At 35.0% G+C, this 72,089-nt stretch overlaps 5 protein-coding genes across 5 annotated transcripts in view; 2 read left to right on the forward strand and 3 right to left on the reverse strand.

Moving 5' to 3' along the window:
- Positions 1 to 6,167, reverse strand: part of LOC144967170 (tRNA (guanosine(18)-2'-O)-methyltransferase TARBP1-like) — a 55,041-nt gene extending 48,874 nt beyond the window's left edge. The window contains exon 1 of the mRNA XM_078904109.1: positions 5,768 to 6,167. The gene's annotated coding sequence lies outside the window, so the exon portion shown is untranslated. The remainder of the gene's footprint in view (positions 1 to 5,767) is intronic.
- LOC144967186 (glia maturation factor beta-like) lies at positions 4,629 to 19,792 on the forward strand. The gene is made up of 6 exons (XM_078904120.1): positions 4,629 to 4,767; positions 7,348 to 7,444; positions 12,423 to 12,472; positions 12,703 to 12,835; positions 15,813 to 15,886; positions 18,447 to 19,792. Exons 1-6 carry the CDS (start codon positions 4,765 to 4,767, stop codon positions 18,510 to 18,512), a joined length of 423 nt encoding a protein of 140 aa, XP_078760246.1. The 5' UTR covers positions 4,629 to 4,764; the 3' UTR covers positions 18,513 to 19,792.
- Positions 19,793 to 24,114: 4,322 nt separating this feature from the next.
- LOC144967197 (damage-control phosphatase ARMT1-like) lies at positions 24,115 to 41,442 on the reverse strand. Its single transcript, XM_078904131.1, has 6 exons — positions 41,305 to 41,442; positions 38,930 to 39,038; positions 35,927 to 36,162; positions 34,257 to 34,419; positions 30,886 to 31,060; positions 24,115 to 30,323 (listed from the first exon to the last, which is right to left on the reverse strand). Exons 1-6 carry the CDS (start codon positions 41,343 to 41,345, stop codon positions 29,740 to 29,742), a joined length of 1,308 nt encoding a protein of 435 aa, XP_078760257.1. The 5' UTR covers positions 41,346 to 41,442; the 3' UTR covers positions 24,115 to 29,739.
- Positions 41,443 to 41,513: 71 nt separating this feature from the next.
- Positions 41,514 to 52,125, forward strand: LOC144967204 (protein PET100 homolog, mitochondrial-like). The gene is made up of 4 exons (XM_078904145.1): positions 41,514 to 41,711; positions 49,127 to 49,213; positions 50,153 to 50,185; positions 51,551 to 52,125. Exons 1-4 carry the CDS (start codon positions 41,682 to 41,684, stop codon positions 51,632 to 51,634), a joined length of 234 nt encoding a protein of 77 aa, XP_078760271.1. The 5' UTR covers positions 41,514 to 41,681; the 3' UTR covers positions 51,635 to 52,125.
- A 7,489-nt stretch (positions 52,126 to 59,614) lies between these two features.
- The window catches only part of LOC144967237 (uncharacterized), a 29,931-nt gene continuing 17,456 nt past the window's right edge, over positions 59,615 to 72,089 (reverse strand). The window contains exons 22-34 of the mRNA XM_078904205.1: positions 67,721 to 72,089; positions 67,404 to 67,527; positions 66,657 to 66,855; positions 65,743 to 66,054; positions 65,148 to 65,295; positions 64,246 to 64,750; positions 63,684 to 63,940; positions 63,296 to 63,483; positions 62,778 to 63,034; positions 62,338 to 62,558; positions 61,649 to 61,796; positions 61,064 to 61,224; positions 59,615 to 60,152 (exon numbers count right to left, since the gene is read on the reverse strand). The exon at positions 67,721 to 72,089 is cut by the window's right edge and continues 2,321 nt beyond it. Of these exons, the coding sequence (XP_078760331.1) occupies positions 60,021 to 60,152; positions 61,064 to 61,224; positions 61,649 to 61,796; positions 62,338 to 62,558; positions 62,778 to 63,034; positions 63,296 to 63,483; positions 63,684 to 63,940; positions 64,246 to 64,750; positions 65,148 to 65,295; positions 65,743 to 66,054; positions 66,657 to 66,855; positions 67,404 to 67,527; positions 67,721 to 72,089 (7,021 nt within the window). The 3' untranslated portion in view covers positions 59,615 to 60,020. The remainder of the gene's footprint in view (positions 60,153 to 61,063; positions 61,225 to 61,648; positions 61,797 to 62,337; positions 62,559 to 62,777; positions 63,035 to 63,295; positions 63,484 to 63,683; positions 63,941 to 64,245; positions 64,751 to 65,147; positions 65,296 to 65,742; positions 66,055 to 66,656; positions 66,856 to 67,403; positions 67,528 to 67,720) is intronic.

The raw sequence follows: 72,089 nt of genomic DNA on the forward strand, positions 1-72,089 counted from the left end.
TCACTAACAATGCCGTGTAGTGTGTAGACAGTAACACAGTACGGTGAACATGACTGACACTGGGATCGGAATGTCGGAACCCATGAGTCGTTCGCAACTCTGCCTCACGTATTCATTTAATCAGTCAATTTAATTTTTATTAAGCTTGCGTAAAACATACAAACAAAAAAAGACATGACCAGTCACTAACAATGCAGTGTAGTGTGTAGACAGTAACACGGTACGGTGAACATGAATGACACTGGGATCGGAATGTCGGAACACAGTAGTCGTTCGCAACTCAGCCTCGCGTACTCATTTAATCAGTCAATTTAAATTTCATTTAGCTTGCCTATTCTTCAAGTTTATGATATATTCACTTTTTCTATTTAAAAAGGGTAATCCAAACAGACCATAAAAACGATTTTATAATAAGCCGACTTCAACTTCCATCACTTACGACACGAACTTATTTTGGGTGGGTTTTTTTAACAAAACCGTTTGACTCAAACTAAAGCTTCGGCATTGGATAAGGAGCGAGGTCCCTGTTGCCATCTTGCTTAGTTTATACAGAGACTGGGTTGCCAGCTTGGCTGTTCTTGATAAATAGTAGTAAATAGCACAACCTTGTGCAATGAGATAGAGAGAGAGAGAGATTTTGAACAAAAAACGAATATCTCTCTCTCTCTCTTACCCTCTCTCTCTCTCTCTTGCCCTCTCTCTCTCTCTCACTCTCTCTCTCTCTCTCTCTCTCTCTCTCTCTCTCTCTCTCTCTCCCTCTCTCTCTCTCTTCCTATTTCATCTGTAACACTGTTTGACAATCTTCTTCACCTGGCTCACTTGTACTTGTAATATCGGGTGTAAGGTAAAATTTTGAACAATTATTATTATTTATAAAATGCAGAAACTTTGCAAATAAACCGATAGACTAGATATTAATTCGATTCGAAAAGTGAAACACAAAAGGAGAATTTGCGAATACCCGGTCCAGACATAAGCTCATGGTCTTATTTATAAAGTGCAGAATCTTTGCAAATAAACGGATAAAATAGAGATTAATTCGATTCGAAAAGTGGAACACAAAAGCAGAATTTGCGAATGCCCGGTCCAGACATAAGTGTTATGGTCTTATTTATAAAATCTAGAAACTTTGAAAATAAACGGACAAGATAGAGATTCATTCGATTCGAAAAGTGGAACACAAAAGCAGAATTTGCGAATGCCCGGTCCAGACATAAGCGTTATGGTCTTATTTATAAAGTGCAGAAACTTTGCAAATAAACAGATAAGATAGAGATTCATTCGATTCGAAAAGTGGAACACAAAAGCAGAATTTGCGAATGCCCGGTCCAGACATAAGCGCTATGGTCTTATTTATAAAGTGCAGAAACTTTGCAAATAAACGGATAAAATAGAGATTCATTCGATTCGAAAAGTGGAACACAAAAGCAGAATTTGCGAATGCCCGGTCCAGACATAAGCGCTATGGTCTTATTTATAAAGTGCAGAAACTTTGCAAATAAACGGATAAGATAGAGATTCATTCGATTCGAAAAGTGGAACACAAAAGCAGAATCTGCGAATGCCCGGTCCAGACATAAGCGTTATGGTCTTATTTATAAAGTGCAGAAACTTTGCAAATAAACGGATAGACTAGATGTTATTTCGATTCGAAAAGTGGAACACAAAGGAAAATTTGCGAATACCCAGTCCAGACATAAGCGTCATAGTCCTATTTATAAAGTACAGAATCTTTGCAAATAGACAGATAAAATAGAGATTAATTCGATTCGAAAAGTGGAACACAAAAGCAGAATTTGCGAATGCCCGGTCCAGACATAAGCGCTATGGTCTTATTTATAAAGTGCAGAAACTTTGCAAATAAACGGATAAGATAGAGATTCATTCGATTCGAAAAGTGGAACACAAAAGCAGAATCTGCGAATGCCCGGTCCAGACATAAGCGTTATGGTCTTATTTATAAAGTGCAGAAACTTTGCAAATAAACGGATAGACTAGATGTTATTTCGATTCGAAAAGTGGAACACAAAAGGAAAATTTGCGAATACCCAGTCCAGACATAAGCGTCATAGTCCTATTTATAAAGTACAGAATCTTTGCAAATAGACGGATAAAATAGAGATTAATTCGATTCGAAAAGTGGAACACAAAAGCAGAATTTGCGAATGCCGGTCCAGACATAAGCGCTATGGTCTTATTTATAAAGTGCAGAAACTTTGCAAATAAACGGAAAAAACAGATTAATTCTAATCGAACAGTGGAACACAAAGGCAGAATCTGCGAACAACCGGTCCAGACATAAGCGTTATGGTCTTATTTATAAAATCTAGAAACTTTGCAAATAAACGGATAAAATAGAGATTAATTCGATTCGAAAAGTGGAACACAAAAGCAGAATTTGCGAATGCCCGGTCCAGACATAAGCGCTATGGTCTTATTTATAAAGTGCAGAAACTTTGCAAATAAACGGAAAAAATAGAGATTAATTCTAATCGAACAGTGGAACACAAAGGCAGAATTTGCGAACAACCGGTCCAGACATAAGCGTTATGGTCTTATTTATAAAGTGCAGAAAATTTGCAAATAAACGGATAAGATAGAGATATATTCGATTCGAAAGTGGAACACAAAAGCAGAATTTGTGAATACCCGGTCCAGGCATAAGCGTCATGGTCTTGTTTAAATGAAACAATGCCATTTTAAAAAATATATGGTCAATGAGTAATTAAGCTAAATATGCGGAGTTCAAATAGATAATTTGATCTGTGAATTATTTTTATAATTAGCTGTTTTTATTCTCCATCATTTAGGTTATGTGATTAAGTTTATAATTGAAATACAAACTTTATCTCACTTATCAATGTTTTGCAATAAAGGAGAGTGTGAGTGAACCTGAGCAAAGGAAATTATTTGAGAGAGTGATATTTATCATGCTTTTCAGTTTGTAGTTGAATTCTAGAATGGATTCTTTATAGTTCTCATTGATTGTATGTCAGTATGTCAGTCTTTAGGACACCGATTACCCTAATGCGGCCACAATTTACAATGTGACGGCCACAAGCCCGTTAAACACAGAGTGGGGTATTGTTGTTTGCAAGTAATGCTATGGTTTTAATAGGATATCTGTCTCCTATTAAAATACATTCCTGTGTTGGATTTTGGATTAAATTCATGTCTTCTTCGGATTTTGGGATATTTAATTTTCATGGATTGTGATTGTGATTTTCAAGACTATTAATGTAAGTAAATGCCCAAATAGATATTTTTATTCATTTATTCTTTATTTATTTTTTTTAGTTTTGTTTTGTTTTGAAGCATTTATTATAAGAAATATTGTACATATGCACTTATACACCAAAGACTATATCCTTTCAACTGCTTATTATTATTATTATTATTATTATTATTATTATTATTATTATTATTATTATTGTTATTATTATTATTATTATTATTATTATTATTATTATTATTATTATTATTATTATTATTATTATTATTATTATTATTATTATTATTATTATATGATAATAATAATAATAATAATAATAATAATAATAATAATAATAATAATAATAATAATAATAATAATTAATAATAATAAGTGCATTGAGTGAAATCCCAATCATGGTTGCCCAAATAAAACTGGCGCTAGAATCCCGACTACCTGTCTAAACGAATGTTGTTTGTACGATACATACTAACTACACGTTCAATATCGGGGGCAGAAAATATACGTTTGGTTTTATGAAATTAAAACAGTAGTCCCACATTGTTCTTTGATGTTATTTGTGGTTGCATTTGCTTTGAAACTTACACATTATATTGTGTTACATTGTTTACAAAATATTTCTGGTACTCGTATGCATGTGTAGTCAACGGACCACCGGTCAATCGTGTTCTTTATTATTTTATTATTAATTTTGGCTTGACATCTTACATATGTGAATTTGACAGGTTGTTATGGATGGTAATTATAACATTAAGTGATTTTTAAACATTTTTACGGCGTTTTAAATGTCTTTCTTGCATTCATTGCCGAGCACCTCCACTTTTCTGTTACTATTTTAACGATCAGCTGATTTTCTCTTGCCTCCCCTTTAATTTCGCGGACTTTTTTCAGAACGAGGCGTGGGAGTGGCTAATGCACTACTAGTCCGATGGCAAGTTTCTTACATGACAACGGAATGGAGTTCCTTCAAATTAGCACATCTGGTATCACTCTACAAGAATTAATTTTTGCATGGTTGTCAATTTATTGAGCGTTTGAGGGGGGGGGGGGGGGGGGGGGGGGGGGAGAAAAATGGAGAAAACCAATTATAAAAAAGAAACTCAATTATCAAATATCAAATCATATTTTTGAAATACCATTGACATATGCTTAGAATGCCTTTGAAAATAAAATGTGTTTTAATCAATTCAATGAAAATAACGGGGGGTAAAATTGCGCGTTATTTGTATTTATCACTGTCAATTAAAAAAAAAAAGTAAAAGATATCCAATCGACATAAAAAACGACTGCATTTGTCCCTCATTACAACAACCTGTTTTTAAGGTACAAATTTATTATATGATTTCTCTTTGGGTTTATGGATCTTTGCTTTTGACACCTTTATCATTGACTATCAGGCAATTTGAAAAGTGGGCGTGACCCACAAGCATCGTCAATCTCAGGAAATATTGGAATAATATCAAAACATAGAAACTGACGGTATTTTTCGAACTGAATAGGAAATTTCTGGATAATCGAGACAATCATTTGAAATGGTAAGTTATATTCTAATAACGATTTTCGAACATTTCGTATACTCGGTAGAGTTACGATTTTACTGTCTCCAGTCAACTCAAAGATACACACTCGCGATGTCATAAAATTATATTTAAAACAGTAGAGTGGACTGATGTTCCTGTATTACACTTAATTAACAAGAACAGTCGAAAAAGTACATTATATTCAACATTCGTCTTAGTTAAGAAGCAAGAGTTATAATATTTTTTCCAATCAGATAGTAAAAACAATAATTGTCTTAAGAATAAAAACAATTTAAGAAATTCATGCTCTGAAACGGAACATTTACATAAAGGTTTAGCAAACAAAAAACTCTAAGGTTTAGGTCAAAATATAAAAAGAAAAAAGAAAAAGAGAGATTTTCCTCGGAGCAGGGAATAGTGTTAACAATAATAATAATAATAATAATAATAATAATAATAATAATAATAATAATAATAATAATAATAATAATAATAATAATAATATAATATATAATAATAATAATATAATAATAATAATAATAATAATATAATAATAATAATAATAATAGTATGATAATAAGAGTATTAATAATAAAAATAATACTATTATTGATAATAATATAATAATGATTATGATGGTAATAGTAATAATAATAACAAATATTAAATTATTATTATTATTATTATTATTATTATTATTATTATTATTATTATTATTATTATATATTATTATTATTATTATTATTATTATTTATCATTGACCAAAACAAAAAAAAAACAATAATAGATCTAGAGCAAATTAAATAATGAAATAATATTATCGGAGAAATAAAAAATTCAACTGATTAAAAAAAACCTCTTGCTCGGAACTCGGAACAAAAGTGAAAACAATGAAAATCAATTGGGAAGAAAGAAAGAAAAGGGAAAAAAAAAAAAAAAAAAATGAGTGGGGGGGGCGGTCGCGTCTGGGTCGAATCTGTGCAGCTAAAAGGAGTAAAATGAAAGGTGGCCTTACCCACTGAGCTGCCTATCCATACCGCTATCGGAATATTTTAAATTCATATATGAGCTAAACATATTTCCACCATTTTTGCTTCCTTGTTTTGGTAGTTATTTTCATCTCTGATTCGAATAAAAATATGTTGTTGGATCTAGTTTTGTGGACGTGTGATACTAAATTGTATTGTCTTGTGCGAAGCAGACAGGAAAATAACAGGTGTGGGTTTTGGGTTTTGGGGCGGACAACACCATGGCCTAGGAATTCGTCCGCGACATAAAAATTATTCCCGTCGTCCCCAAAATTGTGGCCAGAATGAGCAAATTATAGAAACAAGAGATGATCAATAAAGTTAACAGGTAGGTTGGTAATGAAAATTTAAATGGTTGGTGGACTATGAACAGATTTGATGATTAACAACTTTCTTCCTGGTTGAAAATAAAAAGTCGAATTGCCAGTTTGACGTTTTCAGATCAAAGTAACAAAAGAAATTTCATTGATCCATTTGCTTTAAAATATTTTTTTTTAAAGAGCTGGATTTGACATTTGATCACTATTTACTTTCATCTTGTGTTAAATATCACTTGATATATTAACTGTTTTGGGACACAACCACTAGTATTTTTTCCAGAATATTTGGTATTTTTCACGCCTAGTTTGGCATTTTGCATAAAATGTTTCTGCCCACTTGCTAAATGCGTCTGGGGATAGTATCCTCAGACAGGTGTCTGGGGATAACAAAAATTGGTTATCCCCAGACACCTGTCTGGGGATAACGAATTTTTATTATCCCCAGACAGGCGTCTGGGAATAATGACAACAAGATATGAAGTGAATAGAAAAGTGCCAGAAGACAATAGAGAATAAAAATTTTTCGCGGCGGTGGTGGGGTTTGAACCTGCGACCTTATTGGTACGACAACTCCGCCTGGCAGGTGAGAGCGTGGCTCTACCGTGTGAGCTATCCACGAACACAAAAATATTCGTTTCAAACTCAAAGTCATTACTAGATCCCTCTCTCACCCACTTCTTGAGACCGCCGATTCGTTCGTACACCACCATCGCGAATAACTTTGACCAGCAGTTAAGCTTAATAGCCAATATTCTCAACACAAACATATAACATAGAAACGATTGAGACATTGAGTATGCTCCGGTGTATGGGGTGAATTTTTAATTCAGAAAATGACAGCCTTCTGATTCCTGGGTGGAGTGTAGACCAGCGAAACTCAAATTATCGTAGTGAAATGAGCCGCTAGCCAGGAAGTCTTTTGAGTTTATAATGTTTTTTACGGGTTTTAGATATTTTTTTTTTTTTTGGTATTGTCTGTCCTTCATTTTTAAGGAGGGCAAACCGTTAATTAAATCTACTCAATAAAGAGAAGTGAAAATCATATTACCCCCCCCCCCCCCCCCCCCCCCCCCCCCCCCCCCCCCCCCCCCCAAAAAAAAAAAAATTCAAATAAACCACGAAAACTCAAAGTAATCTCTAGCTATATTTAATAAATAAACATCTTCATTTGCTCATTTTAAATTCTTAAATTATTTGTAAAAATTGAACTATTGCTCGTTTTGATACCTGACCTTGTCTTTTTTCAGGCACAAGATTATGCGATCTGTGACTTGTCTGAAGAATTGACAGCAAAATTGAAGAAATTCAGATTCAGAAAGGAAAAAACATTGGGTGCAGTATTGAGTAAGTAAAATGGTTATGATTGTTTAAGGTATTGGTTTCATTTATGAAGAAAGTGTGTATTTGTTCTTATGATTTTAAAGCAGTGACATCACATACATTTCTCGTGCTTCTTATCCTAACATTCACCTCCATCGCACACTTATCTTATCTTACTAAAGGCTTAATATAGGAATTATCCTTTTATTAGCCTTGTACAATAGTTTATAATTGCAGAATCTCATATAGCTTGCATTGTATCATTCAGAGACAGTTCCACACAACTCTGAATATAAGGAAAAACATATCAATACACCAATGTAAAATCGAAAAATACTGTCTCATACATAATCATAGAACACAGGTAGTTGAAAATTGGTCATGATCGCATGATTCATAAATGTACAAAATTCATAGTACAATGAAACACTAATGACAACAATAATAGGTGTAGGTTTGCTTTTTGAAATGTTCTCTCTACAATAATAATAATGATGATAATAATAATAATAATAATAATAATAATAATAATAATATAATAATAATAATAATAATAATAATAATAATAATAATAATAATAATAATAATAATAATGATAATAGTAATATCGTTTTTATATAGCACCTTATCCCGTATATCAACAAGCTCAACGCGCTTAACACTCACGTTGCTACTTTCACTCAAAAATGCAATATGAAACAAATCAATATAATTCTACAGTGCTGCATATTAAAAAGAAACGTTTTAAGGTATTTTTTAAAGAATTCTGCATCATTAATGTCTCTAATATATCTTGGAAGGGAGTTCCAGATAAGGGGTGCCGAATATTCAAACAGATGCTCGCCAATTTTGGCTTCACAAGTATGTGATTATCAGACTTTGATCTCAGATTTCTGGCTGAGGTGTAGAATTTAAGCTTGTCATTAATATATCCAGGACAATCAGAGTGCAGTGATTTAAAAACAATAGTACAGATTTTATATTCTATACGTTTCTCAACGGGAAGCCAGTGGAGTTCTCTTAGCAAACCCGATGCAGATTGATTTCTCCTCTTTCTAATATATAAGCCTGGCAGCATTGTTCTGGACTACCTAAAGGGATTTTATTTTGACTTTATTTAAGGATGAGAGGAGAGAATTGCAATAATGTAGCTTTGACAGTATTAGAGAATTAACTGACAAGGCAGAGATGTCTCTTGTAATGAGATATCTAACACTACGTATTCTTCTAATTTCCACATTCATAAACTAACGATATGATTTACAGTGCAACCTCGATATAACGACATCGTCGGGACCGGGAAAACGTGTCGTTATAGAGGGATGTCGTTACAGAGAGGTTTCCTATGTGTGTATATCAGGAGGTGTTTTGGGTCTTGTGTAGTGAATGTATACTTTTTCATTTTCCCTCTGTAGTTTATCCGGGCTTGGGACCGGCAATGAATGGAGAGTGGACAAAGGATTTATAAACAGTCCAGTGTTGACCTGTCACAGGCATTCATTGGGTGAAATGCGAGCCTTCTGATTGGCTGCGGTGTTGTACAAATGTGACTATTGATTGGCTGAAAAAGAAGCGTTTTCATTGGCTACAATAAGAACTAGCTCTGGGCTTATTACGAGTAGACAACATACATAGAATGGAATATACCACTTGTAATAGTTACGAACAATTTCATGGTAGACAAACACCTTCAAGGTTTGTCGGACCAGAAATGTCGTTATACAGGGGTTTTGCTGAAATGTACGTTGCTATAGAGGGTTTTTTATTACTAATGATATATAGTAAAATAAAATGGGACCTGAGTACCATGTCGTTATACAGGGAATATCGCTATAACGGATGTCGTTACATCGGGGCTGCACTGTAATTGGCTGGTAAAAGACAAATCTGAATCAATAACTACACCTAAACTTTGACCAACCTTAGCAGTTTCAATTACACTATTTCCTGAAACGATTGATTCACACTCTACATTTTTAAGGATTGCTGGCCTAGCAATAAATATTATTTCAGTCTTACTATCGTAAAGTTTTAGTCTATTCAGTTCCATCCAAGTTTTTAATTTAACAAAGCAAGATTGGAAATGTTCAATTAAAATATGTACATCGTCGTAAGTTGCTGATTTAAAGATTTGACTATCATCTGCATAAAATTGGTAATTTAGATTAAAATCAGAAATTAATTGATCCAAGGGGTTTCATGTACACTGTAAAAAGAACTGGACCCAGTACTGATCCCTGTGGCACACCAAATTTTCAGAGGATGATCAGATTATTTGACATTTTTAATCACAACAGTCTGTCGACGATTCGTTATATAAGATTCATTTCAGTGCATATCCCTGGATACCAAAAAGACGTTTGAGTCGATTCAACAGAATGTTGTGGTCAATCGTGTCAAATGCAGTCGATAAGTCCAACATACATAAAATGTCCACCTCATTTTTGTCAGCAATTAAACTCAAATCATTTACCACCCTTAACAGTGCAGTCTATGTTCTATGGTTTTCCCTATAAGCCTGTCATCTGCATTTTTTGCAGCCGCAAATATCAGGGCGATCCGCAAATTTTGGCAAATTTCCCAAAATTGGCAAATCGTGGCAAATTTTGGGAAAATTGGCAAATCGCGTGGCAAATTTTGGGCAAAAAAAAGAAGCGAAAACAAAATAATGAAAAAAAAAGTGCGAAACTTGAGAAATGTTGCAGCTTTGCCTGGGCCCAAACCAAGGGAAGCTACTCTCTACGGATAATGATCCTTTAAAATCTTTGTAACAACGCTATTGTGTAAATTAATAAATGTAGCCTCCTTAAATGTAATAAATTGTCTTTTATATATATTTTTGTTAATTTTTACTGAAACGCTTAGTTCTCCTCAGCAAATTTTTTGGGCAAATTTCTTGGCAAATTTTGGGGGTTGTTTTTGGCAACTTTTGGCAAATTTTAGGTCCCAATTTGGCAAAAAATGCAGATGACAGATAAGCTGATTGGAATGGCTCATATAGATAATACACTTTTAAATGCAAATTTAATTGGTGAAGAACTGCTTTTTCCATGATTTTAAAAATAAAGTGAAGGTTTGATACATATCTGTAGTTTTAAAAATCATTTTGGTCTAAAGAGGGTTTGTTTAAAAGTGGGGTATCAGAGCTGCCTTAAAACAAGAGGGAACGATACCAGTTTGCAGAGACTGATTAATTATTTCAGTATTATTTCAATTCAGTAATTATTTTATAATAATAATGACATCAACAACAAGAATAACAACAACAATAATGTTGATAATAATAATAATAATAATAATAATAATAATAATAATAATAATAATATAATAATAATAATAATAATAATGATAATAATAATAGTAATAATAATGATGATTGTTATGTGCGTATACACTTGTAGCACTACCCTTGTAGTACCTATCCAACTTCTCTATATAAGTAATTAATCATGACCGTTCTCCCCAGTACTTATCTCTGTCACACCTAACAATGGAATGTATTGTACCCTTCTCTCTCCTTTGCATCCTGTCAGCCTATATTATATCTAGTAGTATTAGCCTAAAGCCAGTTGTGTTCCTACTCTCGTTTAGATATCATGTATGCACTGTTTTATGTAAGTACCCATCTTAACCTGAATACATCCTTGTTCATTTATTATATTTAAAATACTATTTACGCTTTGACCTTTAACAAACCTTATTAACTTATTGTTGTAACCAACTTATATTATGATGACAACACGTAACAATGATGATGATAATAATAATAATAATAATAATAATAATGATAATAATAATAATAATAATAATAATAATAATAATAATAATAATAATAATAATAATAATAATAATAATAATAATAATAATAATAATAATAATAATATCAGCCAAAGTGGCCGAGTGGTTAAGGCATTACACTGTGACCTGGAAGGTCCTGGGTTCGATCCCCGCTTCAGGCACATTCATTTTTTTCCTTGGGTAAGATTATTATCACCCAATTTGCTCACTTGGACAACATGGGTAATTCATGTTGACATCAGACATCTTGTTTGATGAATTATCTTTATTCCTTCTTGGAATGCCTAGGCGACAATACCTTATGATGTTGTGGTGGAAGAGCATAATTAATTAATTAATTAATTAGTTAATTAATCAATTCATTAATAATAATAATAATAACAATAATAATAATAATAATAATAATAATATAATAATAATAATAATAATAATAATAATAATAATAATAATAATAATAATAATAATAATAATAATAATAATAATAATAATAATAATAATAATAATAATAATAATAATAATAATAATAATAATAATAATATAATAATAATAATAATAATTAATAATAATAATAATAATAATAATAATAATAAATAATAATAATAATAATAATAATAATAATACAGTGGTCTCCATTTATAAGCATGATCCAACAATAAGCATGAAACAGAAATTTTACCATACGATATATAAATTTTCCCCTTAATTACTGATAGGGACTCGGCTTATAAGCACACTCAATTTTCTTACAAATACTTTAAAATTACAAAAATATAAGAAAATAAAGGATCTAAACATGTAAAGTACATAATTTTTTTATACAAAGGATTGACAAACTGGTTTAACAGAAATTATCAAAATGCTTTGCAAGTAGTGTATGGTTTACACCTCACTTTTCTATTCTTAACTCCCTTGCAAAAGTACATGACAAGTTTACTTTGTGCTTCATAGCTGTACTCTGCACCAGTCGGAACCAGTTCACAGAAATAGAGGATAAAAGATAGGTGCATTGAATCAAAAAACAAACAAATAACAACCACAAGCTTCTTTACTCATTATTCTACACCTATGGCACAATGTCACTTATTGTGATTGAGTATTTTCAAACTAATTGAATTTATAACCGATTTTTATCTTTAAATTTCAAATTAATTGGCGAGACTTTTTACATTTTAAAATATTCTTTCTTACCTTTTTTTCCTCCCAGTGAAAATTCAAAAGGCCAAGCTACTAATTGATGTGGAAGAAGAGTGGGAGGTAAAGATTTGTCTTAGTAGATAATAATCTCTTTAATTTTTTTTATAATTTAAATTTTTTTAAAAATGTGGACAAATTTAAAATATAAATTTTTCATTCAAGGTGCATTGCACTAACAATGGCAGTTTATTTAAAAGATGAAACTGCTTGATTGTAGAAATCATAAAGAATAATTTCCTTTAAATAAAAGAATGATTGTGAATTATTTTTATATTTATCTCTGATTTTAGGATACGACAATTGAGGAAATTGTTAATGAAATTCCACCTCAGCAGCCAAGATATGTAGCCATCTGTTACCCTTTGAAACATGATGATGGACGTCTGTCTTATCCGTTGGCATTTGTTTTTCTCTCTCCACAAGGTGAAAAGAGATTTCTGTACATATTTCCCTCATCTCTTATAATACAATAACTGGGAGAAAAAGCAAAAACAGAGCGCCTTAAAAGATTTAGGGTAAAGCATACGTTATACAAGAAAAACATTTAAATTTTAATAGACACAAACAAAACTTTCAAATGACATAGACTTTTATTTGCAACATTATATTGTACTGTAAACAATATTGTAGAAGTTGATCATACTTATACTTGAAATAGTTTATAGATAGCTCCTTTTATCAAAAAGTTGAGTACTATTATTTCATGGTTTTATTTTTATAATATATATATGACAAAACCACAAATTTCTACAAACTGCTCCCTAAGGATTACATTAATTTACTTGACAAAAACATCCAAGCAGAGTACAGGAAACAAACACCATCTACGACACTTGACACTACAGCAGAAGACAAAAGCATCGCCAAAAATCTACCACTAAGTGACAATAGACACCACAGCAAAATCAAATGCCTTCATCACTATTAAGTATTAAGACCACTAACCCAACTTTCGCAACAATGTCCAATGCCAACTCGAAAACCCATGCAAATCACAAATCAGAAAAATAAGCAATCAGATCTTAGACATAATCAACACCAAAATCATCAAGGAAACTGAATTCAATCAATGGAAAAACACCAAGGAAGTTATCAATTGGTAAAGGAACATAGAAAACAAGCATTAACAAAACACAGTCAGTCGTCTTTGACATCTATAATTTCTACCATTCGGTTACCAAAACCCTACTTCTTAAAGCACTACAATTCCTGAACACTTTTGTCAACATCACCGAAGAGGAAACCCATATTATCCTGCACTCGAAGAGCATCATTACATAACAATGGAGTAGCATCGACAACAAAAATTCATGAACGTTGATGTCACCATGGGAAGCTACAATGGAGCAGAAACATGCATGCTTGTCGGACTATACCTACTTCCCCAACTACAACATCTTGACATAAAGATAGGACTATTCAGAGATGATGGGCTTGTATTGTGCAATAAAAGACAAAGAGAGACTGAAAATATAAATTAAAAAATATGTAAAATCTTCCAGGACAACAATCTTAAAATTACAATCGAAGCAAACAAGAAGACATTAAATTTCCTTGACATAACTATCAATCTGATCAACGTCAATGGCATCTACCAAATATTTCTAAAACCTAACATCATCCCATTGTACATCCATAGACTTAGCAACCACCCGCCATCTATAATAAACAACATTCCAGAGACCAAAAACAATTGACTATCTAACAACTCAACAAACAACCACATATTTAACTAAGCAACTCCACCATACACAGATGAACTACAAAAAAAAAGTGGCTATAAGCTAAAATATGAAGAAAACACCATAGCCACTCCAATAAAAAAAAAAACAATGTCAAAGAAAACTAAATAGAACACGTGGTTCAACCCACCCTACAGCAAGAATGTGACAACCTCCATCAGTAATAAGTTCTTCAATCTGCTACAAAAATGCTTCCCACAAGTCACATCCTATTCCCCATCACAAACAAAAACACCATCAAAATAGAATACATCCACATACCAAACATACAAAACATTTTCTCCAACAAACGAAAACTATCACAGCCAGAACAACCCAACAGCAACCTGACACCTGGCAGAAAAAATATAACTGCAGGATCCAGGTAACATGCCCACGAAATGGCAATTGCCTGACACAAAACGTTTTCTACCAAGCCCAAGATCAGATACATCAAAATAAGAAACATATATAGGCTTGGCAGAGTGTTCATTCTAAACCAGATACAACCTGCACAAGTCTTCCTTCAAAAACATACACAAACTACATACAACACAGCATTACATGGAAAACCATCTCCAGAGTACAGTCGTACACCCCCTCATTTAAAATTTGCAACCTCTGCTTGGAAGACAAATTCTACATCATCACAAAACCGAACATGGCAACAGTCAATAAAAGAAACAAACTGACATCTTCATGCAGACATAGAAACAAACACTTTTTATGCAATTATGAACCACCATAACCACCAAGCCAAAGACGCGATATGACAACCGGAAATAAAAATTAATCACAACAATCTACTTTCACTTTCACTTCCTGAAGAGAGTAAATGCTCGAAACAATATTGTAGAAGTTGAACAAAATTATACTTAAAATATTATATATATTTTCTTTAAGACATGATAATGATTAAAACATTTTTTTGTCAATTTTTAATCATTATAGTCATTCTACATTAGATATCATTATTATCTCTTACTCTTAAAGAAAATTTCATCTGTTTAATTCTGCCCTAGTTTCAGGAAATCTTTCATCTTTAAAATTTCTGCTTTATATTACATCATCTCAAATTGTTGCTTAGCACTTTCTTTTGATATAATATTTTAAATATTGTTTTAAACTCCATTGTACGAAAAATGCAAGATGAAGTGTTTTTCATGACATAATAACACAATGTACAAAATGGATATATTTTACACTAGCCAAAATGGAACCATGTTTTGCTGTCCTATTTCTTATTACTTTTGAAAATTACTTTTGTTGGTACAGCTAGTTGTGAAGTAAATCAAGAGCATTTTTATAGTATCAGCATGCTAAATGCACTTTAATATATTTAATGAATTTTCCTGTATGGAGCCAAACTTTCATTGCTAATAGTACAAGTTGTTTTGTAAGATGTACTTTTTAAAATTACCATTGTCACAATTTCTGACTGCATATGCTAAATACTCATTCATAAGTAAGTCGAATGAGATAATATGCTTAAATTGCCTTACTCAAAGGCTCGTTGTCAGGGCCAGAGTTTGTTAACTGTTGTTACCATGGAAGGGCACTGATCACACACTTTATTCCTTCAAGTAGTTACAAGATAAGGCATCATCCCTCTTGGCCTATCACACAATGTAATATGCAATAAATACCAGGGAATCGATTTTTTTTTCTTCTTAACACAGGTTGCAATCCTGAGCTTCAAATGCTGTATGCTGGATCAAAAGGTAAATTGGTTACAGCAGGAGGCTTTACCAAGGTATGATTGATCATTTTGAGTAAATTTTAAAAGATTAGAAGATAGGGGAAATTTGTTTCGAGGGTCTATTCCCTTGGTGGAATAACCCAGGCGTCAGCCGCAGTGCAGCGCCACAAATTGAGCTAGGGCGAGGTGACTTGTTCAAGGCCACACAGCGCAGTGGTGGGTGATCGACCTCAGTACCTTTTGGTACAAAGCCAGGACTGTACCGCTGAGCCACACTTCCCCCACATGAAGTACATGTTTGTTTGTTTTCAGAGGGTAAAGGGCACTTGTGAAACTTTAAGTTTGTATTACTGCTTAGTAAAAGGGAGATGATAGAATCATTAAAATTATTAAGTCAACGACTGCTGAAAATATGACAAGGGAATTTTAAAAAAACTACAATGGGATCCTAAAAGCAATGTAAGACATTTGCTAGTCTTAGATGACCAAACTCAGAGGTTTCTCAATAATTTCTTAAAGATCCCAATCAAAAACAAAACATGCCTTAGTGTGAATAGCAAAACCTGCTGTTGATTAACTGTATAAAACATGACTTAGTTAACACATGGTTCGATAGCCCCCTTTCTCTTATAAAAGGAAGACATGCACATTATGGTTAAAAGGTTCACTTAACAGTTTAACTGTAGTTATATAAAACCCAATCAGAGAGGGATGGTGCTTCATGGCATCTCCAATCTTATCCAAGATCTCGAGTAGAAGGTAAGTAAGACAAGAAACCAAATTCAGCAAAAAATTTAATTATATATTGAATTAGTTTGTGATGGGAGCAAATTCAGGTAAATGATTCAAGTCAGCGAAGCAAACATCTGAGTTCAGCACAATTCAAAGCCTATTTTTCTTACATTGTACTTCTTAGTTCTTCAACTAAGCTTCATTTTATGGGACCTCTTAACTGTGATTTTATTTGTGCATAGTACCTCTCCATATATCATAAATTATGTATTTGATTAAAAATAATATACAGTCACAGTCACAGAAACCAATCTTAAATTGGTATGCATAACTTTAGATGAAAAATTTTGTCTTTTAAGATTAACTGTGCAAGTATATATGTATATGTAAATCTTGCTCATATGACTACAGTGGAACCTCCCGATAACGACATGCCACGGGACCGAGTTTTTATGTCGTTATCCGGAGGAATCGTTATTTAGAGGTTTCCAAGATGGCGACAAAGTGGGCGTGGTAAGGCCCGCGGGACCAGTTTTTATTAACATTGACAAAACAAACAAAACATTGTAGTGTATTCCTCTTAGAGGGTTCTTGTGCGTGTGTCTGGATGAGAATTTTAGGTGATCTGAACTGAGTAAACTGATAGTGTGCTCCTGGAATCTACATCTGTTCCCTATTTAAACAATTCCCCTTTGTCTTACTTTTTCTTATCTCATTTCAATTGTAAATCTAGAATGTTTTTTTACTATCCAATTTTCTTCCTTTTTACTGGCGCTGATATGACATAGATGTGTCACAGGCGCTGTAAAACCCTTTAAAACAAACAAAAAACAGGTAATTCGGACGCCGCGAGTTAGATAAAATTCCACCTCCTCCCACAAAAGCACAACTACTACCACTACTACTACTACTACTATTATACTACTATACTACTATTATTATTATTATTATTATTATTACTACTACTACTTCTGCTACTACTACTACTACTACTACTACTACTACTACTACTACTACTACTACTACTACTACTTCTATCACCACATAATATCACATTTTCCAAGATTTTGTGTTTACTTGCTTACACTTACATTTATACCTTGGTTTTTATTAATGCATATCAGCCAAGATTCGTCAAAAAAAGCTGCGTTCTCATTGGTTTCAAAAGCTGCGTTATCATTGGTTCAAGCAGGAATCGTTTTTATAAACTTTGAGTACTCATACTCTGTATTTTTAATATCAGATATCTACGAAAACTGCCGAAAATCGCCAAAATGATGTCGTTATTCTGAGGTTTTATCAAAAACTGCGTCGTTATTTGGAGGCTTTTTTTTACTGATCTTAAATAGAAAAAAAATCGGGACCACGGGCCAATGTCGTTATCAGGAGGTTGTCACTATTCGGAGGTGTCGTAATCGGGAGGTTCCACTGTATTTTACTTATTTGTTGTGTCATGAAATTGAGTAAGAGGGTCTTCTGTGCTATCTATGATAAATATTTTTTTAAAATTATGTCCTTCCGCCGCAAAATCATAAGATATCATCGCCAAGGCATTCCACGAAGGAATATAGATAATTCATCAAACAAGATGTCTGATGTCAACAGGAATCATCCATGTTGTCCAAGTGAGCAAATTGGAGGTTAATAATCTTGCTCAAAGAAAAAAACGAAAGTGCCTGAAGCTGGGCTCGAACCCAGGACCTTCTGGGTCATTGTGCATTGACTTAACCACTCAGCCACTTCGCCTCCAATCTATGATATAATTATAGAAAAACAACTATTTTTGGACTTTCACTGGTTGAAGCTGTCACTCTTTTAAAAAAATTTTTATGAGCTTACATTGAGTGTTATCATAATTTTTCTTTATCTTTCCTCTTACCAGGTCATTGAATACAGAAGCATCGAGGAATTTACAGATGAAAATATACAATTATCTGTTAGAAAATGAAAAAGTTTAACATTAAATTAATACATTTTTCTGTTAGTCTCCTACTGTATGTAATGCCAGTCACTGAAAATTACATAAAGTAGGAGACTTGGTTAGATTTGAAATGAAAAGAAAAGAAAAATCCTCTTTTTTTTATAATGAGAAGAATTATGTGTTTTGCTTAAAAATTTAGATAAAAGTCAAAATAGATGTATATTTTGTTGTTTATTTTAAGTATGATATAAAATCATAATCTTTTTTTAAAAATACAAGTGTAGTTTTTTCATTTCAATGAGGAAATTTTTCTTTGAGTAAAAAACAAATCTAATGTGCCATGACCAAGTGACCAACTCAAGGTCACATAGCATGACGATGAGATGAGACTTTGATTCCTCAGGGTTACAAGGCAAAGACATCATTACTGTACGACACTACAACTCTTATTTTTATCTATGCAACAAAAATGTATGATTTCAATACTTCAAATGATAAAGAACATTCCTATGGTAAATTTATGGTAGCTGGCTGATCCCTATTTGATATTCAATTCACTATAATATTTTAATGTAATTAGTTAACATTTGTGGAAGATAGCAGATTTTTAATTGAAACTGGGACTTAAGTCATTATTTCTTTTTTTCCCGAATAATTTATGTCATCTTATCTGAGAAGTGGCGATTGTATTTTGTGCACGATGTGAACATTAAGTGTTTTTGATACATCTCTTTGCTTGTTCACAAATTTACAGTAAAACCTTGTAATACTGCCATTTTGGAACCATTTTTTGGGAGGACAAAACTGACAGAATATAAAATTGATTTATTGTGAATTTAATACAATTCGTACAAGTCATTAAGATAAACTAGATAAGTAGCAAGAGGCAGTATCACGAGGTTTCATTGTATTAAAATCAAAATACCGTCAACTGGGGTAACTTTGCCTCAGGGGGATACTTTGCCTATGTGAATTTGGGGCATTTTGAATAATCTCAGCTTTGTTGCAGTTATTGTGCCAGTTAAAAGACTCAAATTTTTATTAAAGGGAAGAATTGCCACAAAACTAAACAATCTCTCTTTGGTCCAAAATTCAAGAGGCAAAGTTTCCCCAATTGACGTTACTGTGGCAAGTTATTTTCTTCAATTCATACATTTTTATAGTTAAAATTAAAATTGAACGGATAACTCATATTTCTTTATTCACCTTTGATGGCATTCCATATTCATGTCATTGTCTTCATTGCTTTTAACAATTATTCTCTTTTTTTCTTTTTTGCTCATAGATTGAATAAAGATATAGAATGACTCTTGGCTTAAGTTCATGATGCCCAAAATATAAGGGCTTTTGCTGATAATTTTACCATTAATAATAAAAACTTGCGCATTTATATAGCGCAATATTCACGAAAATTGCACTTAACAAGGGGTCTCTAGCCAACAGCAGCAATTATATGGAGGAGGAGACATAACGTATGATAGGTGATATTACATCTTTGTCTGACAAAGACAACGCTGTTAAGTCCCAGATACTCATTTTGCACCTGAGTACAGTGCGAGAATGTGAGTAAAGAGCCTTTTCCAAGGATTCAACTATGCTACGCTCAAAGACTGACTTAAACCCAATGCCTACCAGCTTGATGCAAGTATCATACCACAAGAAAATCTAATAAAGCCAATTATGATGAGTTAAAAGATGGTTCAGACCAAAACAATACCAAAAAAAAACACCTTGGTTTCTGGATTTAAACTTAATACTATTGTACTGATTTAGCGACAATCATAACAATAACATTAATTTGAAACGCTGGCATTGTGTTCTGAATGAAATTTGGTGTGGACTTTTTATAAGTGAGAGAAAGTGGCAAAGGCCAATGGCTGAAATGTCGTTTATTTCATGTTTTAAAAAAAAAAAAAAAAAAAAATATATATATATATATATATATATACAGGAGTCATAATAATATCCTTTCTTTTTGATCGCCAATGATTCAGATTGAGAGCAGTATGACATTCAGTTCAAGGCAGAGACCAAAAATGTACATTAAAAAAATTATCTCTATCGTAACTACTTCTAAAAAAATATATTTTTTGGGGGGGTTATTTTCTGATGTATATTAAATTATCCTCCTATGTTCACAAAAGTATGATGGACGTCATAATTTAAATAGACAGACTTTTGCTTTTTGGTCAAACGATTACACAGCACTTTAAGTGATCAATAGCACTACTGTCCCCTTTAATGACAAATACAGCATAGTCTCTTTTTCCGACTTGAAATGCACTTCCGAATTTCCTCAATGGTTATCTCTCCCTCTCAAGATTTCTTCTGTGAATGCAGATCTTTGTTCACTCTCGGTCAAAGAATTCCAAATTCCGTAATCCATTGGATTCATGCCGGGTGATTGAGGCAGCCAGTTGTTCTCTATGAAATAAATATTCGTACTTCGAAAAAAACCTTGTGTTCTTTTGCTCCTATGTAACACCATCTTGTTGAAAAATGAAATCCTTCCTGGGTAAAGGTGTTCACAGTCTGACAAAAGATTTTCTTCCAATAGTTTTGTAATTATCAGCATAGAGTATCTCAGGCATAGCAACAAGTGTCTTCTTTAAAAAATAAAACGCGCAATGGCACAATAAGTGGCATCATCTTTTCAAAATCGAAATTTTTAGGTGGTGTTAAAAGATTTTTTATATGGGTATTTTTATATTATTAAAAAACCGTTAATTCAATTATTTTGCTAGTAATAAAAATTTGAAAAAGATAGCTTTATAACTTTTAAAAATAGAAATAAATAATGGCAGCGCGTTTTTTTGGTGACCACCTGAAATAGTCAAGGACTCCAGCCAGGGTTAGAACAAAACTAAGTAATCCCATTCCAAGACAAAGACAGAAAGCAACTTGTGAAACAGATACACAGGGATAGAAGACAGCGTGACCTCACCCAGGTGTGTTTGGTAGTGTAAAATATGATGAAAGAAAGGGAAAATGATTTTACTAATAATAATACACACAATTTCCAATAGACATAGATATAATTTACAAGGGGAAAATATCTCACAAGATTCTTTTGCAAACTAGCATCTGATAGTTTGTTTGTTTTTAAGGATTTTACGGCGCTTGCAACACATTTAGGTCATATCAGCGCCAGTAAAAAGGAAGAAAATGGGATAGTAAAAAGCTCTAGAGTGACAAAGCACCCAAGAAAAGGTAAGACAAAGGGGAATTGGTTCAAATAGGAAACGGGTGTAGATTCCAAAAGCACACTATCAAAGTACTTAGTTTGAGATCACCTAAAATCTCATCCAGACACGAGCACAGGTCCCCACTAAGAGGAATACACTCAAATGTTTTAAAAATCGTATATAATATAAAGAAAACATAATACAATGCATAACAGAGAGATGACAAGGAAAAAAAATATCTCCCTATACATTTGACTGTTTCCCTACAGCCAGGGTATCCGGCCAGGACCAGGACAAAACCAAGTAATCTCATTCCAAGACAAAGACAGAAAGCATGTTGGAAAACAGACATAGGGGGATAGAAGACACAGTATGGACCCCCTGCCCGCTATGGGAGGTCAGGATCCCCACCCAGGGCGTCTGATTACTTTTCACCGAAAAAAGATAGCGCGTTTGAGACCAAAACCACGTGAAAATATGTTTTTAAGAGTTTTACGGCGCTTGCAACACATTAAGGTCATATCAGCGCCAGTAAAAAGGAAGAAAATGGGAAAGTCAAAAGTTCTAGAATTACAATTAAAGTACCCAAGAAAAGGTAAGACAAAGGGGAATTTGTTCAAATAGGAAACAGATGTAGATTCCAAGAGCACACTAGCAAAGTACTTAGTTTGAGATCACCTAAAAGTCTCATCCACACTCGAGCCCAGGTTCCAACTAAGAGGGATACACTCAAATGTTTAAAAATCATATGTAATATGTAAACAAAACAATACAGTGCATAACAGGGAGATGATTTACAAGGAAAAAAATATCCTCTCCCAAAACTATACATTTGACTGTTTCCCTCCCAGCTAGGGTATCCAGCCAGGGCCAGGACAAAACCAAGTAATCTCATTCCAAGACAGACAGAAAGCATGTTGGAAAACAGACAGATAGAAGACACAGTATGTACCTCCCTGCCCACTATGGGAGGTCAGGAACAAAATAACAGATTTAGGAGGATATAAAACCCCTGAACAACAAAAACAAACAAAAAATCATTGCATGCTGCTTAGGTATATTGACCTTTATTCAACCACAGATTTTTAATTTAAATATATATATATATTATATATATACACACACATACACACGTAGTATGACAAAATTTGAATTATGACAAACTTAACTTTAAAGTAAGATGTAAAGTATGTTAAGGAAAGTGATCCTTTTTTCAAAATTATAGAAATGCGTTAAGGTATAAGAAGTAATAAAATATGTAGATATTATTTATAGTAGGCATTTTCGTTTTTAAATAACCATCAACTTTAATATTTTTTTTTTCCTTTATGGATTGGTGAAGAATGTTGTTTTGTTTTTGTTTTTAAGGTTTGAACAGCGCTTGCAACACATTTAGGTTATATCATCGCCAGTAAAAAGGAAGAAAATGGGATAGTAAAAAGTTCTAGAATTACAATTAAAGCACACAAGAGAAAGTAAGACAAAGAGGAACTGGGAACAAATAGGGATCACATGTAGATTCCAAGAGCATACCACCAATGTATTTAGTTTGAGATCACCTATAAGTCTCATCTGGACACAAGCACAAAATCCAACAAAGAGGAATACACTCAAATGCTTACATTATACATTAAAAATAACAAATATAATACATAACAGAGAGATGATTTACAAGGAAAAAAATATCATCTCCCAAAACAATAACTATGCATTTGAATTTGACTGTCTCCCTCCAAGCCGGCCAGGGCCAGGGCAAAACCAAGTAATCTCATTCCAAGACAAAGACAGAAAGCATGTTGGAAAATAGATATAAGGTGATAGAAGACAGTATGTACCTCCCTGCCCACTATGGGAGGTCAGGATCCCCACTCAGTTGGTGAAGAAAAAAATGTGAATCACATACAAGTTGCGTAATATGTTGGGAACAGTACATTATCATGTATGATGTTAACAAAGCATATTTACCACATATTTCATCCCCCTTATAATGTAAGTGATCAGATGTTGATGAACTGTGATGCACATCAATCAAATTTGAACAAGAAAAAGTAATGTTTCTTTAAAGGCATCCATCTACCCAATCTGGCATGCGTTTTATTATAGTAACATCATTTAACCTTTACCAGTTTATAAAGTATCTTCATTCTCAATTGATTATTTATTTATATTAAAAACATTCTAATGCACCTGGCGAAGAACCATGGAGAAATAATTAAAGGAAGCAGGCCTGTCCTGAAATACAGCCACTGCAAAAGCAGCCCATCGCAAAAAAATGGTGAATACCCTATGTTCCTCAAGGCCAAAAGAGGATTAAGTAAGTAATGCAAGAATTCTATTATAAGTGTATTATCGACACATAGCATATATCTGCTTGTTATTCATCTATACTTTTAAGAATTTTAATATTCTTTGCCAATTTTTATTTAATTTTTTTACATTTCATATTTGTTTTTGTTTTTAAGGGTTTTACAGCGCTTGCAACACCGTTAGGTCATATCAGCGCCAGTAAAAAGGGAGAATATGGGATAGTAAAAAGTTCTACAATTACAATTAAAGCAACCAAGAAAAGGTCAAAGGGGAATTGGTTCAAATAGGAAACAGATGTAGATTCCAAGAACACACTGTCAAAGTACTTAGTTTGAGATCACCTATAAGTCTCATCCAGACACGAGCACAAAATCCAACGAAGAGGAATACATCCAAATGCTTACATTACACATTCAAAATAACAAATATAATACATAATAGAGTGATGATTTACAAGGAAAAAAATATGATCTCCCAAAACAATAACTAGGCATTTGACTGTTTCTCTCCCAGCTAGAACTCCGGCCAGGGTCAGGACAAAACCAAGTAATCTCATTCCAAGACAAAGACAGAAAGCATGTTGGAAAACAGATATAAGGGGATAGAAGACACAGTATTTCCCTCCCTGCCCACTATGGGAAGTCTGGAAACATTTGATATTTTTTCTTACATCTTACCGAATTGTGTTGTATTACAGAATTATAATTTCCATGCAAGGATGAATAAAGTATATCTTATCTTATGTTTTAACCAATTCTGCGTTCAATATTGCTTGGTTCAAACAGAGAAAACGACAAAGTAGAGAAAGTGTTCCAAAATTTTTAAGGGATTTTTCAAATTGATGTACTGTTTTGATTTTATTAGAATCATTAGTCTGATATTATGAAATATAAAGCAATTCAATCAGCATTACACCAACTGTATACCTTTTATTTTTAATACAGTGCAGAGTGGATATATCGACAATGCTTATATCGAAAGCATGCTTAGATTGACATAAAATCAAAGTCCCGTTTTTTTTTCACTATTTAACATTAGTTAATAAGGATCGCCTATATCAACATCAATTTTACCTCAAGACGGTTATATTGACAATGCAAATCATTGATACCTGCAATAATTTGTTGAAAAAAAAAAAAATAGAATGCAATTTATATACGGCCAATATAATCTGCAATGAAGTAAAACAAACCAGCCAAAGATTGTTTGTTTTTAAGGGTTTTACGGCGCTTGCAACACATTAAGGTCATATCAGCGCCAGTAAAAAGGAAGAAAATGGGATAGTAAAAAGTTCTAGAACTACAATTAAAGCACAAAAGAAAAGGTAAGACAAAGGGGAATTGGTTCAAATAGGCAACAGATGTAGATTCCAAGAGCACACCGCCAAAGTACTTAGTTTGAGATCACCTAAAAGTCTCATCCAGACACAAGCACAGGTCCCAACTAAAAGGAATACACTCAAATGTTTACCAATCATAAAATATAATATGTAAACTAAACATAATACAATGCATAACAGAGAGATGATTTACAAGGAAAAAAATATCATCTCCCAAAACTATAACTATACATTCGACTGTTTCCCTCCCAGCCAAGGAACTCCGGCAAGGATCAGGACAAAACTATGAAATCTCATTCCAAGATAATGACAGGAAACAATTGGAAAACGGGTATGGGGGATAGAAGACACAGCATGTACCAGCCAAAGAAAATACAGAGATATCCCATTGTGATGTCAAATAACAGTTATATAAAATGTAAGATTATTGTCCAATGACACCTCGTTCATTGATCAGAAATGTGATATCAGCAGTCAAGTCTAGTCCCGGCCATGCCAGAATTTCTCTGTACTGATACCAGTATTGGGAATTCCGATATCAATATTACTTGGCTTTCAACAAATAGGCTAACAAGAATCACTCCCCGCACCACCCACTACAAGTGAGACTGTAAGCTGCCCAGCAAATCCCGGTCTGGAACGGAGACTGAGTGTTGGTAAATGAGACAGACCTCATAACCCTCCCACAAATACCAAATAAAAAAAAAACAACTCTTTCTCAATTTCTCTAATATGCAGTGCCAATGCTCATCTTCTCGGTCTCAATATTACCGGCAAGGTCAATGCCACTGTTACCAGTAATCAATCTCGATAGTTTTAGAAAAAGCCATTGTTGCCGATGTGGAGTCAGTTGAGAATAGAGCACCATCTGGACCAGTTTCTGGCCATACCACTATAGTAGCTATGTTTTGCACAGCAATTTCATGAGAGTGCTTATTTATTTGACGTCCTTGTTAGTGCACAGGAAACGGTTCATATATAAAACAATTATTGGCCTTGAGACAGACCACAGTAACCAACTTTTTAAAGTCAGATTAACCAGTAGATTTTTGACAAATTAGAACATGGAATTTGTGACACACCTTCAAATGTGCTTGGACAAACATAGTTACACTGTAGTTGTTTATAAAATAACGTTAATGAAACAGACCTCTCTCTGATCAGTGTTTTTGTTTTCATACCGGCAATTGGGTGATTACTTAACACACGGTTTTCTCGATCATATTATACATTTTTAGGTATACATTGTTTTCTGTGTTGGGTCTATGGATCAAGCTGTAGAACAATGGGTATTTTACTAAGATACATACCATCGATAGTGAAATCTGTGTAGTTCGCTATGTTTACCAATCACTGTCATTGTTTACATTATAAGGCATGGTTATGTTCCCTTCCACTAGGTGTCTATAAAGTGAATCATCATAAATTTCAAAATTGTTCCTTTTAAGGCCACCAAATCATCATGATTAACTTCCATTGTTAATATCTCGCATTTTCTCATTTTTTCCCTTTCATTTTATTTAATGACTGATATATCGACATCATGTCTTCATTTTACTGCAGTCCCGATGATGTTGATATATCTGTCCTCAACTGTATATTACTTCAGTTAGGAATCATTGTGTCTGAGTATCAAAATGTACAATGATAATTATATATAAAACCCTTTTAATTTTTTATGTTTATTAGTTATTGTATACTGCTTAAACAAATTAAATAGGGTTTGGAAATAAAAACTAAAACTCCCATGAAAACAAATCAAGCCAATCTAATCGAATAGGTTTCGATGAGCAAAGCATATCTGTCCATTACACAAGCCTCCAGCAAAGGCATGATTTTACCAACAGAATGTGTTTATGTTATTATTAGATCAATATTACAATTAATAATGATAGCTATCTTTCATGATAAAGATTGTCAGGTTATTACTTTTCAAAGTTTCTTTAAAACTCGCCTCACATGGAGTATATTTATATCGAAATTACACAGCATATCATTTCATAATTTTTTTTGTTTTGGTAAATGTGCGTAAGAGAAAAATTACTGGATATCCCGAAAGAAAAAGAATGTTAGAAAACGGAGATGATGCCTAATGATCAAGAGACTAAATGCATGTAATTGTTTTGGGGTATTTTTCATCTACCCACTGATCCCCAACACCAAAGTGGGAAATCGTAATGTGAGGTATAAATTGTCAGTCCCAGCTTGTCTTTTGTTTTGGTTTTGTTCTTTTAAATCCAATAAGAAATACTGGTGTCATAGAGATTAGGAGCAAACATCGAAATGGGATTTACGTCAGTGGAGGGAGAAAGAGAGAATGTGTTAATTATTATTACTCTTACTATAAAATTATTAGCACATATTGAATGATAATTAAGAGGTCCCCAGATGGTGTAATGGGTACAACAAGGACATATGGACTTTGCATCGTAGAAAAATAGAGGTATGTGTGACCTTGGGCAAGTCATCTCACACTCACTAACAGCTATGTTCTTACAGCGATCACAACTATCTTTGGCAGTTTACAAAAAAATTAATAAGAGCAGAAAATGACAAAATCTGTAACATGCCTTACAACTACACAGTACAAAAAAAAAAAAGAAAAAAATATGGCACATGTGTAAATGTGTGTTAAATCATCATTATGAGCATATTTGTGACCCACAGCCTCAATTTGGTATTATGATGGAGTGAACCAGATTCAAATAATTAAATATGAAGTGAAAAGTTTTGAATTACCAAATTTGAGTTCTAGGTAGTTTGTAAAACTACATTCATTTTTCACATTGGAGCATATCTATTTAAATAAAATTTAATAATTTACACATAAAAGTTCATTCTCAGTATCAGGTACAGTCCACTCCAAAAAATCACAACTCGGTTAATCCCAACTTTCGGTTAATGGCACCAATTCCCAAGAAATGGAATTAATTCTTTATAAAAGTCATGGATTAATTGCAACAAATTTCGGTTAATCGCAACAAATTTTTGAACTCAAAATGTGGCAAATTCAAGAAATAATAAAAATCTAATGGTCAAATTTTATCATGGACGAAATCATGACAGGTTGAAGAATCGAGCGTGGGCGGGGTTTAATGCTACAGTAGTGCGTCACCACTAAATTAGACAAAAGAGGGTGAAGTTTTGCAATATGGGTTTGTGCAGTCATCCGTGACCATTAGCTGGGAGGAGAGGAGGGTGGGCATAGTCCAGACAACAGGTAGACAATGACAGTTGTAAGGAGAGACTGAGCTATATCCTTGGTTTTGGGATTGACAACTGTGCATTGGTCAGCTTATTGTCGCTCATCACATATAATCTCTTTCGACTCTTACAAATGTTGATAACAAAAGAGTGAAAGTAAACCCAATCTGAATAAGATGTCGGCCTGCATCAAAGCTGCTTTTGCTTGTCAAAATCTATACAGGACTGCTGTATGGTTTTTGTTTCAATCAAATTGCTTAGTTTGTGGTGTAAAAGGAACAATGTTACAACAACTGGTTTGATTTTACCATATATGGTATGAAACTGACTTGTGGTCAAATCAAAATTGCTATAAAGACTTAAAACACGTTATGGTGAAAATAGTTTCCCATCATTTTATCTGAAATCAACCAAAGATACTGTAGCTTGAAAAAAACAAAAACATGAAGACTGAGAAACCATGGCTTTCCATAACAATAACAAGAGGAACGATATCGCATTACAGAAAAAAAAATATCAAAGCATCAATGAGTTCAATCTATCTCCTAAACCAACAGACAGAACTTGTCAAAAAACATGGCATCTTGAAAAATATTGCAATAGTAGAGAGGAATTTCAACTTTGGTTAATCGCAACATTTTCAACAAGGTGTTGCGATTATCCGGAAAGGACTGTATAACCAAATATAATACCAAATTGACACAGTGGCTCACAATTTATGAAGCTATACAAAAAAACAAAAACAAAAAAGCCCAAATCAAAGTCACACATGACACAACAGAGATAGATGCAGGCCAAAACAAACAAAACTTGTCAATGATGTTTTTTTTTTCATGAAATTGGAATATCACAGGCAAACGAAAATTTGCCACTATATTGAACAAAACAAGTTTTAACCAATTTTTCATATACCATGACCTTTGCTTTGCCCTGCATTATTAAATCACTCTCAGTTGACCAATTCTTGTGGAATTCAAAGTTGACCTTCAACATGTTGTGATAAGATTCTAAGCTTTAAACCGTAAATTATAATAATTTAAAAACCAACATATATCTATATGATAAAATCCTGCAGAAGGATACAAGTGAACAATATTTCATTATTGTTGGTTTGCATAACAATGTAATATTATATTAAAAATATATATGTTTATTAAAAAAAGAAATAATAATAACAGAATTAAACAATCCCAAAAAGTAACTCTACTTATCTTGAACATTAACCATCTAGAGATATAACTGCCCAATTTCCATATACCATCCAACTTGAATCTTTCTTCTGCACTTCTTCCGCTAGTCCTGGCTTGAGTCCAACAACAGTATTAGCCTTTACAGTGCGAAGGGAACAGACTGCAGTGGGATGGAATCCTCGCAAACCGTAAGAAAAGCTTGTCGTTGTATCCCATTTCAAATCGGATACAAGTTTTCTATAATTCAAATCGCCTTTAAAAATAGCTAAATCAGTCTGACCAAGTTTTGAATACAGATTTGGGCACAAAGATTCCATTTTGTAGAAACTATGAGGCAGGGTCCAGAAAGAGTTGTATTGGAATGTCATGGTATCATCCTGCAAACGACGTCTCCACAATTGACAAAGCCCATTCATAGCTTCATTATTCACTGTTTCCATCTGTTGGAAGACCCAGGTGACATCAGCCTCTGTGACATCTGAGACGTACCAAGGAAATGCCTTACCATGAAAATGAATACTGGATGCCAGTCCACTTGAAAGGAGGAATTCGGCTAGGCACATGTCGGTCATAAATTCAAAACCTGCATTGTCCAGGACATATGTAATCTTAGCTGAAATGTTAAAAATAAAGGATAAAGGAATTAAATTTATATAGAATTTCAAATGTTATTCAAAGCATGTTTAATTTACTTTAGCTTAAACTTTAGCTTAATTTGATCTGATGGTCTTACCTTGCCTTTCAAAAGATATGTATTGTTTTAAAAAGCTGTTTTCTTATCATTTCTTTCATTGAAACAATTATTTAATTGAAAATAACAAGTTAAAAGATACAATGGAAAAACGAATCTATGTTTGTGTTGACATTTTAATTGATAAATAATTCTACTGAAACAGGAGGTGCCAGAATACAAGAGTTCTGTTAACATATTACAGAAAGAAACAATGTATAAATAAATGCTCACAGAGATGAAGTGACCAAGCGGTTAAAGCGTTGAACTGCAACCTAGGCTTCCGGGATTTTGCTCCACTTCAAATGCTTTATTTTTTCCTTGATGGGGGTGCCTCTGCAACAGTAACTTATATTGCCTTGGAAAAGGGCATTTGTTTTTAACTAAATGGATAAATATTAACGATATCAAACATTTCTATTTCTAACAAAAGTAAATGTAGTACCTCCTATACCACCCAAAGATTTCTGCTTGTCCCTTAACAGTTTTAGGATATTGTCCCCATCATCTGCTAGAACATAAGGCATCAATCTTGCAAGCTGATCTAATGGATTTCCTGTAGGATTGTTGTCATGTCCAGCAGATACAGACAGATCACATTTGTTGCCCCATAATGCCATCTGGAAGTTTAAAAAATTATAATAACCACAGTTGTAAAATAGCGAACCAATCCTGTAGCAGCAAGTCATTTATCTTTTATCAGAAGGTTGGAGTTCAAATCTCAGAGGCCGCACTATATCTTGTATATAGTAATCTCCGAATTTTGATAACTTTGTCCCATATACAGTGAACCCCAGGATAACAACATCGCATGGGACTAGAAAATCATGTTGTTCAGTGATGATACTCACAAAAAGTCAAAAAGGAGGAAAAGTCTCGGAAAAACGGAAAACTCACCTAGAACATTCTTGCACCACAGGAAAGTAGGCAGGATGACTTCTTTTGAGTACAATTTTAAAACGCCCAGAGTCCAGTAAAAGGAGGAAATTTTTTATATATATACTTTTTTTTTTAAAAAGGAGGTATTTTTTAAAGATTTATTATATAAAAAAAAAAGTAAAAGGAGGAAATGAAGGAAATATCCGCGGATCGAGGATCTGAGGAGGAAAACCGAGGAAAGGAAAGAAAACTGCGGATTTCCGCGGATCCGCGGAAAAGTATCATCACTAGTTGTTATTCCAGGGTTGTCAAGATGGTGGAAAAAGGGGGTGTGAGGAGACTTGTGGGAATGATGATGCGATGGACAGACCAGTGATAAACATGTCTTAACCATTTTGGAATATGTATTTTCCTGTTGATAGAGATTTTACCAGTTACACTATCCCTTTCACTTTCACTCTCCAATGTGTATTGTCATTTTTAAATTGTAAATAGTGTTCAACTGACTCTTCACAGGCTACTTTGAAGACTATAAGAAAGTGACAAATTAAGGAGCAGGCATTGGTATAAGATAAAGATCTGATAAAAATGTGTCGGGTACCTTTTCATACACATCTTTTCAAATCTTTCATTTAAAGACAAAGCTATGTTGCTGTTTAACTCTATTGAGCCAACCATTGCTCGCTTGAAAATCTGCCAAGCCTGTCCACAATAATTTTTGCCTGCTCACAGATGATGGGGCCAGAAGTCTGTGCATTTGAGGCGGTGTCAAACTGTTGTTTTCGTAACAATCGCCACAAAAATACTCCAAGGTTAAGCCATTAAAATAAAGTGATGACAAACTCATTTTTCATTAGACGGACATCTCATTGACAGGAAAAAAAGTCTTTATTGGCTAAGACGTTGGTCGCAAAATTAGGCTTCATTTTTTTTGGTATCAAGCGTTCTTGTCAACTGCTGATTATTGCTATTATATCAATGTCACTAAACAGGGGTTTTACAAAAATGTATGTCGCTTTTTTGGGATTTTAATTACTAATAACGTATAGCAAACAAAAAAACCCCCCAAAAAACAGGACCAGAGGTCAATGTCTCTATCCAGAGGTACTGCCTTAAAAAAAATCTAAAATGCGTTTTTAAAGGTTTTATACCTAACAACCAATTCAATCAACTCCCACCCATCAATAGGTTTTATGCTAACTGCAATGTGTCTATAAGGTTGATGACTAAAAGTCAAAAACGTCCACACTATTTGCCTTGGTTTATTAAATTGAAGCTTCAAATTCACCATTACTTGTTTGACAATGCAAGTTTTTAGGGATAAATCTATATCACTATTCACAGATTTGCGAGTGGTTAAAAGAGTTGCAGCAAGGGTCTACCAAAGACTTGCCAACCAACTTTAGTCATTTGAAAAGATTTATCATACTTTACAAAATATTTATGCTAATTTTCTCATGTTTTTCCCCCAATAAGCAACCATCCATATTTCTTACTTACTTACTTACTTATCTGAACCAGCGACCACCTGAGCTCTAGCCCTTCGGTCTTGTGCCATGACGTAGAAGTTAGATGTCTTTTGTAGTTGTTCCAGGTGACTATAAAGTGTGTTACTGATGCTTGGATTTGGTGGGAGGAATGTGCATCTCAGGTCTTCAAGAGGTTGACATTCAAGCAAGTGGTGTGTTACTGTTTCATTGGGGTGTTGACATAGGGGGCAGGAAGGGGATGTGTCTTTTGTAATTTTGCTTAAATGGTTGTTGAGCGGTAAGTGTTGTGTTCTTAGTTGAAAGATGATGCTTTGCTGGTGTCTTCTGAGCTTATTTAGGCAATCAGTCTTTACAGGAGTGGTCATATGGGAAAACATCTACCCGTGGTGCTCATTGCCCAACTGTTCATCCATTCTTCTCTCTTATTTGTTTTGATTATTTGTTTCGCTGTGTCTAAGGATACTGGAATTGATGGTTGTAAAAGTGTTGATCCGAGTCTGGCTAGTCTGTCTGCATTGTCATTTCCTGGTATATTTGAATGTCCCGGTATCCACTGGAGAGATAAGTCTACTCTGTGTGTTGTAAGGAATTCATCTAGTTGAGATCTTAAACTATTGAACGTTGAGGAGAGTTTATCTAAATCGAGAGCTTGGAGAACCGATTTGGAGTCTGTGAAGATGACAGTGTTTTGAAGTTTTGAAGGGTTTAGTTGGAAAACAGAAGAGAGGTGTCGCAGTGAGGCTTCTATTGTAACTGCCTCTGCCTCATAGTTTGAGCAGGAGCTTCCGCAAGAATTGTGGATTATCCATATATTTCAAATCTAACATTCACCAAATTTATATAGACTTATCAAGCTAATAGAGGAAAATCCTGAAATTCCGATCATCCATCTGGCTACTCAAGATTCTCATCTAGATGAAGACATTATTTAACAACTTTTAATCATTTTTCCCCCTTCTTGTAACAAACTCCGACTTTTTGCATTTAGCATAATTTAGTCAATATTAGCATATTGGGGGGTGAAGTGGCCGAGTGGTTAAGGCATTGCACTGTGATCAGGATGACCCGGGTTCGAGCCCCGCTTCAGGCACTTTCGTTTTTTTCCTTGAGCAAGATTATCAATCCCTCACTTGGACAACATGGGTGATTCCTGTTGACATCAGACATCTTGTTTGATGAGTTATCTATATTCCTTCGTGGAATGCCTAGGCGACGATATCTTATGATATCGTGGCGCAAAAGGCATAATTTTTAATTTTTTTATTACCATATTTTGGAATTCAAAGTGTATTAAAATATCAAAAACAAGGTGCCACTATTATAAGTCGCTTCTAAAAAGATGTTTAAAAATAAAATTATTCTTATAGAATATGATCTCATTTGATTTAAGCTTGATGACGACAAGGTAAAATGTAAAAAGTAAATAAACATATACATATATTCTTACCAGCAAGAATTCCTTAAAATGGCTATTATAGTCATCCACTGACTTGGGATCACCTTTGACTAATCCATATAAATACGTCATGATTGATGAAATTGATTCATATGAGCTATTATAGGCACTTTGCTTTTGCTCTTCAAATACATCCAACGATTTGTAGCATGAACTGAAATAGTAAACACATGAAGACGTACAGTAAAATCACAATGATGCTTTTCCAATCAACTCATTAAAATAATGCAGAAGTGAAAGAAATATGTGGCTGCATATGAAAATGTGTGCAACTTGCTTGAATAGCTTTTGGCCCTGGTCCCTCAAATGTTTAGGTTACATCTTGCTCTCTCTGACTGACTCCAGATTGTTCCATGTCCTGAGTGAAAAATGGATAAAGTATTTCGAAAGGATACAGCCAAAAACACGAGCAGCAAAATAAAAAGTGCAGGAGGAATATACCCAAAAGAATAAGGAAGTAAAAGGACTTATCAGGAAAGATAAAAACAGACTATATGAAGAAATTTCGAAACAAGCAGAGATTGGTGCAGGAAAAGAGAGACTTATACCTTTTCACAAAGAAATTAGCTAATAATTTCCAACAAAAAATAAGCCTATTAGAGACAAACAAGGAAATATACTTAAAACACCAGAAGAGCGGTGAAGAAGATGGGCAGAGCATTTTTCCAAACTTCTCAACAGACAAGCCCCAGACAATTTTAAAAACACACCGCCAGCTAAAGATGTTGTCAATTAAATGTGAAAAACCCTCAAAAACGGAGATTAGAAAATCTATATCGATACTAAAGGATGGAAGAATTTTAAAGAAGGCATTGATACTTCAGTCGATATGCTACACGAGATATTCGCCCAAATATGGGACGAGGATGACATTCATAGGGATTAGAAAGAAAGGATAGGATCATTGTAAAAATAATAAAAACAGGTGATGATTAAAACAATCAGAAGTGAAAGAAATGTGTGGCTGCATAAGAAAGTGTGTGCAACTTGCTTGAATAGTTCTCCCTCTCGCATTTATCTCCGCAAAATTGGGCTTGAACAATTGTGCTTCAGGAGAACAAAAACCCTCTGTAATTATTTGGCCATTCCAATGAGAGGAACAGACGAAAAATCTGGGCAGCAGATTGAATCCTGATTATTACAAATCCTGCAAAAATGGATAAAGTAGTTCAAAAGACCAAAAATGCTGCGACTTAGAATAATATGCAAAATTATACTTGTAAATGCTCAAAGAGTATCCCTACTTATGTCAATGAAATAATCAGTTGAAAAAATGTATATAATGGCAGAAATTGAGAAGTAATACATGTAACGAAGTTGTTTTTTTTTTTCAACCAGACTGCATACTGAATTCCAGTTTATGTCGCCTTGTTGTCTTGTGGTATGTCACACACGTCTAGGGCCTTGTGTGTCAAAGAGTCAAGTCCCGTTGTAGGCAGTGCAAAGTCATTGGAAAAGGCTTTTTTTCTAAAATGTTCTCACTATACTCAGTTGTAAAATGAGTGCATGCCTTGAAAAAGTGTCTATGTCAAAAAGAAATGTGTAAAAATGTATCATTCTACATATTAGTATTGTTGTTGGCTGGGGACTCCTGGTAAAGCAGCATGAACAGATTGATTTTTTAAAATTTTGTGCCTTGATCTTTTAAAAAAAAACCCAACCTCATTTGAACAGCTTCTTGGACACGGCGGTACAAGTAACACTCCATCCAAAGCCATTCACTGTCAAACCATTTCATGGGCTCTCCGTTTATCTCCACTTGTCTCTCCAAGTTCTCATTCCAAGCTACAGCATCAGGCCCATCATCCTTCAATGGTGCAGCTGGTTTGTTGGTCATTATTTCATGACGTAACATTGACATTGCCCCAATGACAGTTTTTAGTTGTTCATCACAATTCTATCGTTGAAGAACATAAGTAACAATAAGATAAAGGAATAAAGATTGTGTAAGCTTTCATTTAATTAAGGCTATCTATTTAAAGAACATAAATACAAAACTGTCTAAGTTGTACAAGTATGGAACAAAAAATTAAACTTTCAATAAAGGCTAAAATCCATTATAAGAAACAATTAATTAAGAAGCAAAACATTCTACAGTCAGCAAAAAAAAACAAAAACTAACTGATTAATCATCTCCTTCTGCATCATTATGTAGCATATTGTAATGTCATTCAAAGTGTCGGGGAATGGATTATATTCCTTGGCAATTCCTTGCCAACACACGAGAACATTGAACAGATCAAATCATACCAAGGTAGTCTAAGAAATACATCCTATAATGAAAAAGAGCAGTTTGTAGATCCCAATGCTGATTAAAGATCACAAATAATAATATAATGACAATCCAGAAAATTCCAAAATGTGAATGGTTAACAAACACTTAATACTGAACATAGATACCACTCATGCCTTCTCACGTTTACTTTTAAATATTAGTAATTAAACAATAATGGAATATTCTAAAATAAAATACATCTCTCTAAGATAAATAAAACAACTTAAGACTACAGCAGATTTCTTTAGATTGTCATATACAGTGCAGAGCGGATATATCAACATGAAATCAAAGTCCGTATGTGGTCAATATAACTTGCAATGAAGTAAAACACAACAGTCAATGAAAATACAGTTATATCCCGCTGTGATGTCAAATAACAGTGAAATGAAATGTGAGATTATTGTCCAATGACATCCTGTTCATTGATCAGAGCCGTGATGTTAGTGGTCAAGTCTTGTCCCGGGCCATGCCAGCATTTCTCGGAACTGATACCAGTAATGGGTATTCCCGACATCAATATTACTTAGCTTTCAACAAATAAGCTAATGAGAACCGCTCCCCACACTACCCACTATGTGCGAGACTGTAAGCTGCCTGGTCTGGAACTGAGTGTTGGTAAATGAGACAGACCCATGATGTAACTATAGTAGAGGCTGTGGTATACGCATCTCGAGTGGGGGATGGTTAAGGCCATTGACAAAAATTTCATGAGGGCGCTTCCTTATTTGACATCCTTGTTAAAACTTGAGCAAAGCAGAATTCAGAATATTGGGGATAATGAAACCAGTCAGTCAGAGAATATGGAACAACAACCGCAAAACATTCTACTTTGGTCCAAGGACTGGCTTTGCAATCGAATGCAACAAGTTGTCATTGACAGAATTTCAAGCGAAAAATGTAATGTCTTATCAGGAGTACCGCAAGGAACAATACTTGGGCCTTTATGCTTCTTGATATCTATAAATGACCTTGGAAAAAAATTATCTCTACAAACAAGGCTTAAACTGTTCACAGACGATAGCCTACTTTTCATGACAATAGATAGTAGCACAGATACTACATGAACTCCAGAAAGATCTTGATTCCCTCCAGACGTGGTATACATGGCACATGAAGTCCCATCCATCAAATTGCTATGTCATGTCAATATCAAACAAGAAAGAGCCTTATACTCACAATTGCACAATGCAAATTTTCTCTTACAATATGTTGACTCCATAAAATGCCTTAACTCCATCTCAATAAGAAACTAAAGTGGAAAACCGATAGGGAACATATCACAGCAAAAGCAAGTAGGATGCTAGGGTTTCTGAAAAGGAACATAAACCAATGCCCATGAAGAATTAAAGCCCAGGCATACACAGCACTTATCAGACCAATATTAGAAAATGCCAGAGCCGTGTGCGACTCCCCACACAAAAAATGACATAGACAAGATTGAAAAAGTACAAAGAGCAGCTGCAAGATTTGCAGCCGGGATGCAAATCTAGAGACCCGAGTTGTGCCACGACCGCCCTCCAGTTACTTGAATGGAAACCATTGAAAAACCGGCGCAAGGTATCCCGTATTGTTACCTTACACAAACCATCAACAACCCAAACTCATCGATCATCATCCCAAACTACATAAAAAGCAAATCAGATAGGTACACTGCCCTTAGATACAATGAATCACAATACATACAACCATTTACAAGAACAGACACACAAACACAGCTTTTTCCCATGAACAATAAATGACTGGTTGTCCAGACATAGCGAATGTTGAACACTTGGAAACTTAAAGAATAGTTATAAATGTCTTTACTCATCAAAGTAATCTGTGACTGTTCCCGGTTTTGATTGGACTGTAACTGAACATTTGCAATGATGGGTCCGTATGGCCTTTTGCAAATGCAAGCCATTGAAGATTTGAAGATTTGTCAGTGTTGAGGAAAGGGTCCATATAATTATTCTTGGGATTTAGACAGACCACAAAAACAGACTTTTTAAAAGTAAAAAAAGTGAACCATCATAAATTTAAAAATCGGCCACATTTAAAGGCCACCAAATCATCAAGAGTGACTCCCCTTTTTAATTTCTTGCATTTTCTCATTTGTTTCCCTTTCATTTTATTAAATGACTGATATATCGACATCACACTTATATCGACATTTTACCGCCGTCCCGACGTTGTCAATATATTTGCCCTCGACTGTATATATATATATATATATATATATATATATATATATATATATATATATATATATATATATATATATATATGTACCAAAAAAAGTGAATGAATTTGACTTTTGAAAAATTAATATGATATCAATGCAGAAATCATTGCAAGTCAGAGGGAATTTCTGGAATGCTTTTCAATTGGCAATGTCTGAACTTACAGGCCCTTTGAATCTTTCCATCAAACGCTCTTTATTTCTATTCAGGGAATCAGCGATTCTTGCAATGATGACAGGCTTGCGGTCTTTAAAAGTTGTGTAAGCAACACATCTTTAAATAAAAAGAAATTAAAGTAAAATATTAGCATTCAGTGAAATGAATTATTGATTAAAAGTATTTAATAGAAGATAGAGTGATAATTGGTTGAACAGAAAATAAATCTTTGCAAATTGTATTGTAAAAAGACACTTTTTCCTTCTAACTTAAATCAACTGACTGAATTGTAAATTTGTAATGAGATTTTATACACATGTATATATCTTTTTATTAGATTCATATTTGCTTATTTATTTCATATCCTTACACTTGAACCTCTGTGATGTAGCAAACAATAGTTGTTAGTGTGAGTATTTGTTCTTAAGAACACATTTCTTTTGCAATTATAAGCCTTATTTTCTAAACAGAGTAATCAAATACGTTTAAAGCAGTGGTAATCACATATGTTTAAAGCAGTGCTCTTGTCATCACCTATGCCTTTATACATTCAAGCATGGAAATCTTGAAATCATGGAAATCTCAAACTCTGTGCAATTCCGTGTTTTAATCTCTCTATTTTGATAGTATTGGCAACACGAAAATCTCAAACAATTTCTGAGGCCAACACGGAAATTTCACGTAAAGTTCCAACAAACTGGACATTCCCTTGCGCGTCCAGTGAATTAAAAAAAAAAAGCTGCGATTCGTTTGTGTTGAATGGAAACGAAAGATGCCATCACTCTCCCTGTAGCACTAAGTGTCAGTTAATGTGTTACGCGCGTGTATGTGTGTGTGCCATATTTATGCGTGTGTGCATGCTGAACTGAGGTGAAATCGCGAAGCATGTTTGACCAGGGTCTTATGCACAACACCCATCACTCCATCGACTTCTTATATTAGACGACGTTACCTCACATTCTATTGTGTACCCGTACCATTATCATGACCAGTGCCAAAACAAACTTACCAGTACCAATGGGACGGGAGACTAGCAAGGCAGTGATTGCCTTAGATGGTAACTGTTACGTATCAAAATGATACAAGCGATTAGGGGTGGGGTAGATGGGGTTAGAGCATTATCATCTATTACATAGATGATGCTGTGTGAGAGCAATGCCCTCTCTCTTTAGCCTGCTATGGATGAGATGGAAGAGCGTGAGGGTGTGAGTGTGTAATCCACAATGCGATATGCTGGCTTTTTTTTTTGTTAAGCACACACAGTGGGAATTGCCATTCCATTTCTGTAATTGAACAAGACAAGACACACTAAACGCAACACCAGTAAAACTCGCTTCATAGTTGTGTAAAAGATGGTCCATGAAAGAAAATTGAATTGTCTCACTCTCAACTCTTGACCGAGTTCACAATAAGGGGAGTAATCATTATAATGTGACTTATATCAAAACCACCCACATTTACCCCCCTCATATCCTTTGTAAAATACTCAACTCGGAAAACTTGAAAACACAGAAATCTCAAACAAAAAGGCCCGGTCCCGACTTGTTCGAGATTTCCATGCTCAAGTGTATGTTGCTTCCATAGCAGGTACTGGAGGAGAGGAAGTTTCACCGTGCAGTTCCCCAAGGAAGAGTGGGACAATTTATGCATGTATGTGCAGAACAGAGTTTGTGATTGATAAAAGAGGACCCTGTTGACGTCTATTTGGTGGCTATGTGGTCTAGTGGTATGACATTTGCTTTCGGATCGGAAGGTCCTGGGTTCAAGCCTTGCTCAGCACATAGTTGAGTCCTTGGAAAAGGCTCATTCCCTCACTGTACTCAGGTATAAAATGAGTACCTGCTGTTAACAGTGTTGTCTCTGTCCAAAAAAGATTGTAATATCGCCTAACAGGCGTCATGTCTCGTTCTACATGTTACGTGTTGCTGTTCATCAGGGACCCTTTGTAAAGCGCTTTGAGCCCGTTTAGTGAATATTGCACTATATAAAAGCTCAATCATTTATTTCTGGGTTGTTTTCACCTGTTTTGACAACACAATAGACCACAAGTTCCCAACTCTTTTTCAAAGTTATTATTGTTATTATTATAATTATTATAGTCATTAGCATTATTATCTTTGTCATTATTATTAGATAATAATGCTAGTGATAATAATAATTTAATAATAAAATAATAATAATGATGATTTACTTTTAATGCAGTTAATTGAGAATGAGAGGTGATGATTTGTTTGATTGTAAAGAACTATGGATGGAGTTAGTAAGTTGTGATTGGAATTGGATGGGGGAGGAGACAAGTGGTTTGATAATAATCATGATGATAAGGCGGCCGAGTTTACTGGCCTATACTACCCTAAAATGAACTAAACGTCTATTTCCTTACTCTTTGTCTTTCGCCGACAATGGAGGAGGCAGCTGCGTCATTGTAAACGATGATAAATATACTGTTCTTCTCTCGAGATGGGGATAAAATTGCAAAAATAACTGAAGGAGGTCGACGGCGTCTTTCCCCTTCTTATCTACTTTCACTTTCCTTTTCTAATAGGGTAGATCGATCGATAGTATTATTATTACAGTTGCGACCAGTTTGAAAACGTTGTTATGTGACTTTCTGAAAGTGAAAGTTGTCTCCTTACTTGTGTAACTGGATGACTGAATTTGAAGCAACAATAAATAAACAAATAAATAAATAATTAAATAATAAGTAATAATCATAATTAATAAATTTAAAAATAAAATAATTAAATAATCCAGTATAATATGGGGAACTGGCAGTTAGAGGTGTTTCGGGTAAGTGAGATTGAATTTAAAGTTCATATTCAAAGTCGAAGTGTCAATTCGGACTCGAGTCTGAATAGTCTCCCGGGGCTATTCGGACTCAAATTCCATTGTACGTGCACAAACAGAGGGGAGTACGACACAATGTGGGCAGTATAGGCAAAGGGTGGAACTGATAAAGAGTTCAGAAGTTTTGCCCATATCACAATCATCTCACTGACTCAGCTCATACTCATACCCCACTTTGGACCGTAGAAGTAGAAGGATTGTTGCCTGTCTCACACTATCTGAATATGTATTTTTAAAATTATTTATTTTTGTCCTGATTTTATTTGGACATCCTGTTATGTTCAAAAGCTTTTCATTTATACCACCGTTACTTGACTTTGTTTTGTTACTTTTGAACAGTTTTAACTCTTTTCTTTTTAATTTATTTCTAACTGGACTTCCAATTGATCTATGATTTTGTCTTTCTCTTCAAACAAAGGAGGTTTAGACAACCTAATGATAGTTACTAAAATCGTAATTTGATTTACATTAATTTTATGTTATTTTATCCATAATTAAAATAGTGGGGGGGGGGGGGGGGGGGGGGGGCAGCAGCACAGTGCGGGCAGTGGGCAGAGAGTGGAACTGAATAGAAGAAGAAGAAGACTTCAGAGGAAATTCTGTTTTGCCCATATCAGAGTGACTGTAGGATTGTTGCCTGTTTAACACTATCAGAAATATATTATCTTGTTCTTATTTTATTAGAACATCGTGTAAAGTTGTTGAAAAAGCTTTTCCTTTAGACCACAGTTACTTTTGTTCTTATAATAATAATAAATAATAAATGGCATTCATATAGCGCTTTACCCCGTTGTCACAGGCTCTAAGCGCTTTACAGTGATATAAAACAAAACATATTACAGTGAGACAAGTGTGAAGGAAACGTGATACGAATTCAATTTAACAACAACAAAATATGAAAATAATATTGCAACATTATGTAAAAAGATAAAACTTTAACTTTAAGCGAGATTTGAACGTTGTCAACGAATCCGAGCATCTCACGTGTGATGGGAGAGAGTTCCAAAAATGGGGGGCCGAAAATTGAAAAGATTGTTCACTTATTTTACGCAATGGCTTAGGTTTTACAAGGATTGATTGGTCATTGCTTGACCTCAAGTTTCTATTGGGGACATATATGTTTAGAAGGTCTTTAATATAGGATGGACTGTTCGTGCTCAGGGATTTGTAGACAACAGTACAAATCTTATAGGCAACTCTTTTATCCACAGGAAGCCAATGTAACTCACGGAGAAGAAGAGTTGCTGACGGGTATTTTTTGTTATTGCGTACAATGAGCCTGGCTGCGTTATTTTGAGCAACCTGAAGTTTGCTAATTTTGTCTTTAGCTAAATTCGCCCAAAGGGAGTTACAATAGTCCAATTTAGATAAAACAAGGGAATTAATTAAAAGTTCTGCTATATGCTTCAGTATTAAATTACGAATTTTGCTTATTTTTTTCATTTCTATGTACATAGATTGTATGGTGTTATTCACGTGGCTTGTCATGGAAAGATCTTTATCAATGATGACGCCAAGGTTTTTTGCTTTATTTGAAAATTCTATTGTGCTTTTTCTGAGAGTAATAGGTGATTTATTTGCCTGTTTAAGGATACTCGGCCTTCCACACATTAAAATCTCAGTTTTACTATCATTTAATTTTAACTTATTGTGGTACATCCAAGATTTAATCTCATTAAAACAGCTCGTAATTCGTTGTATTAAGAACTGTAAATTACCAAGGGGTGCTGAATCATATATTTGCGTATCATCTGCATAAAAATGATAACTCAGATTGAATCTGGATATCACACTAGAAAGGGTCTGCATATATACAGTAAAAAGGACAGGGCCAAGAACAGAGCCTTGTGGCACTCCAAAATTTAGTAAAACTTGTTCTGACTGAACACCATTCACCACGACAGTCTGCCATCGATCCTGTAAATATGATGTAAACCATTTAAGGGCAATTCCTTTTATGCCGAACGTATTTTCTAGTCTTTTTAACAAAATGTCATGGTCAATGGTGTCAAAGGCAGCTGAAAGATCTAAAAGGCATAATACATTGATATTGTTAGCATCAGCATTACATAACAAGTCATTAAAGATTTTAAGAAGTGCCGTTTCAGTACTGTGTTGATGTTTGTAGGCTGACTGAAAGGGTTGTTCCAAACTGTTGTTCTTAAGATGAGATGTTAATTGTGTAAGAACTACCTTCTCCAAAAGTTTTGACAAAAAAGGTAAATTTGATACAGGACGATAATTGTTTAATATATTGTGGTCCAGTGATGGTTTCTTCAGAAGTTGTTTGACGAGGGCACTTTTAAAGCACGATGGAACTTCGCCAGTCAGTATGGATGTATTTATGATTGATGTAATGGATGGTAATAATGTATCGATGGAGCTGGCCGAAAGCTGTGCTGGTAGGGGATCAAGGTCGCAGGATTTAATGGGGGCTTTTTTTATCAACTCGTTTATGAAACTAGGTGAAACTGGTTGGAACTTGTCTAAAGGGGTACCACAGAATGTATTTGTATCTATAAATGGTTCATGCCGATCTAGTTCTGAACAAATGTTATGGATTTTGTCTTTAAAAAAGTTGACAAATGTGTTTGGCAAGTCTCTTTGATTGGTTGTAGATGGTAATGAAGCGCATCTTACACGTCCAAGTAGATCAGTGCAGATGTTAAATAATTGTTTGCAAGATTTAGAAGTTTCGAATTTTGAAAGAAAATACGTGGTCTTCGCCTTTTTTATTGTTGTCTTCCAGGCACGAAATGTGTTCTTGAATAATTCACGATGAATCGTAAGGTCTGATGTTTTCAGCAGTCTTTCTGCTCTCCGACACTTCGTTTTAGCTTCTTTAACGTCCGACGTATACCACGGAGCATACTTGCGGTTGGTGACGGTCCTTGTTTGGAATGACGCATGTTTGTCAAGCGTTTCGATGAGACAACTATTCCACTGGTCTGGAGAAATCATTGAATTTTTAGTAAGTTTTGTTTCTAAATCGCCTCTGAAATTGTCCAAATTAATGCCTTTAATGTTTCTGGTTGATGTGGTGGTGGTTTCTTGGCATGGTTTTGAAACGTCAAGATTGAAAGAAATGAGGGAGTGGTCCGAAAAGGGGAGATAATCGACGATGGCGTTAGTTTTTTGGGACTCTGAATTTTCTACAATTACCCAATCTAAAATATGACCAGCAGAGTGGGTTGGCGCTGTTACGATCTGGCACATGTTGTTCTCCGATAATGACTCGTGCAATTTAGTGGTGTCTGTGACGTTGTCGAAGTGAAAATTAAAGTCGCCGAGTATAATTGAATAGCCAGGACGCGTGTGTTGCAAAGTTAGCATCTCGTTGATTTCCTTCCTAACATCAGGTAATTTTATTTTGTTTTTCTTGTTTGCTGGCGGTCGGTAGATGCAGTTGAAGTTGTATCTTATATTCTGGAGGGATAATCTAAGATAAATGGCCTCCATTGTTTTGCAGCGCATTTCGAGGAATTCCACATGTTTAGATAATTTTGTTTTATAAAATACGCCAATGCCACCCCCTCGCTGATCTTTCCTTGGATACGATCTAAATTGGTACCCAGGGGGTGTCATTGCCTTTTCAACTGGGTCGTCTCCAGAGAGAGCCATGTCTCTACTATAAATAGTATGTCGAAGTTCTTCTCCGTTAATAAATCGTTTAATACTTCGGTTTTGTTACGGCAGGACTGTGCATTTAGAAGACCAATAACAATGTTTGTGTTACTGTTTGTGGTCGGTACAGTTACAAGTGTTGGTGGTGGACGGGGGTTTGTGTGGGGGCGGGGTGGACGACGAGTTGTTACCATTGAGATGTTGTGTTGTTTCCGTTTGCCTCCCTGAGGCCTGTTCTTATTACTATTATTGTAAAAAATTGGATCACTTGAGTTAAAAATCACAGCTGGAATGTGACGTTGTTTACGTTTACCACCTCGAGGCCTGTTGTAAAAATCAGATGTTGAATAAAAGTGTTCACAATTATTAAAATAATGATGGTGGTAAATCACGGCTAAAAATAAGATGAACAATGTTTGTAAAAGAGTGGTGGCCATTAAGTGACTGTGTAAAAATCTTTTAAAACTTATAGTTTCCATGATAAAATACAGAATTATACAGTAGTCCTTTCTTAAGAATTGATAAAAACTATACAATAAGAAACAGTATGTTTTAACGAGTACAACGAAGTAAAAATGTCCAGGTATCAATATGTAGAAATCACAAAATAATTCTGGGTGGGGTTCCCTACCTCCACAGTGGGCAGGGAGGTACTTACCGTGTCTTCTATCCCCTTATATCTGTTATCCAACATGCTTTCTGTCTTTGTCGTGGTGTGAGATTGCTCGGTTTTGTCCCGACCCTGGCCGGAGTCCTTGACTGGGAGGAAAACAGTCAAATGCATAGTTATTGTTTTGGGAGATGATATTTTTTTCCTTGTAAATCATCTCTCTGTTATGTATTATTATATTTGTTATAATTTATAATGTAAGCATTTGAGTGTATTCCTCTTTGTGAAACTAAGTACATTGATGGTATGCTCTTGGAATCTACATCTGCTCCCTATTTGTTCCCAGTTCCCCTTTGTCTTACTTTTTCTTGGATGCTTTAATTGTAATTCTAGAACTTTTTACCATCCCATTTTCTTCCTTTTTACTGGCGCTGATATAACCTAAATGTTTTGCAAGCGCCGTAAAACCCTTAAAAACACAAAGACAAAACACAAAACAATTAAAATACACCAGAGCACACAACGACACGTCTTGCCTGTTAGGCGTGTTAATAAAATTCTTATGAAGTGTTGTAACTCTTTTCTTTTTAATTTCTAACGGGACTTTCAATTGACAATAGATTAATTTATGTGTTGATAGTAACCATACTCATACCATTAATGTTATTTTCATTTGCATCAATTTTATGTATTTGTCAATAAATTAGAATAAATCAAAGTGACTAGGTATCACTCTTTTATAGAGCGACACTTAACATAATATAAATATCACTCAAATTTTACCCTTGACCGCAATTAACTACAAATTCTATTTCTAACACAAAAAGTCTTAGACTAATTTTTTAAATAAATGTATTATACTTTTTTGCTTTTATAGGTACTCTAATATTAGATTTCAGTACGCAATTGCCCCTCCCCCCTCCCACTATTGGTGTAATATGTAGTGAGTCTACCACAAGCCACAGGCACTAACCATTCCAACTCATATTAAAGTACAATTCATTGGAGACGCAAGATGACCAACTTGTTCCAAAATTGACTGTTCCGAATCTTTTTTTTTTTTTTTTTTTGGTGGGGGGGGGGGGGGGGGGGGGGGGGGGGGGCGTCTTGGCTGGTCTTCTGCCTCTCATGGTGGGCAGAGAGTTCATGCGATCTGTCTTTTATCCCCTATTTCTTTTTCCCTTTTTCCCTTTCCTTGTTGCTCTCTGTCTTTGTTCTGATTTAAGAATGTTTTTATCCCTGATCCGGGCAGAGATCTTTAGTTGGGTACCTGTTTTCTTGAGATAACATTTCCCTTTGTAAATCATCTCTCTGTTAAATACTATTATAGTTATGAGTCTTGAATATTATTGCACTTTGTAAACTTTTTAGCAGATCCTTCATAGTGGGATCCTTTGCTTGTGCCTTGGTGGAACTTTGAGGTAATGTCAAACTTGGCACATCTGTGAATTGCTCGTGAAATCTACTGTTCCCTATTTGTTGAACTGGTCACCTTTGACTTGCCTTTTTCTTTTGTGGTGATTTTGACTTAGGATCTACAACTCTTCTCTATCATCTTCCTTTTTTGTTGGGCTGAAATGACCTAATATGTGTCGCAAGCACTATAAAATGTGTAAACAGATCTAGGTGTTTGGGTTTTTTTTTGTTGTTATTTGTTGTTTTTTTAGGGGGGGCGGGGGGGAGTATGTTTTTTTGTTTGTTTTTTTTTTGTCTATCCATGTTTTTTTTAATTGTTTGTTTTGTTTTGTTTTTTTGTTTGTTTTTTGTTTTGTTTTTTGTGTTTTTTTATTTGGCTCCAGATTCCGAATTTTAAGATTTGGTTCTAGCTGAAAATTTAGTGAAAATATGCTTATATTACTCAGAAAAAGGATATTATGTTCAATTTAAAAAATTTTAAATACATTATATCACTTGTTATTAATATTGATTTATGAAATTTCAAAGGACCAATGTTGTTTAACCTGTTTGAATTTTATAAAACCAGTGGCAAAATTTTGTCATTTTGACGGCCAATTTTGAGATTTTTCATTTTTTGCAAATTTTGGGGTTTAAAATGGCAAAAAACTGCGGGCACAGTCTAATATAGCGACACCTAACATAACACTGGATATCGCGCCAGTACTTTGGTAAAATTAGAGTCACTTAATAAAAGAAAAACAATTGTGCATTGATTTTTCTTCTTCAACATAACAAAACAAAAATGGCATTCAAATGTTTTAAAATTTCTTCTACGTAGACATGATTAGATATATCCACAAGTCAAGTGAATCTGTTAATTGAGCTGCTTGACTATGAACTGGAAGGTCTGGGTTGAAATCTCCAATGGGGTTTCCTTTTTTTTTCCAATGTTATTTTTTTATTACTCATGTTTATTGTTTTCAAAATAATTATATTTTAATTATTTTTAAAAAATTATTTACATTTATGATATCTTATTGTTCCTCCTTCTTCTTCTCCTTTTTCTTCTTCTTCTTCTTCTTCTTCTTCTTCTTCTTCTTCTTCTTCTTCTTCTTCTTCTTCTTCTTCTTCTTCTTCTTCTTCTTCTTCTTCTTCTTCTTCTTCTTCTTCTTCTTCTTCTTCTTCTTCTTCTTCTTCTTCTTCTTCTTCTTCATATTATTATTATTATTATTATTATTATTATTATTATTATTATTATTATTATTATTATTATTATTATTATTATTATTATTATTATAGATGGTCACAACCGGAAACATGAAAATCAGTCCAATCAGGCGAACATTTCTGAGCGATACCTAGCATGATCTAGCAGGTGAAAATAGATATCGCTCTTATTAAAAGAAAAACTAAGAGACACACATACAATACTCTACTGTCACATGAGACCATTCCAAATAACTCGTTGATTGCACATTCACAATGGAGTTTGAGTCTGAATAGCCACAGGGGACTATTCAGACTTGAGTCCGAATAGCCGCAGCTCATATGTATAATGAGAGACACATAAAATTCTTCATACTCCACAGTGTACTGTCATATAGATAATAGATTGGTAATGATTCATATATTATGGTGTTAGGGTTTCAATGCAGAGGTTCAAAAGCTTATATATATTTATTTATGTAAATATTTAAATACATTTGATTTCAATTTCCATCCACAGATGGCCCTTTACGTCAGTTTTCCTGTTAGCCTTTTTTATTTCTTCAATCAACCAGAATTCTTTGAAGGCTGGATGATGGAAAAAAGGGTATGTTTTTAAATTTCATTTTTGCTTCATCTGTATTAACCTGGTTACAAAAGTCTCACCTTTTATATAAAATGTAAATCTAGTAATGGTCTTGAAGCTTGTAATTTTGAAATAAAAGTATAGGATTATAGATGATGTAGAAATTCAATCAAAATCACTCTCTCACTCATTCCCATGACTGGATGGTCATCGGGGGCAGGATGCAGCCTTCACAACATGGTGCCACACATCTCGGTTATTGGCTTTCTCTGTCAACTAATACAGCGTCAATCCTGTCCATTCCTTGATGTTATCCAGCCACATTTTCCTTTGTGTTCCTCTTCTTCTTTGACCTTCCACCATGCCTTGCATGACTGTCTTGCACAAGCTCTGAACAATTGTCCAATCCATGCAAGTTTCCGTCTTTTAACCAACTTCAAGCAATGGTTCTGTCTTCCCGCCAACTTTTCCATATCTTCAAGAACCTCCTTATTAGTTTTGTGTTCCAGATATGACACTCGTAGGATTTTCCTGTAACTCTTGCTCTCGAACACGTTGATTCGCCTCTCTAGTTCCACATTTATTGTCCAGGCTTCACAACCATGTAGTAACACCAATAATACAAGTGACCTATTCAATCTAAATTTTGATTGAAAGCTCATCTGTCTTTTCCAAATATCTTTTTGAGTCTCGCCATTACCGCTGTCGGTAATCAAAATCGCAAGTGTACATTTTTTTTTTTTCAGTTAGGCATGATAATTTATTACCCTTACAAACTCAATAATGTTTTTTTATAGATTCAGTTCGATTTTTAAAAATGTATTCAATTAATTGATTTTTAGAAAAGATTTGTTGACTTAAGATAAAATATCTTATTCTTACTTCTGCTTTTAAAACTAAGAAAACATCCATCAGATGTTCTTGTCTAAATGTTTTTTTATTTTTCTTTTAAAATTTCAGGCAAAATTATTTCCTCCACAAGATCCTAGAGCAGTAAGTACTATTAGATAATCTAAGGATCTCCAACTAACCAGTATTGGTCAACAATTGATCCACTAACCTTCTTCAGTCATGCGAAAAGTTTTTTTTTAAAAATAGAGTTCCAAAAAATATTTTTTTTAAATGCAAAATTTCCTGCCCCTGCAAAGCATCTTAGATGTGCAAACTTCACACCTGGTAATTTCCTTCATGCGATTTGAGCCAGCAAGTCAAAGAATATATCTATCCCATTTTAAGGATTCATATACATCGTTTTCTCGACCATGACTTTGTTGATTTAGTGTTATATTTCGATGATTAAAACTGCAATTCTATGAAGTCAAAGTAACCGTAAAGGCCTTTGTTTACATTTTAAAATGTACTTTGCCTTTAGAATCTTAATTTGAATAGTCTTGATTTCAAAATGCCAGAAGATTTTGTCGAACATTCTGCTGACCTATTGAACTGAAAATGGTGTCAAATTTCAGTGCTCTTAATTCTATCTTTTCCAGCATCTCATACATTTTCGCCGACGTATTCTATGTTCATGTGAGAGTTACATCTGAACAAAAAAAATCCTTGTTATTTGGGTTTTTTTGCCAGGGGGGGGGGGGGGATCATCAGCATGATCTCTGAATTGGTTTGGGGAGTACTTCAGGCGGAACGGAAAAATCAACACCATTTAATCTTTTCCTATGTCATTATTTGACACTGTTCAATTGCATGAATTCTGTAGACACTCCCAGTTTTATGATGTCAGCCTAGACAGGCTAGCACCAAGTGTCAAAAGTGACACAAGTCGAGCAGTCTTGGATAAGATGATGGTCGATAGGATAAGGGAAGGGGATGATGATTTAGGAACTTTTATTTATTTATACATAAAAGGGCAGCGGTAGAGCTGTAAAAGGTGTCATAGGAGTGGTAAGCAATGATTGTGAAATAGCATGTGGGGCGACAGTGGAATGAAAAATAATGTTAGAGCCCTGGTAGATCATGTATCTTACACTCGAAGGGGATTTGGTTCAAAACATAATCAGTTTTATTTTTCTCTTTCATACACAAAGAGTAAGTAATATGATGGATATAAGTTATTTCTGACAGAAACTACTTTACAATGGACCTATGTCCTATTCAATTTGTAGCGACATGCTTTTTGTTATTGTCATTTTGCTCTAAAATAACATTATTAATAAGCTCTATGGCTTTAATTGAAAAAAAAAAATAGAAAAAAAAATAAATATATATACTATATATAAAATAGAAACATTTTCTCTCTTCTCCAAGATTTCTAAAATCAAAGAAACAAAGAAACAAAACATTTACTTGATTCACAAGCATCACTTTTTAATCATACTTAATGTACTCTTCTATCTATTTCAGAAAGACTTGATAGAAGCTTACATCGAAAAATCAGAGTTGCGTAAAGAAAAAGAAATGTTGGAAGCATTCAACTCAAAAGGATAACTGATTATATATTGCCAACGTGGAAGATTCCTGTCATCATGTGAGGATGAAGTGCTTTGTAGTTTTTGTTTTGGGGTTTGTGTTTTTGTTTTGTTGGTTTTAAATTATGATTTGAGTGTACTGAAAATGTGAGTCTGGCCAATGGAATCTAATGGACAGTTGTGTTTGAACCATTGCATCATTCTGATATTGTAAATATTCATATTTAGTTTATCATGCACCTAAAATGTACCAGTTTCATGATTCGGATAGGACATTGAGTGGATAACGGTGAATATTTGTGCACAAATAAATTTATGCGTAAATGTGTTTGTGTGATTGTATGCAGTATGTATGTGAATGTGTTTTTGTGGTGTGTGTGTATGTGTGAGAGAGAGAGAGAGAGAGAGAGAGAGAGAGAGAGAGAGAGAGAGAGAGAGAGAGAGAGAGAGAGAGAGATTTTATATTTCATGTGAGGAAAGTTGTGATATTAAAAGATTATATTGACATGATGCAAAGAACTTTTGTTTATGTATGCCATAAGTTGACTTACACATATGCAGGTCTGACATCCGAACCCACTTATGGGCCTAGTTAAAATTTTTTGTAATGGACAATATTTTGCATATTTTTTTTTGTTGAGATTTCCATTATAATAATGTGCCCATAAGGAATTGTGTTATCAAACCTGTGCCCGTTTTATGAACGCAGACAAGCGCTTTGTCTCTGACTATCTCTGACTTTAGTCAAGGACTTGAAAAAGTCAGAATTCATGTGAGGTGACTAAGCAAGTCCCAGACTAAAATCACAGCACCTTTAGACTAAGTTTGGTCTAGTTTTAGTCATTTGCTGAGGCAGGACTTTAAGCTTGGTCTGAGACTAGTTACTAGGATACATCATAGCGTTGACAAGATGGTAGCTAACTTTAGATTGAGAGAGCTTCGATTCAGAAAGAAAAGTTGTCAGTTACGAATGACCGAGGCAAAAAGTGTCACTGGCTTTATAAAAAAATATAAGATAAGTGGAGATTGTCGAAAGTACAGAAAAAAATGAGGGGAAAAAATGAATCAGAACACACTCTCTCTTTTGTTTGTTTCATTGTTGTTGTTTTTTTTTGTTTTTTTTTTGGTTCAATTTGTTTGAGTTTCAATGAAACTTTCATTGGCCTAAATATAGAATTGGCAGTCGACCATGGAAATAATTTTAGTATATCAGTCGACAGTGAATATCACATGATTTGATTCATCATTTCAAAAGTAAGTTAAAATATGAAAAAGAACGAAATGTTATATATTACGGATGTGTTGCTAATTTCTTCTTTGGAAATCTTTTGTGTTTAAAATATGAAGGCTGGTGTCTTACCTGCCATCGTTTACTAGAGAGCGTGATGTTACCAGCACAAAATAGCCGAATTAGTCACCGTCCTTACAACGCCCACTGGGTGGGGTTCCTGACCTCCCATAATGGGGAGGGGGGTACATACCATGTCTTCTATCCCCTTGCCCTATATCTGTTTTCCAACATGCTTTCTGTCTTTGTCTTGGTTTTGTCCTGGCCCTGGCCGGAATCCTAGCTGGGAGGGAAACAGTCAAGTGCATAGTTATTGTTTTGGGAGATGATATTTTTTCCCTTGTTTATATTTGTTATTTTGAATGTACGTACAATGTAAGCATTTGAGTGTATTTCTCTTTGTTGGATTTAGGGCTTGTGTCCGGATGAGGCTTATAGGTGATCTCAAACTAAGTTCATTGGTGGTATGATCTTGGAATCTACATCTGATCCCTATTTGTTCCCAGTTCCTCTTTGTCTTACTTTTTCTTGGGTGCTTTAATTGTAATTCTAGAACTTTTTACTATCTCATTTCTTCCTTTTTACTGGCGCTGATAGAACCTAAATGTGTTGCAAGCGCCGTAAAACCCTTAAAAACAAAAACAAACATTACAACGCCCACTTCTAGGCAAGAGACTAGCTACTAGCTAATCAGAGACTAGAAAGCGTTCATGGAATCCGATTTTATTTTTAGTCACTTGCTCCGCTAAGGCTTAAGACGTTGCTAGTCATTTACTAGACTAGTAAATAACTATCTAAATCAAGTCCGTGTTCATGAAAACGGGGCCATGCAGTCTCCATAAATAGATAATACGTGTTTTTACCAAAAAGAAATTTTTAAAAAAGCTTGTTGTGATTGGTATATTTGTTTTACTGCTCATTACACCAGGAAGTCTTTCCCCTCTCTACCTTGTCTGCAAACTGCATGTTGTATCATGCAACTTTATAAGTTTAAATTCGGATTTCATTTTGAAGGCTTATTTCCCATGAGGGGAGCACCAATCTTGCCCTCTAAACTGGAATAAATGAATGTATAAAGTTAAAATAGAGTCAAAGGTCGAAATGTGACAGAATTAATTATATCAAATTTTCTCTTTTATTGAAAACATTTTTGCAACAAATCTCAGGAGGAGACAGGATAAATGTTGGCAGATTGCAGCCATGAAGAATGTATGGTTTGGAGCAATGCCTAGTAGGGGCTCGATTTCAAGTCAAGGCAGGCAGATTATTTACGGTGCTGTTTCTTTCTTTTCACCTATTTTTTCCCCCCTTATTTTCAAAATCGAAATGGAGTTACCCCAATGGTACGTCTTCGTCCTGGTGTTCAATACATATTTGTGTTTTGTGATGCAGGTGAGTGTTCACTGCGGAAACGCCTATCCCTGTGAAGAAATATAGGAATTAAATCTGATTTTTGGGGGATGGGTTCTTTTTTCTTTTATTTTCCTTTCCTGCTTTGACTGGCTGTTTCATACACAGTTTTTCAGATCATTATACTACATATTATACCGATTTTGGAACCAATGTAGAGATTATTTGGTCACTTAAAAGTAGTGAATAACAAAACGATCCCAAACAGTATTAAGACGCAATTTTTAAAACATAGGCACTAGATACACAAATGCTATGATGCAGTCACAAGAAATACTGGAAAGAAATTATGACCATTGTTGGTGCATTTCATGACGAGGAATCGAATTCTTCTATCTTAGCCAATTTCTAGCCATATTACTTCTCTGGCTTGTGAGGTCTAATGTGGATTGAGAAGTGATTCCATGTCGTAATGGGATGGGAGCTGGCCTGTTTCCAAGGCGATGTCCCCAATCAATGACATAATGTTGTCGGGTGATGATTTCTTGTTTAGCATGGCTCCTTTACTTTCGTTGGGAGTCCTAATATCTCGGTTGATCATTGGTAGAGCATTTACTTCATAAACAAACGGAATCAAATCTGGGTGTAGTCGAGATTGATTCTGCCCCCCCCCCCCCCACCCCCGCCCTCCCGAGTTGTCGAGGAGCTGTCCGTAAGATCTAGAAAAAATGTCCTATCCAGAGGGCAACTAATTGCAATATAAACTTGGATAAACCCTGGTTGCATGGCTTGACTCGATACTCTGAAAGAATTATTATTATCACAAACTTGTACCTTTTATTTGGTGCCTGTACTGTAAGCGCAAACACTATACTACGCTGCTTGACAGAGACAACGCTGTTAACGTTAAGAATTTGAGAAAATGGCCTTAACACCACAAACCGCGAGATTGGAACCTTCGACCAAGCCTAGTATTATACCAGTAGATCACAAAGACGCCGATTAGTTAAATTCAAGTTTTTTTCTATTTTTACAAGCAAGTCAAATCAACACACATACTTTTTCTACTACTGTACCTCCCTAATCCGACGTTCCCCTCCAGTTCGTCTGGTTTTCATGTGTATTCTTCCCAAGACAACCCGCAGCCGTGGAATGAGAATCGTCGCTTTAAAGGCCAGTCTCGATTAAGCACTTTTCTATTCTTCGAAAAACACATGTTTTAACCATTGAGATACTTTCAGAAGGGATCCTGTATTACCGTTTAGTTATGACTTCAAAAAGTAAGAAATCCAGACCCCCACCCAATCCTATATCTGTTTTTCGTTTTCTCGTTGCCGTCTTCTTTTTCAGGATTGACTTTGCTCAGTTTTATTTTTCCTGGAGGTTCTTAGCCGAGAGGGCAGCAGTCAAATATATAGTTCCTTTTGGTAGATATTTTTTCCTCGTAAATCACCTCTCTGTCGTGTTATTGTTATATTAATTATATATATATATATGGTATCAAAGTGTTTAATTTTGAATATAATATTATGTTCTTTGTAAACATTTGAGTATGTATGTGGGATCGATTTGGAAATCCTTTGCTTGTGTCAGTACGGTAATGCCAAAATAGGCACATTGATGGATTGCTCATGGCATCTTGTTTTCAATTTGAACCAGTCCCCTTTATCTTACCTTTTCTTTCGTGCTTTTAACTCTACAACTTTTCTCTTATCATCTTTCTTTTACTGGCGCTGAAATGATCCAAGTGTTGCAAAAGTTGTAGAACTCATAATAACAAATAATATAACCCGTTCTTCTAGTCAATTAAGTTGGCCTTATGCGAGGTTAACGCTTCTACTTCTAGAAGGAGAGGGATTGGGCAGAAAATAGTGAGGCTTTATTGGTTTCTCTCTCTCTCTCTCTCTCTCTCTCTCTCTCTCTCTCTCTCTCTCTCTCTCTCTCACTCTCTCTCTGTCTCTCTCTCTCACTCACTCACTCACACACACACACACACACACACACACACACACACACACACATTCACAACTCTTTTTGTTATTTAAGATGAAGCTAAGGCAAGACCGATAATTGCGAATATTAGTCTCAGACTAGACGTATGAAATTTATCCCGCATTATCCTCTTTATCTGTCTCGAAGTAGACTCCTATGTACTTGTGTTTCTTCTTGGGCTCCTGTTTATGCAAATGGATATCTTTTTTTTTTTAAATGGCGCAGTTGGTGGGAGCTTCAATTCCCCTCCAATATAATATGGTGTTCCTTTCTCTGTAAATTTCTGTCGTCAGGAAGTGAAGTGAATAGGTTTTGCCCCGGCCGTCTGTCTTGGGATGCGGCTATGCGGCTATGTTAGTGTTTTAATTCTTTATTTTTATTTTATGTTTTTTATGTTCGTAAATCATATTGAGTGACTGTCCTTAAGTGGAACTATCTGGGTTTCTCCATTTTGGATCCCATGCCGTAGTCTATTTGAGACCTTGGATGACCTTAGGCAGGGCACAGGATTAGATTGCTGTTGAGATCTTGTAATGATTTATTCCATTTGCCCTCATGTATCTAATAAGACACACATTTCTACAGCTATCTGTCTCACCGTTCTTTTGTGGTTTGTGCCATTCTCCGTTTCTTAGGCGCTGAAATGACCTAAGTGTATAACAAGGCGCCGTTACATTTCTTAAAATCAACAAATGTTAGGCGATGATTGACCTGAAATTGACCAAGGCGCCATGCATGCTGAGAAAAAAAAAAGAAGCAAAACAGCTCATCATTTATTTTCTTTGGTATGCTATTCTGAAAATTCAGCCACCGTGGCATCAGAACTTGACAATTTACACTACAATTCTAGATTTTATCTGCTGCACACTGATGAAAGATTTGTTTATTTGTTTGTTTGTTTTTTTTTGTTTGTTTTTTTTCATTTTAGCCAGAAAATTTATATTGACCGATTAAGATGCCCCCACCACTTGAGACTTCTAAGCATTTTCGGGTCTGGTTCTTTGACAAGTTGAGGTTCCCTAAAGTTGTTTTATTATTATTATTATTATTATTATTATTATTATTATTATTATTATTATTATTATTATTATTATTATTATTATTATTATTATTATTATTCCTTTTTTTTTTCTTACGCCCTTTCGGAACGGCACCATAAGAAGATCCCGTCGCCTATTCGTTCCATGAAGGAATATAGTATAGCTAATCCATCAAACAGAATGTCTGATGTCAACAGGAATCACCCACGCTGGCCAAGTGAGCAAATTGGGGGTTCATAATCTTGCCCAAGGAAAAATAAACCAAAGTGCCTGGCCTGAAGAGGGGCTCGAACCCGGGACCTTCCGGATCACAGTGCAATGCCTTAACCTTTTTATTATTATTACTATTGCTATAATTGTTATTGTTGTTGTTATTATTATTATTATTATTATTATTATTATTATTATTATTATTATTATTATTATTATTATTATTATTATTATTATTATTATTATCAATAATATTGTGTTGTTTCTGTTGTTGTTGATGATGATATATTTTGTTAATAGAAAAGTTATGGTTATTGGCCATGAAGGGCTTAAATAAACTTTTTGAAGCGTTCTCAGTTCTACAAGATGCTCTACATCATCCAGCCAGTCCATCTTTTCTGTACACGTGATCAAAGCCTCCATAGCCCGCTTGTGTTATATTAGGGGCCTCTATCATGTCCATTACTTAAGCCTACTCACAACCATCCAGTATCTCATGTTGCTTGGACATATTGATCCCAAATAAATACAATGAATCAACACGTTTTTAAAGTTATCTAATTCAACCTTGACGCTCACTTTGATGCGTTAGCGACCGTTAATAGTGGTTAAGAGGAAATGCAGTAGTAATAATAATAGTGACTGCTGCCTACTTCTCACAACCGACAATATCAATTGTAAGAAAAATAGTTGATTATATAACGCTCTCTAATTTCACATGGAGACCCAGGCTTCGAGTCCTCTGTTGCCTGGGTTTTTTTTTTTTTAATTAATTAATTTATTTATTTTTGTTATTGTCTTTACCAAACATTTATTACACAACTCACTTTGCGGTACTGCACAGCGGCTAACAATGTGGTCACTTTAGTCTTTTTTCTTGAAATAGACATGAAGACAATAAATGTCTCTATGTGATGATTTCTTAAAATTTTATCTATCTCGGTTTGTGAAAAGCGAAATGGACTATCGTTAAATAATCTCCACATGCTCTAGGATCCTTGTAAAACTGATTTATGGCATTGATGGTCGGATGACTCTAACATTCTACCAAGCGACAACACGCATGACCACAGATGGATGAGATCAAAGACCATTTTGAATTAGTATATTATCTGTTGACTGAAATATTTTTTAAAAAACTGTAGAGGGATTTATGAGACAGTGCCAGACAAAGTATAAAGAAGAAAAAATCAGCCTGCTTCGACTGGGGATCTTATAAAACTGCTTTATCCCAAATTTGTCACTTTGACAGTGAAAACAACTTTGTGTAAAAAAAACACATTTGCGTTGCTTAAACATTGATTCTTTTCGTCAGAATCTGACCCACTTTACTCCTGAATTAATACCTGACTCGAGTTTCTGGCAGAATATCTGATATTATTGTCTTGGACTTTGCACAAGCGTCGGAAATGCTATTGGGTTGCTTATGGCCCATCTGTGAATTAATGTATTAGACTGGGCGGGGGCCTTTGACCTCTCATGGTGGACAGGAGGTCACGCTATGTCTTCTATCCATTTATATCTGTTTTTCAAGTTGTTTTCTGTCTGTGTCTTGGGATGGGATTACTTAGTTTTGTCCCATCCCTGGCTGGAGTCCTTGACTAGGAGGAAAGCAGTCAAATGTATTGTTTTAGTTTTGGGAGATTATATTTTTTCCTTTTAAATAACTTCTCTGTTATGTGTTGTTAGTTATGTATTCTCTAAACATTTGAGTATGTTCCTCTTAGTAAGATCCTGTGCTGGTGTCTGGATGAGACTTTAAACTAAGTACATTTATGGTTTGCTCTGGAATCTACAGCTGTTCCCTTTTTGAACCAATTCCCCTTTGTCTTACTTTTTCTTGGGTGATTTAGTTGTAAATCTAGAATATTTTGACGATTCCGTTTTCTTCTTTTTACTGGCGCTGATATGACCTAAATGTTTTGCAAGCGCCGCAAAACCCTTAAAAACAAATGATGTATTATAAGCTTGTAAAGAGTGAAACTGTCAAAGACAATAAAAGACTACTTGATCTACAATATGCGTGAATATCACCTACGTAATATGTGCACGTAGTGACAGCGTTTAGTTATACATATGTATGATAATTAGTATCAAATAAATAACACAAACGTCGGGATTAATTTTATGCTCCTATTTATTTGTAAAGAAATAATAAAAACAAGAATTTACGTTCAACAAAACAATAATGTCACCCATATCTCCGAAGGAGAACATTGTAATTAACATGTGATAAGAATAATTTAGATCGCCTTTTTTTTTTTTACCTATTTATTCACATATTTTCTCTTCGTCTATTTAAACAAGAGAGTCACAACACTTGGTTTGATACATCAATACACAAAATATACTTGTATAGCTTGTCTTAATTCAGAAGATTAATTTTCAGTCAGGACATTGAAGAGTTGGGTGACAATAAATAAATAAAGATACTTTTTAAAAAAATAATTAATAAGATAAGTCTACACTATTCTAAAAATGGCTTGGTCCATCACAACTTTTTCCTTGGACTTCTTTGGGTCAAATTACTGCCTGGATTTCTTGACCCTGAATTTACGTCCGCCTTTGCGGTATTTTCTCCTTGGAGTCAGCTGTTTAAGTTCCATCACCAGGTCATTGTCACCTGTCTCGTTGGCTGGCCACATGTTTGACACAGACTGTAAACAAAAAAAAGACACAAATTTTGTTAAATTATATAATCAAGTCAAACGTTACTTACATTACATTGAACAACTCCAACAAACACAATTAATACTGCCGTACTCTGAAAAAAGACATATTAAAAATTTGGTCAGAAAACTCGTCCTTCAAATGTCGATCGATTTAAATGACTCTCATCTTGGCAAAAACTCTCAAACCCGGGACTTCGCCGAAGTCAACCCAGCAGAACCATGCATAATCATCTTCTCTCCTTCGTTAATAACACGATGAATATATAACGCCCCCAATAAAGAAAATGGATTTATTAGCTTATTCAGACAACTGAACACAATAAGCAATAATTCAGCACATTAAGTCTCATTGCAGCTTGTGTTAATTTTTGAAATAATATTATATGAATGTGTGATGATAACTTTGGCAGTTTAGTTGAGCAACGTTTTCCCTTTTTTGCTTCCATTAATTAATAAATTATTATTTGAAACACGGGTGGTTGGATGGGAGCATCACCCTTGAATCATATACCTATGATGTTCGCATGGGTGTACGATCCGATAGTGATGTCGTTTCTTCTTCTCTTTACTAGCCTATCCTGCTTCTTTGGTTTGTGATTGTATTTTTGACAGGGGATATTTTTTTTTTTCTGTAAATCTTCTGCCTGTTTGTTCTTGGTTATTTATAATTTAGCTTATGATATCTTTAGGTTATGATTTTGATTTACATTTGTACTATTTTTGTTAGATTGCTTGTTTTTTTGTTTCAGCGGTCTCTCATATAACCTCAATTGTGTTGGAAGAGACCTAAAGCAACAAACAAACAAAAAAAATTATTTGAAACAGACAAAAGTAGGAATAGAAACAAAATATACGTATGAATATAGGAATGATTCGTGTGAAAGAAGTAAACTCACATCAGCAATGTTGCCCCATGTATTCTCATCGGGCAAGTAGGTGTCTACAAAATTTTCGACCTTGGCGACAAGTGGTTTCATGTCTGGGACTTGGTCAAGACGTTTAATAGCGATTGGCATTGGGACTTCAGCTTGGATGTCTCCGTGCTCGGGGTCCCACACTGTGTATAGAAATAAGTGACAAATGGCGTGAGCGAATAATCTGGCATAGTAATATTAGATACTCAAGATGATGCAAAGTGTTTTCAAGTTCTTAATAGAACAAGAAATAATACGAAAATAGAAATAAAAATATTTTGAGAGGATAGAAAGAGAAGCCAACAGGGATTGTTTGTTAAGAGCCAATGCTTGATTTCCAAGGTGTTCATAAAAATATTTCATGCTACACTGTAATTGCATTTAATTTCAACAGAAAATAATAATACTAACAAAACGGTTGGTTCCGACCTTTATAGGTAAGCCTATTTGATGGGTGAGCAATAAATTCAAAATTGATTACGAGAGACCGTCACAGACATGGGTTATAAGGAGTGGCTTTTACATCGACACATTTAATCATAGCATGAGTAGGTCTTAATTATTTACCTGTAATTGGGTTTCTGAGAAGTGAGAACAAATCCTCAGAATATTCTTTGATTTCATCTTCAATAATTTCTTTCAATGTTTGTAAAATGCTTGCAGCGTGTTTTTGCATGTTTTCTTCTAGCTGCCAGTAGTTGTAGGCCCACACACCCTTTAATGAAAAAGAAAGAATTCATTGTAAAAGAAATCATTGCCAGATCAAATTGAAATACGTCATCGTTTTATAATGAATACGATTAGACAAACACAGACAGTCTTTTAAAAAATAGTAGTGATGATATTTTATGCTGTTTTATACTGATGACCAAGAATTACTAGCCCAATAAGTTGATTACAGTATTCTAATTCCTTCAGCTTCAAAGACATGAATTTGAAAATGATTTTTTAAGAGATAAAAAAGCTTAAAAACAAAAGTTTAAAAATTGGTTCAAATTAAAAAGTGATAGCAAATCTTCAGAATATTCTTTGATTTTATCTTAAACAAATTCTTTCAACGTTTGTAAAATGCCAACAGGGTGTTTTTCCATGTTTGTTTTTTTTTAGCTGCCAGCAGTTATAGACGCATCTTAAAAAAGAAGAGGAAGACGTTGATACTGAAGTAGATTCATCCATGCTTCATAAATAAAACGGTCATTCCTTTCTTTTGTGTTGGTCAGCACCTTTATTCCAACATTGAATACCGTAATAATTACCTGTTGGTAAACCTCGTTGAGGCCCTCTTTGACAAATTTGGCATCTGACCTGTCGAGCATGTCGTTCAATTTTTTGTTGAATTTTGATGGAATATCATAGACGACATTAGTGTATTGCTCGGGGAGGTTGAAAGATGAAATGTAAGGAGAGATATCCACGCCACTGATTTGATCAATTTGACTGGACAAGTAGTCTACGTATGTTGCATTATAGACGGTATCTGTTGATATAAAATAGTGGAATGCAATCATACACTTACATTGCGAAATATCATCTATATAAATTTGATAATTATCGCATGTTTCAAATTTAATACCATATGACGTTATCATTTCCAAACTAGTTAAGTCAAAAGCATAAAAACAGAGTCCAGCGTCAGTCGTACTTAAAGATTGTCCAGAAAAGCTGTCAGTACATAAACATGAATGTAGAAACTAACCCATGGCTTTTTGTTTCATGGCCACCATCGATTCTTTGTATTCCCGGAGGACTTGGTCAACCTCAGCCATGTACAACTCAAGGGAGGCAAGAGATTTCATGGACTCAGACACCAGCCAGGCTGATGTTTGAGCCACAAAGTGTTTGTATTGAGCACCGGCTTGGAAACGGCGCATCTCGTACAGGTTCTCTCTCAAAGAGTTGATAAGCTGGGTGTATGTTGTGGTATATTGTTTGGTCAGTCTCTCCATTTTAGCTCTGTGAATAATATAAAATATCGTGATGTTAAGCGTTATATTATACTATTATTGCGAGTTGAATAAAGCATATTCAGAAACTCAAAGTGATTTACAAATGATAAGGCATATTTTCCACCCCTTGCAATATTGAAAAACATTGTTCCTGCACCCTCACATTAAAGGTAACAAGAAGTATTAAAATGTTTGACTTAGTGTAGATAATTCCCATAAAACAGCAATATATAAAGAATGACCAAAGGTGTTAAAAAAGAATACTCACTGCAACTTGAGAACTCCCTCTCCCATTTTTTGAATGTATAAGTCATTGTTGTCGTACATCTTTCTCAATTCATCAGAGAGTTCATTCATTTTCTCAGCAACAAGGGCGAGTTCGTCATGCAAAGCAGTGATGAATGGTTGAAGTTCTTGGCTCATTTCATTGGCGATGGCTGTGTACTTGCTTGAGAGCTGGAAAAAAAATATTAAATCCAACTTATAGCGGACTGTTTTTCTTTTGTTTTATTATCATCGATCAGAACTGCTTGCCTGCAAACATTTGAAAAAGTGTTGACAGTTGAATACTTTTTAAGGAAATATAAGAAGTAATTAACAATTAAGTAGTATTGATTTATTTTTTTAAAATATTATGTGAAATAATGAATACAAACCTCCTCGGCGAATTCTTCATTGAACGAAGCAAAACCAAGAATGGCCGATTCGGACATCTCCATAAGTCTAGGCCACGCGTAGGCCTCGAAGTCCTGAATCATGTCCGGGCGCCAAGACAGACGGGTGTGGAGCAAACGGGAAGTGTTGAGACGGACGGCCATCAATGCTTCCTGTTGATCATAGTCTGGGGTGTGACGGGTAAAGTTAACACGGAATGCAGAGTTGTTCGGGTATTTGGCAGCGAAAGTCAGGATATCTGAAATTAAATGCAAGGCAAAAATTGTTATTGATTCTGTTGGCATTATGAAAACATTTTTAAAGAACCCGTTATATACTTTACAAAGACTAATAAGTGAACTTAATTCGTCGAATCAGAAGTGACAGTAGTGTTATTATATCTCTTGTCTTTGTAGCTGAAGTGACACACTATGATAGAAGTAAATCATTTTACCCATTTTCATTCGATTGGGGAGAGAGAGAGAGAGAGAGAGAGAGAGAGAGAGAGAGAGAGAGAGAGAGAGAGAGAGAGAGAGGTGGGGGGGTTCTAGAAGAACATTTTACCTGCATCAGTGAAAGTGTTGAAGGTGAAAGCCTTCTTGGCCTTATCAAAGGTCATGTCAGAGCGGAAAGTTTCCTGTCCATTGATCTTGTTCATCAGACGCATTTTGTATGGGGTCTCGCTGACAATATCTCCAACGACTTCAATGCTGTTGTCTGGGTTGAAGACCTGCACACTGATTTGTTTCTTCAGCATGTTGATTTCACTGAGAAGAGCCAAGTTCTTCATCTGTCTCTTGCTGGTCAAGTAGTTGGCAGACACTCCAAGAGTCATGCTTTCGTCAGAGCTTCCAATGTGGGAGTTCATGGCAATGTCCACGTTGGTGTAGGCGTGTTTGAGTCCCAAGGCCAAGCTGTAGTTGAAGTGGCTGTAACGGGTAGAAATGTCTTCCAATTTGGATGTCAGAGTGAGAGTCTTCCTTGAGTCTCTTGAGTACGATATGTCGGTCTTGGTATCTAGAATCACACGGCCGTTGTTCAACATAACTTCACCGTCAACACGGATTTCCTACAACAGGAATACAAAGGGTTCAAAGGGATTGTTATCATACGAGAAGAGCATTATCCTGTTTAACGAAATAAAATTTATATTATTTGCTGGTTTTCCTTTTTATTTTGTTGGTGGAGGGGAGGGGTTATGGGGGGGGGGGGGGGGTTGAAACAGTAACCAAATACGATCCTATGTTATCCTTGATTCTAAATCAAAGAGCTGTAAAGGTATGTCTAATGTCTACGTTTTTATTAAAATTATTTTGTTTAGGAATATTAATGCCGTACTTTGACTTAATATCTTTTTTTCTGTTTTTTTTTTTTGTTTGACTGAAAAACATAATATCTGATTAAATAAGACGACCCCCTATTTGTCAAGAAGCCTTTAACTTGAGAGTTCCATATATAATCCTAACCTTTCTCAACGAGGGCATGCTGAAAGTGATGTCTCCCTTCAGGTTGTCTCCACGGCGGACATTGGTCTTGACACCGAATTGTTTGGTGTCGTCACGATCGGCGTCCCAGCTGAAGGCAGTATCAGTAGATACCATGGCAGAGTTCTCGCTGATGAAGAGAAAAATGGATTGTTTTTAGCTGTCATTCGTAAAACATAATTCCCTCTTTATGGGAAGAACGGTCAAAAACATCCAAATGCAAGAGAAACTTATGTAAACTGTATAAACGATTTTCCTGAAATGTCAGCTAGTGATAGGCTGAAATGAACTAGAAAAGCAAAGTTTCTTAATTCCAGATAGATATTCATCGATACGCTATTTTTTTCTGCCAATAATACCTATTAACATTAAAAAGTAACTATCGAAATTATTTTTTTAAAAACAGACCCAGAACCAGACAGTCTTGAAACTAAACAGACCATGGCTGGGCTTTTCTTAGATTATAGGTATAGGCAAGGTTTAAAAAAAAAAAACCCCAAAAAACCCCATTTTACAGGCCTTAAAACTATTTATAGAAGTTAAAGAAAAAAAATATTCGACAACATGTTAACTCTACCTGTATGATCCAGTCAAACCAAGTGTTCTGGTAGGGAGGCCTACTTTGAAACTTCCATCCACAATCTGCTTGCCGCGTCTGTTGTTCTCATTGACATTGACGTCATAGGACACCTTGCTTTCGTCTCCAGAATCCCAGTAGATGTAGCCAGTACTCAAAATTTGCTGAGAAGGTTTGTGGGAGAAGGAGTTGACCAAACCAACCTTTCGAGAAGCATAAGTTAAGCTGACATCAAGGCCGTTTTCCATTTGGTATCTGTTGGACTTGTCAGTGACTGTGGCATGAGCACGAACATTGCTGTCATCCTCATCTCTGTCAAAAGGGATATGATTCAACAGCTTATATAAAATAGTAATAACTGTTTTCTGGTAGTGTGTTACACCATTCTTTTACTTTTTTTTTCAAGTAATAAAACATTTCTTACATTTTCAATGGAGACTCTATCCCTTTTCAATCCCTTCTTTGTAATTATAAAGCCCTTTCTTTCCCTCTCCTTTTCAAGTTCAGTTATTATTTTTGTCATGTGTTAGTGTAACGTTTGTATGATAACAACAACAACAACAACAACAATAATAATAATAATAATAATAATAATAATAATAATAATAATAATAATAATAATAATAATATATATAATAATAATAATGCTGATGATGATGATGATGATGATGATGATGATGATGATGATGATGATGATGAATGATGATGAAGATGATGATGATGATGATGATGATGATGATGATGATGATGATGATGATGATGGTGGTGGTGGTGATGGTGGTGGTGGTGATGGTGGGGGTGGGGGTGCTGGGTGATATAATTCATATTTGAATTATGCTGACAGGAGTTTTATTTAAATAGTTTTGTTGTAGGAAAGGCAATGACTAAATAACTAGACTGACTGCTTTTGTTACCTGTTCCAATCGGCAAAGACTTCAGCCTCAATGAATCCGTCATTGTTAGACATGCTGGCGGTGTATTGCATGGGCCAAGGCTGTCTAACAATCACCTCTGCTGTCTTCTTGTCGTTAAAGTTGAGTTCCACATCGTAGTCAAGAAGGCTATCACCATTGAGCTCAAAGTTCACCTTCTTGGTATAACTGTCGGATCCAACTGATGAATAATAAAAAAAGACATGTCTATGAGGCTTGCAATGGAAAATGCAGATCAGCATACCAAGATGTAAAATTTATAAAACTACCACGATACAGGAATTTTTAACTCAATAAAATTGATGAAGAGAAAATTGATGTACGAGCACTTGCATTCAGGACTTTGAAACAACATATAATTGAGGGCAAATTGACTTATAAAGTTAGTTACATTGACTGGTTTTATTTTCCTTGAGAACTTCAATATTTAGTCTTTTACCTTTTATCTTAAACATTTCAAGTGATCAAGTCTTGATATTACTCCAAATTGTGGAGAAAAAGATTCATTTAGCAGTCTAAAAAAATATATTGTTCAATATTGAAAGAAATCTCTATGTAATACATATTTTGTTATTTTCTTTTACTTTGTTAAGATTGGTAGATGACAGTCGTTCTAAAAATCTGATATTGTAATAAGGAATTTCACAGAGATTATTTATTTTTCTTATTATTGGTTACGGTAGCATTTTACAGGTGTTATTATATTATAAAAATACTTAGGTAGCCTACCTGATTGGTCCATGTGAAGGTTTGCGCTATGCACTGCAACAAAAGGAGTAGTGATGCCGATGTCAGCGAATGTCTTGTCCTCATTCCAGCCTTCTTGTTTACGGAATGTGCTATCAAATGTGATCTGGAGTAAAAGATATTCGAAAACAAGTTGATCATTTTAAGTCTTATTTAAAGAAAAACAACAACAAGCTTAATGCGAAATGTTTTCTACTGTTTGAAAAAAAATCGTTAAATCATTCACAGAATGGTATATTATTTGACGTATATCATGTAAATCAAAAAAGGTTTTGATTAAGATCTCAAAACACACTTACTTGTTGTCTACTAGTCCAGCCAAGCAGAGCATTGGTCTTCATTTCACCAGCGATATCAGAGGTCTTCAATTCAGCCTTCAAATCATCAAAGCCTTCAAGAGAGGTCTGGAGGGAGGCAGCAGCGGACATGTCCATCACAGCATCGTATCTCAAACTCGCTTTGGCGTTGACGTGATTAGTGAGAGGAGAGGACAGGAAGCCAGTTGATTTGAAGTTGGTCAGACCGCCCTCATGGGTCAAGTCAAGTTCAATGTTACGGAAATTCTGGAATGGAGTGCTGATCTTGGTGGATGCTTTCATTGGCTCAATGGAATAATCTAGCTCAGATGTCATGGAGAAAATGCTGCCTTGGCCAAAATTCAAAGTACTGCTTGTCTCATACTTCTTGTATGAGCTTTCGAATGTGGCGGATCCTTGCATGGTTTCAAAGCCTCTAAATGGTGTTTTCACAGTGACGGTGCCATCAAAATTGGGAGAAAACGTAGATTTAACGTCACAACTCATTCTTTTACCATCATCGTAGGTCAAAGAGATGCCACCCTCCAATTCGCTTGATTCTATCTTATGTTGATATTCAGCTTTGGTGTATTCATATCCAGACAATGGAGTGCTGACCTCTAGTGAGCTGTCCAGTTGATCGACCGAGTAGAAGTTGAATTTCCCATTGGCTGAGTAAAAGTTGCCTCCATAGTTCAAACTGCAAAGAGCTTCATAGTTAGGAGAAGTGAGATCTAACGCCCCCTGAGCTTTGATAACATCGACTGGAGTATTAAGTGTGATCACAACATCGTAGCTGGGAGAGTAGGTAAGTTTTACGTTGCCGTTCAATTTCTCGCCATTATTGTATTCCAATGCTGCAGTTGTGCTGATGCTGTTGGAATTATCTTCGAAGTTGATTTCAGTTTTGGTGTTTTCCATTCCGTTGAACGGAGTGGTCAGTTCCAAAGAAGCATCAATACGTCGCCACATATATCTATAGAAGTTTACTTTGCCATAGATCTCTTGTCCGTCCATGTAATTGACTGTACCCTCAGTTCCAAACTTAGCACTGTCACCAGAGTGCATGAAATTCATGCCAATCTTGTTGAAGTTATCGAATGGAGTGCTAATCTTCAAAGAGCCAGATATGTCACTGGTGGCGTCAAATGTACCGTCCATTGTAAACTTGTCTCCGTTTCCAGGGGACATATTGCATGTCAGCTCATATTTAGGCCAAGTATTGTCGAGAGAAATAAATGCCTCGATATCTTTGGAGAATGGGCTTGTGATAGTAAAAGAGAATTCTGGACTTGGTTTGAATTTGCTGTAAGCGTCGACGGTAATTTTCTGGTTGCTACCGTAGACCAGTTTGTTAATTGTCTTGATAATTCTCTTATTGACAGTATGTTTGGTTTCAAATCTGGTAAATTCATATCCGGAGAAAGGAGTGGTTATTTCAAAAGCAGCATCTCTTCCGTTCTTACTCATTGTTCCTTCAACTTTTCCGCTGATCACTTGTCCATCCATGTAGATAATTCTGCCTTCAGAGTTAATGCCGTCAGATTTAGGTGAGTGATTGAAACTGAAACCAATATTATTGAAGTCATCAAAAGGAGTGGATAAAGTGACTACACCGACAATATCATTAGAGGCATCAAGAGAACCGTCTAGAGAGATAGAACGACCTTCTCCGGCATCGAGTTTGCCATTGACAGCATATCGTGGCCAGTTATATTCGTACGATCCAGAGGCCATTAATTGCTGCTGGGGCATTTTCAGTGTCATGGTGATTTCAGGTTTGGGAGAAGACGTTGCAGACAAGTCGTATGTTATCCTTTGAGAGTTGTGGTACTGGAGAGAAGAAATGCAAGTGAAGCCGTCGGATTCTCCTTCATGTCTGTATTCAAATTTAGTGAATTCATAATCGGTGATTGGTGTATTCAATTCAGCAACCATCTCAATGCGACTGAGGAGATGGCGGTAGAAATCGACTTTGCCAGAGAATTCTTCACCATCAGTTATCACCATCTTACCTGCACAGTTAAATCTGTCGACAGATCCAGAGTGTTTGAAAGACAGACCGACATTTTTGTATCCTTCAACAGGTGTATTGATAGTGAGGTCGCCAGTCAACTCGTCTTCGTTCTTAAACTTTCCATTAATCTTGGATGTCTTTGCTCCATTCTTGCCGGTGATTTCAACATTAAAATTGTTCATTTCTCCTTCTTTGTGCAGGGTTAGAGAAAATTGGTTGCTATCAAGGTTCTCAATTGTATACACAAGTTTGCCCTCGGCATCAATAGTCTTAGATCTCTGGTTAAGAGTGACTTCTCCGGTAATGATATTCATTTTTCCAACAACTGCATTTACTGAAGTTTTCATATCGGTCAGATCCCCATTGTGATCCAGAGTTAACAGTACACGTGGTGTTACAGTACTCTTGTATTCAAAGGAAGAATGGATCTCTTGATCCATGAGACTATTTTTGACATTCAGTTCGGCAACTTCGACACCATTTCTCAAAGCATTTCCACTGATATCAAGCTTTTCCCAGGTTCCGGTCTTGCTGTAACTAATGCTTCCAGTTCCAAAATCAGCAATGCTTGTGACAATGGCGGCATCCCCATTCAGGCTAGTGGTGTCTGAATCGTATTTATTATTGAATTTCATGTTCAGACTTTCAAAGTTTTCAAAAGGTGTCATCAATTCAGATACAAATTTGATATTGCTCACAGAGTAAGCGGTCAATTCCACTTTGCCGTCGATATTCTTTCCGTTCATGTAGTTGATGTTGAAGCTGGATATGAAGTCGGATAATTCACCAGAATGCGAAATCACCATGCCAACATTGTTGAAGTTGTCAAAAGGTGTCAAGACTTTAAGAGTACCCTCGATGCTTTCAGTATTTTTCCAGCTTCCAGTAACATCAATAGATTTTCTGTTGTAACTAGCAGATCCACCAAAACGCATGTTGTTCAGAGCTCCAGATCTGGACGCAGACAATTTAACTTCATCATCATTGAGTTTCCCAGTAACGTCCACATTGTAGCTATCCAAAGATAACTCCTTTTGAAGGTTGATAGAAGCTGTATGTTCCCGCTGGTCTTTGATTTTGAAGGTAAGTGATCCATCAGCAGAGATAGAGTCATAGCTTCTCTTCATGTTAGCATCAGTAGATACGATATTTTCACCAATCTTACCCATTGTTTTTGTATTAAAGCTGAAGCTGTCCCCTGAATGATCAATACTAAAGTACATATCTGGAGTGATAACCGATTTTAAGCTGTACATGCTGTGCATTTCAGAGTTCTGCATGGTATTTGTCAGTTTGAGAACAGCCATGTCCTTCCCATTGGAGGATACAGATCCCTTCAAGACAAGGTTGGTAAGGTCACCGGTCTTGCTGTAAGAGACATCTCCAGTGCCGAAATCACAGATGGTTGTGGTAAGTTCAGCACTACCAGATACATCACGGGAAGAGCTACTGATATCGTGGTTGACCTTAAAGGAGGTAGACTCAAATTTCTTGAATGGTGTTGTTAATTCACTGGACAATCTGATGCCATTTTCGTTGGAGAATTCAACTTTGCCGTTGATATTCTTATTGTCCATATAGTTCACGTTTGCATTAGCTGTAAAACCAGTCATGTCACCTGAGTGGGAGAGAGTCACGCCAGTGTTCTTGAAGTTTTTGAATGGAGTTGTGACCTGCACAGACCCATCAATGCTGTCCTTTGTTCTTAGAGATCCAATCACACTTATGTCGTTTCTATTAAAACTGGCAGAGGTGGAGAAAGAGAAATCTTCAATTGGTCCATTCTTGCTAAAAGAAACACGAGCTGTGTTGCGACCTTTGCTCAATTTGTATTTGAAAATGCCGTTACCATTTACATCATTGTCACGGATTTCGAATGAAGCAATGGTGTCGATATCAACCTTACGGCCATAGTTGACATTAACCTTGTTCGTGAAGCTGTCAAGGTGGCCAGAATGGTCCAAGGCAAGTTTCAGCGTTTCGGTATGGGGTGTCATAAGATTGAAGCTTGTTTTTAAAGAATCCTTTATCATTTTATTATTGAAGGTAGACTGGAATCGGTCGCCATTTATGTTGATATTGGCCCCCAACTTAAGATTCCGCATGTTGCCCTTCTTTCTTATTGACACATCAATACTTTCTACACCAGGGATGGGGCTTGAGAAGGTTATGGTACCAGTTGTTGTGTAGCCACTCTTAAATGAAGCATCGGCAACAACATTTTGTTCAGCAACATTTATTTCTCCATGGGTGTCAAAATTGTCACGGTCACCTCTGTGTCTCATTGCGATTTTGTTGCTTTCATAGCCGTTGAAGGGAGTCTTGACAAGAAGGCTACCCTCAATATCCGAAGTC

Source organism: Berghia stephanieae, chromosome 1, assembly GCF_034508935.2.
Source record: "Berghia stephanieae isolate SIO BIC M18660-M18661 chromosome 1, UCSD_Bste_1.3, whole genome shotgun sequence".
Classification (NCBI taxonomy): domain Eukaryota; kingdom Metazoa; phylum Mollusca; class Gastropoda; order Nudibranchia; family Aeolidiidae; genus Berghia; species Berghia stephanieae.

Bases quoted from the DNA above. Each gene is read 5' to 3' on its own strand.
- LOC144967186 (XM_078904120.1), top strand. The intron at 12,473-12,702 runs GTAAAGATTTGT...CTCTGATTTTAG, and splicing joins ATGTGGAAGAAGAGTGGGAG to GATACGACAATTGAGGAAAT. The intron at 15,887-18,446 runs GTATGATTGATC...TCCTCTTACCAG, and splicing joins CAGCAGGAGGCTTTACCAAG to GTCATTGAATACAGAAGCAT.
- LOC144967197 (XM_078904131.1), bottom strand. From the start codon at position 41,345: ATGACGCAGCTGCCTCCTCCATTGTCGGCGAAAGACAAAGA. The intron at 36,163-38,929 runs GTAAGTTCAGAC...CTTCAACGATAG, and splicing joins TGGAAAGATTCAAAGGGCCT to AATTGTGATGAACAACTAAA. The intron at 31,061-34,256 runs GTAAGAATATAT...TTAAACTTCCAG, and splicing joins ATTTTAAGGAATTCTTGCTG to ATGGCATTATGGGGCAACAA.
- LOC144967204 (XM_078904145.1), top strand. From the start codon at position 41,682: ATGGGGAACTGGCAGTTAGAGGTGTTTCGG. The intron at 41,712-49,126 runs GTAAGTGAGATT...TTCCATCCACAG, and splicing joins GGCAGTTAGAGGTGTTTCGG to ATGGCCCTTTACGTCAGTTT. The intron at 50,186-51,550 runs GTAAGTACTATT...TATCTATTTCAG, and splicing joins CTCCACAAGATCCTAGAGCA to AAAGACTTGATAGAAGCTTA.